The sequence below is a fragment of the Astatotilapia calliptera genome, chromosome 6, assembly GCF_900246225.1.
Source record: "Astatotilapia calliptera chromosome 6, fAstCal1.2, whole genome shotgun sequence".
NCBI lineage: Eukaryota > Metazoa > Chordata > Actinopteri > Cichliformes > Cichlidae > Astatotilapia > Astatotilapia calliptera.
Window position 1 is genome coordinate 23494913 of NC_039307.1, and position 60948 is coordinate 23555860.

Consider the following 60948-nt stretch of genomic DNA (forward strand, 5'->3'; position numbering starts at 1 on the left):
ATTTTCTACCATCTGCTAAGTTAATTTTTAAATGTTCTCCAACATGCATCAACTATCTGGATGGATAATAAGATTTTCATACACAGTTTCCCCCAGTGCTCAGTTCTGTAAGTACAACTGTTAATGTTTTTGCTTAAAATAAAAAATGAACAAACAAAAAAGAGACAGGAAAATTGCTCTGCTGGGAGACATGACACACTTACACATGCACACACATACACACAAACCCACTTATTACAGTGATCATTTCATCTATATGAGGTGAAATGAATACAACTTTCATTCTTTATACTTCATAGCACTGTCAACCAGAACTAGCCACTATTTATCTGCGTGTTGACTCAACCTCTGAGCCGCAGCCTTGGCTTTGACAAAGTCCACAATGGCAGATGCTGAATCTGTCTCCTGCACAATAGCAGTGAAAAAAATCAATGTAATACAGCAAAACAGTTTTGAACAACCGTGACAGTGAATAGGCTCTGTGTTGAAGGAACATGGAGCACAACTCACCAAACTATCCCTGACACAGTGTAGAGAAGTCGTCTTTGATTGTGCTACTTTAGAAGGGCGTGTGTACAAACAGTCGCCTATCCATTCTTAATATGAACTCTATTGTAACAGAAAGTCATTTTTAAATGGTTTCTACTAGTTAAAACGCCACCGAAGGTCTTGTTAGAAACAATGCACATGTAGAATAGCTCAGGATGGAGCTTATCAGTCTGAAGGACTGAGCACACCTGTTTTCTATCCTATATACTCCTCAGATTTGGGGAGATTCAGTGAGTTTTCATGCATAAATGTTTGGATTTTTTGTTTTGTGTTGTATATAGTATAAATCTAAACATTGAAACAGAGAGGAAACAGTTCTTTCATTGTTTTACATTGTGGCTTAGGGTTAGAGTTTTATAGCCTCCTTACTTATGAAGATGTTACCAATAACTTGCCATGCCACACCTCTTAAGATGGCTAAGCTAAGTAGTGCGCCAGTGCCTTTCTGTGATTGATGACAATATTTTCTAAAACTAAGACATGAAACAAATCTAAGATATTTTAAACTTTTCCTCGTCTGTTTTGTAAATGGATGGTTCATTAATTCTGAATTCTGAATTTACTCGTACTTCTTTAGATTAAAAAAGGGAAACATTTTGGCTGTGTTCTACATTGTCATTTTTCTTTTAAACTGGCAGAGACAAGTTGTCAGTGAAACCATTCATGCAGTTAAAGCAGTTAAAAGACATCCGCTTCATGAGATTAGTGCCATCAAAATGTGGCTTGCACATGAATAAAAACAAATCACGTACGTTATACATTGTGAACGTTTGGCACTTTTGCCAAAATGCAAGGTCTTGGGTTTGAATCCACAGACCAGTTTTTTTTAGGAGTATGCCTGTGTGGGTGTAGATGTTTGTTCTGTCTGTGTTAGTCAGGGTGATAGTTTGATGACCTGTCCCTGGTGTACCTCACCTTTTGCCCCATGACATTGAGATAGGCTCTAGCCACCCTGTGGCCCTGAACTGGATGAGTGGTTAAGAAACCACTCATCAACGAAGGTTGAATTTCTATACAGAATGAGGTGAAAACATCTTATTATGCCTTATGTGCTTGCCACACTTTCACAATTACCACCTGGAAAATATCCCGGTTAGCCAACCATGTGAAGCAGACTATAGTATGATGAAACTGTAAAACATCCTTGGTCATAGTCAGAGTTGAAATTCCGGTCAGACTCTGTTCCACTCGGTTTAAAAGTTCAGTTTACAGACCATCGTGGCATCACCAATCGTTGTAAACGTCACCACTTGTTTCTGTGGGTCTTACAGTATGGCAGAGCATTAGGTATTATCATGACTGTGATGTAAAGAGGCTCTGGTGATAGATGGACCTGAAATAACCTGCTGAAAATATACCTTTGCATGTTCCTGCAGCACTGACGGATAAAAACACAGAGCAGGCACACTTTTACACTCTGTGTCAGTCATTCTGTGAGGCAGGAAAGCACAGAGGCAGGCATCCATAAAACAAACATGGTAGCAGCAGTGGAAGGGCAGAAGTGGCAGGATGGGAACTGCTGCCAGACACATTACAAGGAGCTCTAATGAGGGAGCCCACACTCTCACCCCCCACCGTCACAGAGGAACGCGAGGCGGGAATTAATTGTGAGGGCGATGATGGCGAGCGAGCTGAGGAGCAGGTCATTACTGCACGCCTCCTCCTGGAGCGCCGCGGGCAGAGCGTGGAACGCCACGCTACTTGCACAATTCCCATGATCCCACAGGAGGGGGAACAGATAGCAGGAGGGGGAATGGAGGGGACAGAGAGAGAGAGAGAGAGAGAGAGAGGAGAAAATATAGTGGGAGAGGAGGCAGGCAGCTTGCTTTTTACTGGAAACAAACAAAAAAAATTATGTTGAGCATAACACTATTACACATTTTTATATCAGTTATTACTCAATTAAAAAATATTGCTATTTTGTATTTTCTGTACTGTAGAATTCATTCTTTCTGTGGTAATTGCTAAAAACTGAGTGAAATCTAACAAGAAAGGGATTTAATTTTCTCTTAAATTTTGATTATTTATAATATTTAACAGCAAGCTGCATCATTGCTGGATTTAATTTGGAAAACGACATTGCAGGGGTTAAACAGTAAGGATATAAAAAACAAAAAACACATAAATTGCACAAAAATGTGACGCAAAGAGAAATCGCAAAAGAATAATGTTTTTTTTTTCATAGCTCCAAGTCAAAGTACAGAGGTGAGGGGTGGAGGGAAAGATGGATTTATATCACGGTAATGATCAGATTTGCTGGTGCTTCACTCTTCCAATCAGCACGCGGTGTAATAACTGACTCTTTGTCATTTCTCTTTGTGTGGTTTGTCACCCTTATGAAACCTGTGACATCAGATTGAATGCATTGGACACATTGCCCTCTAGTGGATATTTAATGCATGTCTGTATATAAAACTTAAGCCATAGGTAAAAGTGATGCAGTACAGAATTTATGCTGCTATTATCCCTCATGAATACTGAAATAATATTCATTAAATATTTATAGCTTGCCTTTGATTAGCATTTATTTATTGCGGCATTTATTTCAACAAAGAAATGCATTTATAGTAATAAATGAACACGTGTCTCATTAGTCCCATGTGGCTGTGACTAATGGTGACAAATACATGTATTCAATAATCAGAGTCATAAAGTGTTTCCAGGTAAATGCTTTTTTTCTTTTGGATTTCCCTTATTAAATCAAGTTTTAAAAAGTGTAAATAAAGTGCAAAGATGCCCTAAAAAGCTTTTAAACTCTGAGATTAATGACTATTTTGTACAAACAGAACCAACGCAACTGGTGTTATTAGCTGCAAAAAATTAATTCCCTCCTTAGAAATGGAAAAGTCATTACGACTCGGTAATTAGATAGAAAAACAGAAATACACAAAAACACTAGCAGCATTTTCCCTGCATATAACCCCTCCTTTCCACCACAATCGAGGATTTTTTTTATTATTTTTTTTGCATTATCTTAACTTATAACGAGAGCAGAGACACACCTCTTTGATGATGTATTTAACGACCCTATTCAGTGCTTTTCCTTTTTCACGACTTTCATGACAAGAAACGCTAATGAGCACAGCACTGTTGCCTTAGGGATGGCCAAGCCCATTGCATTAGCACAGGAAATCATTTAGGCCATGTCTCTGGAAATAAAAATATCATTATGGTGAAGCTTTCTGTGAAAAGTGAGCTGAACGTCCACTATTTCCAAGTGTTCGAATTAAAGACGAAATGTCTCCAAGAGGCTGGAAAAGGTGATGGGAAACTAACTAAACTGATATCTTGCTTGGTCTGCTGTGGGTATTAGAAAACTACACTTTATGGAGTATTGTGGAAGAAGAATATAACCAAAAGTTTGAAAAAAAAACCCATGGTAGGTCATTAAAACACTGCACTCTCTCCTAGACATGTTTCTATCTCCACAGGTGCACTATATTGCCAAAAGTATTTGCTTGTCTTCCCTGACATGCATAAGAACTTCAGTAATATCCCCTTCTTAATCCATGGGGTTTAATATGATCTCAGCCCATCATTTGCGGCTATAACAGCTTCAACTCTTCAGGCTTTCCACAAGGTTTAGGAGTGTGTTTATGGTAATGTCAGACCATTCTTCCAAAAGTGCATTTGTGAGGTCAGACACTTACGTTGGATGAGAAGGCCTGGTCCTTGTCCTCTTTCCTCTGTCGGATGAGGATACACCTTCTTGGAAGTTTCCAGTCATCTGGTAAATCTTCACCACCACCCAGAGCCTGTTTCAACTTTCTGAACTCTAAGCAACATTCTTTCTTCTTCAACGTTCACCCCTTAATCATCATCCAAAGTCATCCTACAGACTCCCATCTGATGCTACTTAGCTACATTCTCCTCTGCCACAAACTTGCAATTTTATGCATTATCTGCATAAAAAAGTAGTCGACTTTTATTCACCTTCCTCCACGCCTATACGTCATCCCTCCCCTTAAAGTGCATGTTCACCATAGGGTTTACCACCTTTTACAACATCCAGCATTATCTGTCCTTCCAGGTTTCTTTCCTTAGCATCATACTTACCAACAACTCATCACCTCTGCTCCCTTCACCTACATGTCCATCGAAGTCTGCTTCAATCGTCAATCTCTCCCCCCAGGGACACTCTCTACAACTTCATCTAACTTTCTCCGAAATTCCTCTTTCTGTCCTCTTTCCAACCTGTGGGGTATACACATCGACAACTTTTAACATCACCTCTTTGATTCCCAGCTCCAAATTTGCGATCCTGTCAGACAGTCTTCATGTACACAACACTATTCACAAACTCTTCCTTGAAAATGACCCCTACTCCATTTCTTTTCGTATCTACACCATAGTAGAAAAGATTGAATCGACCCTCGGTGCCAGAAGCCTTACTTTCCTTCCACCTGGTCTACTACACACGCAATACATCTACCTTCCCATCTCAGCCAGTTCTTGCTCATCACAGTCATAATCCCTACATTTAAAGTGCTCATTCTCACTTCCACACTCCTACTTTTCCTTCTATCTCTCTGCCTCCAAACATGCCTCCTTTTCCTTAGTCTTTGGCTAGTAGCAGCAGAGTTTCCACAAGCACCCAGTTGACCAACAGCACCAGAGGCGGTTGTTGCTCCACATTAACCAATGTGGAAAATCTCATTCTTTATAATCTGCGAGTTCGATTTGGCCAAGATTTTACGCCAGCAGCCCTTCCTGATGCAACCATCCCCATTTATCTGGGCTTGGGACCAACACTAGGAGTACACTAGGTGTTTGGCTACCCCATTTGATTAAAAAATTCCTTTATAATGTGTGGAGGGCTACTGCACAATCAGGAAATGCTAAGAATTACGCGCAAAAACCCTGTAACTTTGGAAACTATGCATTTGGTTTTGGCAGTTGAATATATAGTGTATGCTCGATTATATAGTTTTTGGTTGCTTCTCTTTTTTTTGTTTTTTTTGGGGGGTTTTTTCATTTTGTTTTTATACAAGAAAGTTGGATTTTGGCCTCTAGCACATTCAGAATAATTCTACATAATACATTTAAAATAATATTTACTGATAAGAGAAAAATAATAAATAATAATCAATGGAACGATTACAAAAAATAGAAACTGTTTTATTGTAAACTACATGTATATTCCTTGAAGACACACTTGATTAAAAAATGTTAACCTATCTATTAATGCTAATGCTTTATTAACTGCAGCTTTCATGTGAACCAGAGCTGGATCCAACATTCTCCATAAATATCTGCAGCAGCGCAGAACATGATAATTTATGTAAGTGCTTGTTTGTGAGTTGAAGGGGGGCAGATCAGGGAGAGCTTGTGTCTGTGTGTAAATCATGTCTTGCCATATGCTGCCTTCCTCTGCAGTGCACATGGCTAGAATTGATTGTCAACCATCTTCAGCTCACAACAGCGTGGGCAGGAAGAGAGACAGCAAGGTCACAACCAAGGACTTGCCACAATCAGTGATAAGCTGTGAAGGGGGGCTTATGTGTCACTGCACAGCTGCCGTTCTACATTCTGAGTCACAAGCACGTCTTTGCTGCTGCAAAACATCACCTTAATTACCTTAATGCCACACTGTATCCCCGTGTCTGGAAGAATTCTGCTGTGGATGCCTTAATCTCAGCTCAATCTTCAATCTCTTCTTATACTGTTAGACGGGTAAAATCAGAGGTTTGCCCTTCTTATCTGTTTTTTATTTCCTCTCAGGTTTAAGTGTTTTATGGTTGAACAGTTCAGAGGGAAGGAGGTTTGCCTTGTGATGGACAACATGGCTAGGGGCAATTGTTGCACAGGGTGCTCGTCATGCTGAACCAAGCCCGGAGCAGGTGAGGGGGATGATTTCATGTCTGCGCTATCTGGAAGGACCATCCCAGCTGCCAGTGCACAGATACGCAAGGAGAAAGCAGCTGCTTCTGGGCAGCTGTGGTGTGGTTCTGAACCACGAGCTGCAGGCAGCTCAACAGACTGGCTGTGAATCATTCCATCCTGACAAGTTGAGCAACAATCTTGAGCAAGTGCAGTGTTTACCATTATATATACAGAAGCCTTGTGGTCCCCAAGAGATGTGCTAAATTTTAATGTTAGCTTGCTACAGAAACAAATGCATTTTTGTGTTTGAATAACAGTGAAACAGCAGCTTGTTTACTTATAGTTGAGGAAGACATACAATATTAAAAAAACAGGGAAATCACACCAAATACACTGAAGTGAAGGGCTAAATTCAATTCAATTCAATTTTATTCATATAACACAAAATCACAACATCAGTTGACTCAAGGTGTTTTATACTGTATGGTAAATACACTATAATAACATTGAAAAAAAAAACATCGAATAAAATAAATAAAATTCCAAGAAGGAATTACTGGAAGTGCAGAAAGCACTCAAGGAGGAAAGAAGAAAAATGCAGGAGACAACAAAAAAACCAAACCTGAAAATGCAAGGACAGAAGCTAAAAATCTCAAGAAGGAATTACTGGATGTACAAAAAGCATGTAGAAAGGAGCAAAAGGAGAAACGGGCAGCAAGAAATGAGATGGAAAAAGAAGGAATTGTCAGAAGCTCAGAAAGTGTTGGAAGAAGTGAAAAGCAAAATGAAATGGAAAACACAATGGATTATGCTGGAAATATAAAGAACAAATTGCTGGAAGTCCAGGAAGCATTAGAAGAGGAAAACAATGGAAAATGGGAAGCAAAAAGGCAAAGTGAAAATATGAAGAAAGAAAGTCCAGAAAGAATGTGAAGAAGAGAAAATTGATGTGATGGGGTTTCAGACAGAGCTGGTAGACACTAACTGGCAAAGAAAGCGTGTAAAAATGCTGGAAGAGACGAAAAAACAAGAAAAAGAAGTAAAGGAGATGTTTCAAAGACAAAGTAAACCTGGCACAAAAAAAAACAACCCCACCCCTCCCAAAACTGACATCAGTTCTCAGGTCTACATGTTATCTGCTTTTTATCTGGTGCACCTGTGGATACAAAACAATAACACACTTTTCTCTATTTAACAGCATTTTAACACAACGGCTCCCAGCCAGGGTTGGAACCACACGTATTAAAGCTGCCCTGCTAAATTCTGTCATTTGAGAGCTGTTTTATGTTGGGTGCAACACAACAACAGTTAATGTATCACCTATAATCACCTATTGTTTTAGTGACATAGACAAAAATTATAGGTAATTACTAAATGGAGAAAGCTATATATACACAAAATGCAGTTTCCTGAAGTGATGATTTCATCTATTAACATAAAAAAGTTATCCAAAAAAGTTATTTGCAGAATTGTTTTATTTAGTCAGATTGGTGGTGGATGGTTGGTTGGTTTGGGGGGGGGTGGCATCTTAAACATCTTAAACTGTTCATGCTCAAAGCATCTTAACCTAAGTCCAGACTTTGACTGGTCCCCTCCAAAAGCTTCATTTTATTTATTCTTATTTATTCTTTTTTTCTTGGAATTCTGAAAGCCATCGGCAAAATCATCACCATTGGGTACATTAGGTATGACAGTGACACTCTTGTTTCTATTGGTTTACAATGTACTCACAATTCGAAGTTTTTAACTCCGGATCCGAGCTGGCCGAGTGAGATCTCGAGGGAGAACAAAGGGAAGCGGCGGCGGCCTAGAGGGAAGCGAGCCGGCGTCAGGAACAGGCTGAGAGCTCGTGCACACCGCACACCTCTGCCTAGCATCCTGCTCGCCAACGTCCAGTCACTGGAGAACAAGCTTGACGACCTCAGGGCCAGGATAAAGTTCCAGAGAGACATTCGGGACTGCAATCTCCTCTGCTTCACCGAGACATGGCTGAACCCAGCGGTGCCGGACCACGCCATCCAGCCGGCCGAGTTCTTCTCGGTTCACCGCATGGACAGGACACGGGACTCGGGGAAGTCAAGGGGAGGCGGCGTGTGTTTAATGGTGAACAACAACTGGTGCAACAGTGCGAACGTTGTTCCTCTCACACGCTCCTGCACACCAAATCTGGAACTACTGTCCATCATGTGTCGTCCTTTTTATCTACCTCGGGAATTTACATCGGTCATTGTAAGTGCCGTTTATATTCCACCACAAGCGGACATGGTCACCGCCTTATGCGAGCTGCATGAGGCACTCACACAGCACCAGACACAACACCGGGACGCTGCGCTTATTGTGACGGGGGACTTTAATAGCGCCAACCTCAAACGCGCAGCTCCGAACTTTTATCAACACATCACCTGCCCCACCAGGGGTGAAAGGACACTGGACCACTGCTACACTACGGTCAAGGACGGCTACAAGGCACAATCCCGCCCCCCGTTTGGCAAATCTGATCATGCCGCCATCTTCCTCATGCCAAAATACAAACAAAGGCTGAAACAGGAAGTTCCGGTTCAGAGGAAGGTCGCGCGCTGGACGGATCAATCGGTGGCCGCGTTACAGGACGCACTCGATGACGCAGACTGGGGCATGTTCAGAAACAGCTCCGACAATGACGTCAACGTGTTTACGGAAGCGGTTGTGGGATTCATCGGGAAACTAGCGGATGATACCGTGGAGACAAAGACTATCACAACGTTTCCCAACCAGAAGCCGTGGGTGGATAAAACCATCCGCAACGCTCTGAGATCCCGCACCGCTGCCTACAACACGGGACTCATGACGGGGGACATGGACCCGTACAAAGCCGCGTCATATAACGTGCGGAGGGCGGTGAAAGAGGCGAAGCAGCGCTACGGGAGGAAACTAGAGTCACAACTCCAACAGAGTGACTCTAGGAGCCTGTGGCGGGGACTAAGGACAATAACGGACTATAAAGCACCAACAACCGGTATGACGAACGCGGCCGTGACTCTGGCAGACGAGCTGAACACTTTCTATGCTCGCTTCGAGGCTGCAGCTAAGGTCTCCAACAATGCTAGTGTTAGCGGCGCTAACGGCTGCAGACAGGAAGATACTGCCAGCACCGGAAACGTGCTCGTCATCTCCGAGCATGAAGTAAGGAGAGCCTTCAAAAGAGTGAACACCAGGAAAGCAGCAGGACCAGACGGCATCCCAGGTCGTATCCTAAGAGACTGCGCATACCAGCTAGCTCCTGTGTTCACTGAGATATTCAACATCTCTTTATCTCAGTCGGTGATCCCCACATGCTTCAAAGAGTCCATCATTGTTCCTGTCCCGAAGAAACCCCACCCTGCTTCTCTCAATGACTATCGCCCTGTAGCCCTCACCTCAGTAGTGATGAAGTGCTTTGAACGCCTGGTCAGAGACTTCATCATTTCTTCACTACCAGACACACTGGACCCACTACAGTTCGCTTACCGTCCAAATCGTTCCACAGACGATGCCATCTCTCATCTCCTCCACACATCACTCACTCACTTGGACACTAGAAGGGGGAATTATGTTAAAATGCTCTTCATAGACTACAGCTCTGCATTTAACACCATAATTCCCTCCACACTCACCACCAAGCTGGAGCATCTGGGACTCAGCTCATCTATGTGTCAGTGGATCTCCAACTTCCTAACTGGCAGACCACAGGCAGTAAGGATGGGCGGACATGTCTCAGCCTCCACCACTCTCAGCACTGGAGCCCCCCAGGGGTGTGTTCTGAGCCCCCTGCTGTACTCTTTGTACACATATGATTGTGTGGCCACTACCAGCTCCACCACCATCATCAAGTTTGCTGACGACACCGTCGTGGTGGGCCTGATCTCTGATAACAACGAGACGGCCTACCTGAAGGAGATTAGGAATCTGGAGAACTGGTGCCAGAGGAACAACTTCCTTCTAAACGTCAGTAAGACAAAGGAGCTGATAGTGGACTTCAGCACTAAGCAGGAGAGGAACTACCAGACCCCCGTCATCAACGAGTGCCCAGTGGAGAGAGTGGACAGCTTCAAATACCTCGGAGTTCACATCACGCAGGACCTGTCATGGTCCTGTCACATCAACACCGTGGTGAAAAAGGCCCGACAGCGTCTCTACCACCTCAGACGCTTGAGAGACTTCCAACTGCCCTCCAAGGTGCTCAGGAACTTTTACTCGTGCACCATAGAGAGCATCCTGGCGGGAAACATCTTAACCTGGTTCGGGAACAGCACCATGCAGGACAGACGAGCTCTACAGAGGGTTGTGCAGTCAGCTCAGCGCACCATCCGCTCCGAGCTCCCTGACCTGCACTCAATCTACAGCAGGCGGTGCTGGACCAAGGCCAGGAAGATCGTGAAGGACCTCAGCCATCCCAACAACAGACTGTTCTCTCTGCTGAGGTCAGAAAAGCGATTCCGCTCCCTGAAGACCAACACAGAGAGACTGAGGAGGAGCTTCTTCCCGCAGGCGATACGGTCTCTCAATCACACCACCACACAGTACTGACCCACACATACAGTTCTTACACACACACTGGACTTTCTGGACTTTGGTTTTGCACAACACTGGTCACTATATTCTTCATTTCCGGTTAATACTTGTACAGCTGCTGTTATTGTGTATATATTTATTTAGATTTAGATTTCTTCATACATTCTTATATAGTTCTATATTGTGTATTTTGTTGTACAGTTATTTTATTTTCAACTTTAATTTATATATTTATCTTTATCTTATTCTTCCCAGTTAAATTTACCCTTCATTCTAATTTGTGTTGTACAGTTATTTCATTTTTAACCTTAATTTATATTCTATTCCTTCCTAGTTAAATTTACTCTTTTTAATTTTTCATATTTATTTCCTATCTTATTCATAGCCTTTTCCTTTTTTGTTTTCTTTAGGTCACGAGCAGTTGTCCAAGCATTTCACTACATATCGTACTGTGTATGACTGTGTACGTGACAAATAAAATTTGAATTTGAATTTACTTTCAGAAAGTAAAGTAGGCTACTTTCCAGCTTTCCAGCTAAGAGATAGCAGAAACAAGAGTTGCCATCTTAATGTTACGTGTCCATGCATCTGTATTGGGATAGAACACGCAGATACACCAGGATCAAACTTTTTTTGATGTTCTGGTCCATTTCATGTGTCAGTGAAATTTTCTAAATGTGAGAAGGACTTAATGCACATCGTGCATAGATGTGTCTTTAATTTATTGCACCTGGCAACAAGCTTGAATCAAATTTACTGACTACAGTACTGGGATGGAAGTAAACCTTTTAGTCTAGCTTGGCATCCTGGTACCAGGACAAAGCTGATTAACAGACCTACTGAGCAATACAGTCACTAAGTAATTAGGTTTATCCACCAGGTTTTTCTACAGGGAGTGCAGAATTATTAGGCAAATGAGTATTTTGTCCACATCATCCTCTTCATGCATGTTGTCTTACTCCAAGCTGTATAGGCTCGAAAGCCTACTACCAATTAAGCATATTAGGTGATGTGCATCTCTGTAATGAGAAGGGGTGTGGTCTAATGACACCAACACCCTATATCAGGTGTGCATAATTATTAGGCAAAGTCCTTCCCTTTGGCAAAATGGGTCAAAAGAAGGACTTGACAGGCTCAGAAAAGTCAATAATAGTGAGATATCTTGCAGAGGGATGCAGCAGTCTCAAAATTGCAAAGCTTCTGAAGCATGATCATCGAACAATCAAGCGTTTCATTCAAAATAGTCAACAGGGTCGCAAGAAGCGTGTGGAAAAACCAAGGCGCAAAATAACTGCCCATGAACTGAGAAAAGTCAAGCGTGCAGCTGCCAAGATGCCACTTGCCACCAGTTTGGCCATATTTCAGAGCTGCAACATCACTGGAGTGCCCAAAAGCACAAGGTGTGCAATACTCAGAGACATGGCCAAGGTAAGAAAGGCTGAAAGACGACCACCACTGAACAAGACACACAAGCTGAAACGTCAAGACTGTGCCAAGAAATATCTCAAGACTGGTTTTTCTAAGGTTTTATGGACTGATGAAATGAGAGTGAGTCTTGATGGGCCAGATGGATGGGCCCGTGGCTGGATTGGTAAAGGGCAGAGAGCTCCAGTCCGACTCAGACGCCAGCAAGGTGGAGGTGGAGTACTGGTTTGGGCTGGTATCATGAAAGATGAGCTTGTGGGGCCTTTTTGGGTTGAGGATGGAGTCAAGCTCAACTCCCAGTCCTACTGCCAGTTCCTGGAAGACACCTTCTTCAAGCAGTGATACAGGAAGAAGTCTGCATCCTTCAAGAAAAACATGATTTTCATGCAGGACAATGCTCCATCACACGCGTCCAAGTACTCCACAGCGTGGCTGGCAAGAAAGGGTATAAAAGAAGAAAAACTAATGACATGGCCACCTTGTTCACCTGATCTGAACCCCATTGAGAACCTGTGGTCCATCATCAAATGTGAGATTTACAAGGAGGGAAAACAGTACACCTCTCTGAACAGTGTCTGGGAGGCTGTGGTTGCTGCTGCACGCAATGTTGATGGTGAACAGATCAAAACACTGACAGAATCCATGGATGGCAGGCTTTTGAGTGTCCTTGCAAAGAAAGGTGGCTATATTGGTCGCTGATTTGTTTTTGTTTTGTTTTTGAATGTCAGAAATGTATATTTGTGAATGTGGAGATGTTATATTGGTGTCACTGGTAAAAATAAATAATTGAAATGGGTATATATTTGTTTTTTGTTAAGTTGCCTAATAATTATGCACAGTAATAGTCACCTGCACACACAGATATCCCCCTAAAATAGCTAAAACTAAAAATAAACTAAAAACTACTTCCAAAAACATTCAGCTTTGATATTAATGAGTTTTTTGGGTTCATTGAGAACATGGTTGTTGTTCAATAATAAAATTATTCCTCAAAAATACAACTTGCCTAATAATTCTGCACTCCCTGTATATCCCCCGTTTCTCTTTCCAGATACTCCGGTCAGTTAGTCAGTTAGAGAAGAGCAAAACTATGGCCTCAACCCTAAGTGAACACTTATAAAAAGAAGAAAACAAAATATTAATAGAAATAATACTGTTTTCCTTTGACAACATGTCAGCTGAGTGGGATGTGCTCTGGCTTCTACAGTGTTGCTGCAGGGACAGTTGGCAGGCAGAACTAGGAGACACCTGTGGGTGGGTGGTGAATTGGTAGCCTGTTTAGAGAGTATGGGGACTATTCAAAACTGCTCCTGTGTGATGTGACATTAACAGCAACAACTGTTAAGTGCAAATTATTTGCACATGGAGTTCCTGCATTTAATGTATCTTCTTTTAAAGAAATAATATCTTTACTTGATTCTGTGCCTCTTTAAAAAAAAAAAACAACAACAATTTTTTCTGATAGCAAATAAGCTCTTGTATTACGTTTTAGAACTAGACTGACACAAATGATTAAAAAAAGTAATATGTACTTTGGACAGGCAAACATTTGTCCTCTCTGAAACAATGTCTAATAATAACAGTAAGGTAGGTGTAGTAATTTAGTGAAATGTGTAAAAAATAAATGGACATACAGAATAGAATACAAACACATTTGTACATTTCTAATGAGCTTGAGAATCAATATTTGGCATGGTCACCTTTATTCTTCAACACTGCCTGAACTCTCTTTAGCTCTGTCCTCTGTCAAGATGATCTCACACTGCTTCAGTAATGTTGAGTTCTGGGCTCTGGTGAGGCCAGTCCATGACTGATAGTGCTGCATTGTGTGTTGTTCTATCCAGGTATGATTCTACTACATTGGCAGTGTGTTTGGGATCATTGTCATGCTAATAAACGAAGTACTTGCCAATCAGATGCTTTTTTAGATAGCATTCACATGGTGGATCACAATCTGATGGTACTGTTCTGTGTCCATCAAAGACCCCCAACACCACTGGATGAAATGCAGCCCCAAACCATGACAGAGCCTCCACTGTGTTTTATGTATAGCTGTAGCCATTCACTGTTGTACTTCTCTACTGACCTCCTCTGTCCATTACTGATGACAGTTTGAACCAATAAATCGAACATTTGGATTCATCACTGTGTTGTGCAGTGGTTAGCACTGTTTCCTCGCAGCAAGAAGGTCCTCAGTTCAACTCCACCAACTGGCCAACTTTCTGTGTGGAGTTCGCATGTTATGTGTTTGCATGGGTTCTCTCCAAGTACTCCAACTTCCTCCCACAGTTCAAAGACATGGAGTTAGTAGGGTTAGGTTAAGCCTCTGGAGTCCAGGGTATAATTGGCTGTTTTGTTTTTTACTTTTACTTCTATATTTTACCTTTTAAAACTGTTTACCTTGCCTTGTTTGGTATCATTCCTTTAAGCACAAGCTCACATGTCTGAATTTACAGTTAAATGAAACTTTTCTTCTGTCATTTAATGGTCGAGCATTGTACAGCTACAAGCATTTCACCCCCATGTCATACTGTGTATGGTTGTGTGTGTGTGACAAATAAAATTTGAATTTGAATTTTGAATTTGAATTTATGTTTTCCTATTGACATACTGTATTAACATAATTGATCTAAAATCTGACATAAAAAACATAAAATCTAAGTAGAAAAAGTTATATGTTTTACTGTAAAAATCAGTTTCATAACTTGAAATACAAATAGATAATGTAAGTTTTAAACCTATGCACAAGTTTTGCAAACTACAAAGTTATCTGCAACTATTTACCTAAAATGCAGCCAAATGTTTTAAGCACTTTTTATAACCATTTAAAACAATTTACAGAACAATCAGGTGTTCTGCATCACATAAGATGCCACTCAAATTATTTGTGCCACCTCAAAAATAGTTTGTCCACTATAAGACAGTTAATCACATCACAAGCCTCACGCCTCCGGGTGTACCACGTGTATCACATCTCCTGTTTTTCACCTGGAGGCAGCGTTTACATTGTAAACCGCCTTTGGTGGCTTTTTGGCAGCAACTGTGACACTCAGCAGTTGCCTCATTGTTTTGACAAACACAAAGAAACAATCGAATGCACTACACATGAGCTACACAAGACAACACAATAACTATACACTCCAAACTAAAAGTCATTTCTCACAACTCAAAACTTGCTCTCTCTTGCCGCTGACACTCTCTAAACTTCTCCCTCTTCCTAAACAACCAAATGTCACATACTGCCCTATAATTTTTTGATCGGTCAACATGGTACATTTTTCCACCAACAGGAAAGGGGTGTTTTCTCGCAAGCAGACAGTGCTTGCTAAAGCTGTCCTTAAAAAAAAACGCAGTTTTTACCATTTATTCCGGCAGTAAACATGACGATTTTATTCAGAAAAAAACACTGCGTATATTTTTTTTATCATAACTCTGGTTTTATGTGGCCTATCAACACCCTGCTAACACATAAACTCTGTACTGGTGACCCATCCAGGGTGAACCCCGCCTCTCGCACTATGCCAGCTGGGATAGGCTCCAACCCCTCCACGACCCTGATAAGGATAAGCGGAAGAGAATGTATGGATGGATTCATCACTCCATTAGACATGTTGCAACTGACTTTCAGTCCACTTCTTGTGTAATTTGGCATACCTCAGTCTTTTCTCCTTACTGTTTCCCTTCCTTAATAATGGCTTCCAGTTTTAACTTTCAAGTTTTATAAGAATTATGTGTTGCTCATGAAAACCTTTACAGTGAATGACAGGTGGAACTTTCTAAGGAATGACAAGAGTGTGGTGTCACCGTGCTAATATACAAAAAAACTCTGTAAGGCCTTCAAAAAGTGACACATGGCAACTTTTAGACATTGTTGACTTGGTTCAGCAACACTGGCAGCACGTGAATGTGTAGCTTTGTGTGTGTAGACATAAATAATGTAGGACTGACTTACTTTTATCATCTAATTTCTATTAAAGTAATACCAATTCTACTAGGAAAAACTTTGTTGTTGTTTTTTAGATGCAATATTTTACATTTTTCTTTGTTACCACTGTGATGACACCACCACCTTTTTTCAGGTCATAAAACTCACATGCAGAGACTGAACCAAAATGCCATTCATTTCAACACCATTCAAGCATCAAACATGACTGCAGTTTTTCTGGTGCAGTTACTAGGAAGAAAAAGTTCAGGCAGACATAGGCGTCCGTGGACCTACACAGGCTTTTGTCCAACATGGACAATAATTCTGTGGAAACTACAGTCATGTCTGTGGGAATATCTGGATATGCATTTACAGGAAACTAAATGAATGAAGCTGAAACTTTGTTTGTTTTAACTCAATTACAAAATCTTAAGTGAAGGATCAGACGTACTGCAGGTCATCATGCTTCACCAGCAGGGGTCATCCTCCGCTCCATACCTAACAGTGCTGGATTTAAGCAGTCAGTGGTAATAAAAAGTATAAGTAAGAATGTTTCAGAAGCAACTATGTACTAGCAAGTCAACTTAACCTCTTCTGGGTGACCTGGAAACTCTAAGAGGGCTGCGAATCCCCTCTTTAATTAAGGGTTGAAAAGGTATTTAAAATGCTTACATTTCAGGGCTGGTTTAAGAAAAAAAAAAAAGGTCTTAATAGCTGTCCATGCCTACTGAGGCTTCAGTTGGGGTGGTGTAAGGGGTGGATGGAAACACCTGCAGCATGAATGCAAGAACCACTTCTTGAAACTCTCAGAAGCAGTTGGTCTCCACGGGAACAGCAGTAGACCATGATTGGCCTGGTCCAACCCTGCTGTGCCCAGAGAGGTGCACTGTCAATCTTTGTATGGAGTGAATGTGCACACACACACACACACACAGACACACGGCATATGGTTAACACAGTCTAAAATGTGTGTTTGTGAAATGTGAAATAAGGTACAACAACACAAAGAATTCAAAATTTTATACTCCCCTCTTTTTCTATAAACCACTGTACACCAGGCCCCTGCTGGGACTTAAACAATTAGGCTACGCGAGATCCACAGTAACAACTCCCCCTAGTCTTTTAAGATAACTACAGGAGGAGGGGCAGAAGGATGACATCTTGTTAGGGGGGGAATCCTGTGTCCTCATTTTGTGTATTGGCCTAGTCTGTGTGTATCTTTTACCCTACATAAAGGCTTGTGTGTTTAGATTGCCTCAGGTAAGATGTGTAAAATTCCACTGGCGATTGTGGGAAGTGGTGCTTGTCCCAGCCTCACGATGATCCCCAGCAGTTCTCATTCATTCCTCAAACGGTCACCCTTTTCTCCTACTTTGAGACTAATGTAAGGAAAGCCATAAATCTGTGCTTACATCACAAGTCCTTTCAAATGACTCCAACTGATTAGCAACAAGTGACTAACACCGAAAAAAAAGCTTTTGCAAATGAGGTCATGCCCTCATGTGGCTTCATTGATAAAAATGTGCAAGCCCATTAATTCAGATGTCATAAAAACTCTGTTGCACAGTTTTACATCTCCAAAAGTGTAGAAGACGCTAACTAGTTAAATGTTTCACAGATGTGAAACGCTTTAAGAGTCACCCTTCAAATGATTTCGTTAGTCTTTAGTATCTGAAATCCTGTTTGATCAAGATCAATAGTACAAAATTAAAATTTTCTCTGAATTTTCACATTTGCAGTTTTAGGGCGCTGAAAATGCTTTTTGTTGTTATAAGATTTTATCATTGCGACTTGGATCAGGGCAAACATTTTACGTGGCATGTAAATGAGTAAAAGAAGATGACTGATTTAACTCTGCAAAGAGCTTCATGTTTGAATGTGCGCTCTTAAAGCCCCCTAAATGAACTTAGGTTTTCTAAGTTTACATGTAAATCATATAACTCAAGAAGACCAATATTCTTTATTTGCAGCACATAAATAAACAAGGCTACTGCGGCAGCAAGAAAAGCTATTTAAATCCCCCACTAATGGTCATCAGCACGTTTGCATGAGTGTGAAATCAGTCAAGTGACAAGTGTGCCTGAATTGTGATGACCCTGTGTCAGCATGGGGCCACAGCTCTGTGTTTACGGAAGAGGTGATGGCACACGCCACTATTCCTTTGAAATCCTGCAAGGTGAGAGGAATAATGAGATAATCTCTGTTTTACGAGTTACAGTAGCTGTAATGGGAAGCAGCCCAGCAAGGAGCTCCTCTGCTGGAATGCTGACAATACACACAGCAAAAAGCAATGACTGCACTGCTGGAGCGCTGCAAACAGCGTTTCATCATCGTTTGACTTCATATAGTGATGTTGTTAGGAAACACTTAGTTACTAACAAATCAGTGTTTAACATTATCATGCTTTTGCAGTCAGGTTTCTGGCCACTTGGCAAACACAAGCCCAATGTTCACTGTCCAATAGCTCGTGGGAGAACGATCTGGGCCTTCGGCTGTTAAATGATCCACTGTGTTCACCAGCTTGTTGCTAACTGTTCCGGTCTGTGCTCAGTTACTGGGAACATAGCAGACAGTGGTTTGTTTGTTATGGGAGCCAAAAAATGGCAACCAATCCATTCAGAGTAAACAAAAATCATACATTTTAGGACAGGACGATTAAACAATCATCCCCAACTTTACTATGTTGCTTCTATTTTTTTTAAATAGTGATTGAAGCTGTACAAGCATTACAGAGTAAGTGTTACTCCATAATGCAGAAACTTGTAAAACATTGATATGTATCTTGAATATTATTTAACCACATATTGAGGAGTGAGAGCATTTCCTTGTTTATAGGGCCAGCCTGAAGGAAAAGGGAGAAGGAAGGAAGCTGTCCAGTCCAAACAACCCCTGAAAGTCCCACAGCACTGACTGCTTGAAGACCTCATTCAGTGGTGGCAGTTTGAGTTTTACTACCAAGCTTGAAGGCATTTTGATGGCAGATCATGAAAAGGGAAGAGAAAGACAAGTTGCAGTGTTGCGGTGCAACACTTAATCTACAGGTTTGTCCCAAATTAAAGGAAAAGCAACACATAATATCTTAATAAGATGAAGCCTGGCCACCATGTGCCAGCAGAACAGATTTAGAAAGCTTTAGAATTGTTTGGCAACTGAATAATGTGCTTTAAAGACAGCCTGGTGTCTATCTGAGTGACAGCTTTGTGCTTCAGTGCTAACGTTGAGAACAAGGTCCGTTTGGATCCGTGCTGCAGTCTACAGTGACTTCTCCTTCTTCTCACGCTGCGTCTTCCCCTCCCCCCAGTGTGTGTAAAAACAAATCTCCTTTTCTCTGCTGAGCCTGAAAGTATTGAGTCAACAAATGTCATTGCAGCTAGGCAGGGACTGTGGGGAAAGAGGTGGGGTCTTAAGCCTGCAGTACAGATAATAGCAGATTATTTTAAGACAAGATCCACCTGGTAACTAGTTAGTTGGCCTTTCTTATGTGGCCAAATGGACAAATCGGCTTATGTTAAAAAAGTAAGGTTGAGGTGATAAGGCCTTCATTCATTTGGATTTGCTTTATTCCTCGAAGAAAAAGAGAAACACTAACACACTTTTCCCTGACAACCGATAATCCTTCCTAATGCTATCATCATTGGTGAGATTTATGAGATTACCTTTAGCAGTTTAACACCAAACAGACAAACATACACACATACAAGTTGCGGCTACCTTTCAGAATCCTATGACAAAAACAGCAGTTGAAGTCGCCACGGGGCGATCGTGGCTCAAGAGTTGGGAGTTCGCCTTGTAATCGGAAGGTTGCCGGTTCGAGCCCCGGTCTCGGTCATTGTGTCCTTGGGCAAGACACTTCACCCTTTGCCTACCGGTGGTGGTCAGAGGGCCCAGTGGCGCCAGTGTCCGGCAGCCTCGCCTCTGTCAGTGCGCCCCAGGGTGGCTGTGGCTACAATGTAGCTTGCCATCACCAGTGTGTGAATCTGTGTGTGAATGGGTGGATGACTGGATGTGTAAAGCGGTTTTGGGTCCTTAGGGACTAGTAAAGCGCTATATAAATACAGACCATTTATTAATATTTGCCACCTTCCTAACACTTCTAACTTGTGTTAACTCAGCAACATTCCAGGGCTGAATTTCTCTTTTAAATCACCCTGATCCCCTTTCCCTCTCACACTGCTCTCTTTTTTCAGGCCCACGTGGTGTGTGTCAACAGGAGGTGGGTCTTGGCAGACACATGAATATGCTGCCCGCAGACTTGTCTTACAAGTCACTCTAAAAATGAACCAGTCGGCAGACTAGAATGAATTTCCAACAGCAGTTGGAAATTCATTGCTCTACCGATTGGACTCCATAACTGGCCACATGTTGTTGTTTCTGCAGTGTTCTCAAAAAGGGAGTGCTCTTACACTTGAGGGAAATTTCTGCAAGCTATGACAGAAAAAGAAAGAGATAAACTGAAAAAGGGAGGGAAAAAACCCCTTAGTCACTTGGCTTCCTGTCTGAAAAAAAAAGGAAGTGGGTGGAGACATTTTCTACACTGCCACAGTCAGATAGCTGAAACCAGTGCAATATTCAACAGAAAAGTATACTCTGTCTCAAACCCAGAATCCGGATCCACTCCAGTTCTTCAGGGCAATCCTAGTGTTCACTATTGTGTACGGCTGAGGAAAGAAGAAAAAGGAGGGAGCATAGGGGGGAAGGAAATCTGCCTCTTTGTGTGGGAAGGTCTCAGCAAGAAGGTGATTTTGTAATTATTTGAGGTAGACACCAAAGCAAGGCTCTTCCTCCTGACCTCCAAACAGCATCGTTTCCAATTTCTGTACCTCTGCTGCCTTATGGGAGTCACATATGAGTGTGCTTCTGAGGCTGCCAAACAGCGACACCCGGGCTTCTCCTGATGATGAGAGCCGACGTCAGACTGGTTTCCATGAATATTGATGTGGAGGATAGTCTGTTTCATAGAAGAACAGAAGGAGGCAAGATGGCTGCCTTTAGGATTTGTTAAAGAGGAGATCCAGACGGTTTGTTGGAATTTCTACAAAGTGGAGGGACGTGAAAGGCAGGTGAGAACTGGCTCGGCACCTTAATAATCCGTTTAGCCCTTTCCCCCCTGTAACCTTGTGTGTGTTTTTGGTGGTATTTAGTCAGATGAAGTACAGCAGATGCCCCACATCGTAAAAAGCAAGAGCCAACATAATAAGGGGGGGATATGAGATAAAGCTACTCCAACATGGCTGACAAATTCTCTCTTTTTTTGTGCCAGCTAAAACTGAAAGACAGCAGTTGTGTTTTCCTGTGTGTGCTTCTTGCTGCATTTGAATACATTATAGAAAACAGTGGACTTGTTCAGGAGTTAGTTTTTTTAAAAAGCATAATTTAAATGCCTGTGTGACACTACCTTTACTATTCAACCCTGGCTTTTTCCTAAACACATTAAAAATGTATTCAATATGTAATATAACAAACATTTTTGTATAAGTGACTTCCTATTCGTCAAAAAACATTTGCAGCATTTATGTGTTATTGACAACTATTACAAAATCATAATTATGATTGTATTGTCTGTTTTTTTTTTTTTAATTCAATCTGGATTCAGATTTAGGTAGTTATTCACTTTGGTTTCCCCAATCCTTTCTCACTGATGTATATGTGCATTTTTATTCTGTTCAGCCTTCAGTAGGAGAGTAAAAGTCCAACCTAAGCATGTCCAGTAGTAAGTGCACAGAGTCTGCACGGCAGCAGAGCTGAAATAGCTTCTGGCTTTGTGTATATGAATCAGCTTTCATTGCTTTCACCACTGAATGACGAGCAGACACAAAGGCAAATCCCAAGGAGAAGCAAAGGAGAATAGAATTGTGGTGGCAGAGCGTAGTGTAGGTGGACAAGGTCAGAAAGCTATGAAGGAAATGAAATTCAATCCAACTGCACCATTAAGTGGGCAAACAAGACTGGTAATTCTGGAGATTTCCCTTACTTCCTTTAGAAGTTGACACTAAACACAAGGTTGTTATCAGGGAGCAACAACAAACATCAATTCTAAAAAACTGACCAACTTGGTGACTTCGCAAGACTATTTTGTCTATTTTAATGCATTACAAGGAGTAAGCTGTCACAGCTAACAGGGTGTTGTAGGTTTTGGATCTAGCTGCTGACATAAAGATTATTGACAACACAATGCAGATTGTGCCTGTGACTTTCAGGGTGTATGAAATGTCATTATTTTAAAGGAATTGAAATAAAAAAACAGCTATGTTGCCTTGTATGAATCGCAAATTAACAGAAGTACAATAACAGAATGATAGCAGTAACACGATCATGTATAAATCCTCATAGTTTTAAATACATGTAAATTGAGCTTTATTATAGGACGCCAAGTCTCCTATTAATTATCAAATGCATAATTATTTGTTGTTTCTGCTTGTGTATGTGAATTCACCTAAGATTAACATCTGAATGGCTCATTAGTATAACAAAAATATTTCGGAGGCTTCCATGCTAGGCTTGTGTATTGCGCTAACTGCAGTCGTCAGATAGCCATGTGGCCTCAGGGTACAAATTAAACAAAAGGAAGATGGAGACTAATGACTGACATTTAATTTGGCATCACACTTTAACAAGGCTATCTGAAGAACTTGTGCTTCGGTTTTTATCTTTAAATCAACACGAAAGTTTTCAGACACTGACTATTAGTGATCCATAAGGGCAAGATTAAAAGAGGTTAAATAGACAGTGAAGCTCCTTGTCAAATTACTAAAGACATTTACTAAGTTTTGGTTACAAAGTTGTATTTTTTTTCCTTTGATTGTCGATGCAGGCCATGCAGTTCCTGCACTGTGGTACAACTTTTAAAAACATATCTGGTGCTAGTAGAAGAAGATACTATTTAAGTCACAGAGTTTAAAACCAGCAGTAGTGGTATACACCTCTTGCGCAATACCATGCCTGTGTTTTGACACGATGAGCACGGTCACTGGCTGTGTAGCATCAACAAAAGTTCTTAAGCAAGAGTGCTCTCTGTAGCATTCATAAAGAATGTTGTGACTGCATGAGATCAGGTGAGCCAAGCCTTTGTGTGTGTAAGTGTGTACGGTGATCCCATTGCCCCACATAAACTAACAGACTGCAGATAATGCTTAGTGTGTCATTTGAAATACCAGACATTGTACTTTGATGAACAGAAATGAACCCACCTCATTTCTTGCTATGAGAGTGCACTATTAATCTCAGTTGTCTGATGTTATAACTTGTGGCTATATCTGCACTTAGTTGACTTTCCATTTTGTTTTTATTCTGTTTGCAATTCCGGTGCTCAGACCACCATACAAAAATATCATTTATGTCTGGTATGTATATCTTTTCTAGTCATCTGCTGTGTGTGACTGAATTTCAAGCTATTGCCATGTTCAATAACTTGCAATGGAGTGTTTATATACGCAAATGTAAAATGCATAAGCCGCTATTGAAATGTATAAAATAAAAGTACCACCTTTGTGGATATACAGGGGTTGTGTCAGCTTTATGCAACTGACCCTTCAAGTTTTCAAACTAAAACTGGGTCAGCAAGCTTTCACAACATCCAAGAATGTGCACTAGTGTGGATGCTAAGTATAACAAAAACAATGTGGATCTATCCCATGTTTCTCTTTCTGTTCAGCTGGACTGTGCAAAGGATTTATATGTGCTAATCCTGACCTGCACAACTAATGCTACATAATAACAGAAATAAAAAACAACCACCATCTAATAGTTTTGCAGTTTTATATTTCTCTGCATTGCTGCTGTTACATCAGCAGCTGAAAAGGCATGAAAGCATTAATAGGGCTACAGGGGGCTGAGTGGGGGAAGGGCCATATAGATCAATCACATGCACATAGCTTCTCTCATCTATCCACACCTACAGATAAAGCCTCACGGGTGGACTGCTAGTTCGTCATGGTCTTAAGTTCCCTTTATGTCACTCCTAGGGCAAACACAATATCACCTTTGGGAAGAATGTCCAGTTGCCATAGCATTCCACAACAATGCTGTCTACTTAAAATACGCAAGCCTTTACCCAAGCCCTCACCTCTGACCCTGCCCTATCCAACCCATGTATTATTTTTCCAACCAGGAGCCATTTCAGAAATGACACAGAACAGGTCCAGTGGCAGGCTAGACATTTTAGATTGCACTACACCTGGCTGGCCATAGCTCAGCTGCTTTCCTAAGACAAAATGGCGAGATACTGAGTGTTGTATTGATTTCTGCAATATTGATTTCCCTTTTGTCTGCTGCTGGGGTTTTGTTTTCCTATAGAGAGCAAGGGAGTAGCAGCAAGCCACTATCAGATGCTTCAACAGTGGGATCACTCTGTGAGAACGCTGTCACTCATTTGAACATATCTTAATGTTCAAATGAGTGACAGTGAATTTACAGTTGGATGCAATTTATCATGAAGTGTGTTTTGACTTACTGCTGCAAAAATGTTCACATTGTTTTAGCATCAGTGAAACCTGTAGAGCTTTGCCATTTTTTTAGTATGGTGTTTGTTTTACTTTTACTATTGATTGAACATAAACTGCATTATGTAAGACAATGTCTATTAACTGAAGCCAGATCAAAAAAATATGTCACTAATAAGACCACCAAACCAGATGGCCCTAACTTGTTAAAGTAATTATGATCCGGTCTGAGGTAAAAAAGAAAAAAAAGATATTCATAACCAACATATGCTATAAATATGACTCATAGCCTCCTACTACGAAGCGGTGCGCCGTTAGCCAAGTTGACGTTTAATTATCGATTGAGAGAGATAAGACTGCGTTTGAGTGGCACAGGCCCGGAGAGAGGGTTGCTGGCCCTGTGAGCATATATCGATGTCAGGGTTTACCTCAGGGGTGAGACAGAGAGGGCAGGGACTCAAAAGCTTCCTCCACGTGAACACGCACATGGCCGTTCTGTTTACAAACACTATCCCGGCATTCCGCAGCGAGGAAGGCAAGTGAGATGTTATGTAACCACCCCTAAGCGAATAGCATCTCTTCCCGCTTCTCACCAGGCCGCTCCTCCTACGCTTGGATGATCTTCTTAAATACTGTTGTCGCTGGTTGCGCTGACAGAAGTTAAGAATAGAAAAAGAAATTCAAAAGTCACTTCAGTCACTGTCGGTTTGCCTGAGACTGTGGCGAGACTGTGAGCAGGTCTTTTTCTTTGTGCCATTCTACATTGCTCTCGTGCAATTCTAATAGCATCAAGTCCGGAGACTAAAGAGGCCTTAAACGTGCCGTAAGCTTTTTTTGTGATTACAGCTTACAAAGCCATCACATGGGCGCAGATACCGTGGAGGACACAGTGTAGTCCACAGTAATGTCTCCATTGCACAGTCCTGCATGGTTAATTGGATTATTCATTAAATATTTCCTGGACACATTCATTAATCAATTTAGAGCACCAAGTTGCAATGTAGTACTTAGCATTTTTGTTACTATTATTAGCAAGAGAAGCCTAGCAATTAAAACATGCACATGGCATCTCTTAATGCGTGACATGAAAATCTTTGCAGATAAAAGCAAAACCAGGAAACAATAACTCCTGAAAATGATGGAGAAAACTTGATAAACCATATGCATACATACTTTAATCATCCACACTAGTGGCCAATTTATAATCACCAATTAACGGAAAATCCAGACCTTTGGCCTGTGTGAAATTGGGAAAACCAACACACCACTATACCACCACTCAGATTCCCCATCATTGCTCACTTCCAGTTAAATGAAATCAACCAAAAAGTGGAGGTTTAATTCAGAACTATTTATTGGAAAAGAATTTGCCTGTCAAATTGCATCTTTTGTTTTTTTTTTATAATTTTATTTTTTAAGGGTTAAAAGTGCGGAAACTATCAAAATCTGCAAAGCTTTGTCATTATAGCACAATCTAAAGGAGGTCCAAAATGGTTAAAACAGTTGCTTTTGATTACTACTTGCCCTCTTCTAAAATGGATGTTAGATATGAACCATTTTAGTGCTGCGAGCTGTCACTATAAAGGCCCCCTGTGGTCTACACAAGAAGCATAAAAGTAGACAGCTGGCCAAGACTGCTATTAAAAGTGTAACCCTACCAGAGGCTTTGAGTGACATCACTAACCAGTTCTGGGGAGTTAGAGTGGCTGTGGCTTAATATTAGGTTTCCTAAGTGGAATGTACAATTGCAGCAGTTGGAATCTTTCTGAGCCATAGTGCCCAGTGATAACTGAACTGGGCTTCATCCACTTGTTTATGATAGGAAAGGTTGCAAGTATGACTTCAACTCTTGTCCTGAAAGAATACAAACTCTTGCCTGCAAAACAAATTGCAGTATTTAAGTAATGGACTGCCATAATTTAATGAAATATTTATGTAAACACTGAAACAATACACTGTTTACAGAGGCTATACTTAGCAATTCATTCTTGAGGTGTGGGATGACATATATGATTCATACAACCCATACTCCATACACAAAAATATTCCTCTCAGAAGGATTTGTGATTCCCATTCAATGAGTCACGTGCCTCCTACTGAGTGAAGGTAAAGAAGGAGCTTAGAAAACAGCGGCTTAGGTCAGGCTGCTTAGAAACCAATGAGGGATCATCTCAAAAGCTTTCCAGAAAACTAGAGAGCACGTAGAAATGTTTCTCAGGCAAAATGACTGTTAACCCTCCTGTGATATATTTTTGGCTACACATTTATTAAAGTAAAACGAAAGAACCTGTTGCCAAACTTGCCTTAGTTTGTCATGACAAAGAAAAGAAAACACAAACTTCAATGAAACTGAAATTTGCACTGATATCCACCTACGATCCCTTTGCCCCCGTGTTTGTGTGGCATACTTTCCCTCCAATAATAATTTGCTCTGTTTACTGTCCACCTCTGCTTCCTGTTCATCCACAAACTGGTCTGGATTTGAATACTGCAAACAGTCTAGAAGCCTTCTAGGCTTTATGGATCATGCTAAATTATAGTGGATATGAATTTTAAAAAATTAAGTGGAAAGTCACTTAGAAGTTAACATTTGCAACTTTTTACAAAAAATTGCTATATATTAATAAAAACAAAATTGAATGATTTTTATATCATTTAAATCTATGAAACTAGAAATAGTGATAAGATGCCATAATAGATAGCAAAACTGATGAATGGGTTTAAAGAAAATTTTCAGAAATGTTGGGATAGGGGAAGCAAATGACTTCATAGAGAAAAGAAACCATGAATGCTAAATGGTAGATAGGTTCCAGAGAAGCGCATTGCATGATCCAAAATCTGTCTTTTTTCAAAGAAGGCTTTTGTTGTTTTAACAAGAAGATGCTAAACTATGTTCTGCACATATTAAACCAGCATGGTTAAAAGAGTAAATGTGTCTAGGAGCTAAACTGACCAGCTTGCAAGTCCAGAGTAATCATTGGTCAAATGTGAACAGTTGTTCTCCCTAGTTTCTAAACACTTATAGTATTGCTACTTTTTTTGTCATTTCATCATTTAAAGTAAGCAGTTATTTTTGAAAAACAATAGAATTTCTCAATTCTAAGATTAGATGATTCTAAACTTCAAACATCATGAATAATTTCACTTTAACATAATTTGGTATTTCCATTTTAAACAACATATCTAAACTTGACCTTTAAATGTGCTGATTGACACAGATACAAATGTAGGCCTCTGAATATGTGGCACAGTTGAATTACTGGCAGGATCAACCCATAAAGAACACGTGTGCACCACGGCAATGCAACCTCTTCTGCAGTCAGCCATGCTAGGGTAATGGTTAGCCCAGATGGGCTTTGAAGCGCTCATAGGACATTGCCGTGGCTACCATGCACTCAGAAATTAACTTTTGCTCTTTGTGCAGTTCATCAAGTTAGTCAGATATATTGACTGTTGCATAGACAAAGGGCTGGAGAGAGAAAATAGAGACAAGCCCTCTGGAAGGAAGAGTGTAGCACTGTGAGGGGTTGGGCGCAGGTCAATGGGTTTGTACGCTCAGAAGCCAATGTCTTCAGTGTCCATGTGATCCAGCTTGATGGCAAAAAAGATTTAGACACTATGTGTCAGCCTCAGAGCCCAGTAAGGATTCTTTGTAGCACACGTGGTGACTAAACTGGAAAAATAAAGGCTAAAAAAGTTTTTGGAGTGACATCAAGTTCAACTGCAACTTTCAGGATTGACTGCTCTGGGGGAAATATTCAATGCTGAGGTCAAGGTAAACAACGTCAAAGACAATGTCTTAGTGAAACGTTGTTGGAGGGAAGGCTGTGGGTGAACAGATTTGGTCTGAATGAGTACAGACTCTTGTATTAAAAAAAAGCATGCAGCTTTTAAGGAAAATATTGTGACACTTGCTATTGGTGGCCACAAATAACACAAGGCAGAGTACATGACTGCTGATTCCTGAATGGCTGCCATAAAACAATATAGTGTTTGCAATGACTATACTTGTTAATTCATTCTTGAGGTGTGAGAGATAATTTACATGATCTGTGACCTTATTGTCTATTATCATGGGCAGCTGACCATTTGGTTAATACTGAATCAACCCAGTAGCTAAAAATTAATACAGTGCACTTTGAAAATATTCAGAGCAAGAACAGTGAAGGATGACCAAGAATCTCATTGTTACTCTGACTGAGCGCCACTGTGTGAAAATGGAAAAAACTTATAGCAATCCAACTGACTCTGTGGGCATGAATATTGAATATCTGCGCTTTATTGCTGAGTCACTGGTGACAAAATTCTCATTAAATCCAACTTGAAATTTCAGTTGATGTTGCTCTCAGACTTGGAGAAACAAGATTGTATGGCCTGATGAACAGATTCAAGTTTTTCCAGCTCAGTCAGACACCTCACTTGAATCAAATTAAGTATACCTGTAGAGAACTAGAATCTCTCTCTACTGACAGTACCCATTAAACCTTCATGACCTTCACAGATCTGAAAAGAAAGAATTCCCCAAATGGTGCAAAGTTTGTTGCATCTTACTCAAAAACACTCAAGACTGTAACTGCTGCCAATCACACCTTAACAAAGTGTTTAGAAAAGGGTCTAAATAAAGTCTAACTCAAATACATACACATATTAAAAAATGTCCGGACTACAATTACATTTGAAGCAAAATTAACAACAGTAAAAATAGTTTACTCAGGCCCAATGTGAGTCAAATGGAAGACAAAAGTAAAACATGCCCACACAATGTTTTGCATGCGTTTGTCATATTCCCAGAATACCAGCTGAACTAGTTGTATCAGAAATGTTCAAAGATGGGGTTTAACACCTTCAACAAACAACTTGAGTTACTCATGACACTGTCAACCACAAGAAACAAATCATCAGCTACTCCTCAGACTTAACCCACAATTAGACCCAGTAAAAGAATTACAAATAATAATATCTATTAAATGCTTTGGGTCTAATATAAGGGGAACACAGTTTCTCTGGAAAAAAGAGTCAAGACATAAAACCTCACCCATCAGCAAAAAAAAAAAAAGTTCAAAAAAATGAGTGTTTGAATTGGTCTTGAATTAGCAGTGAGAGTGATTATAATTATGAATGGCCATGCAGATGATATCCATTAATCTTTTCCCTCTCTAAGTTTGTATTTTTCCCTTGGGGAGAAGTTAACTGAATCGGTATTGTACATCGTTCCGGTTTTACTTGTCTATCCATTTGCATATATTCCAGCTAGATGATTTCGGGCTCATCTAAAGTAAACGATGTGCCTAAGTAGTGTCAGGTAGTGTACATATTTAAATAAATAATACATAATGTTTGCCCTTTGCCAAAAACAGTGATTTTAAAAACTGACTGACATTAACTTCAAGTGTGTGTTCGGGTTTTTAAATATTTAGATATTAAGATATAGCGTTTATGGCTTTGCTGTTCAATTAGCATTCACTGGAAGTCTACTATCTTGCATCAATTACAGTCATCAGTTTCAGCATGATTAACCATCTCATGAATGCTGCATGCTACAGACTTACTTTTCATTTGTTTTTGTTTGCTTGTTTTTGCATGTCTATGACATTTCTGCAGAACACATATAACCTGATTTGTCCTGTGTATATCTGTACTATATAGCATACATTAGATTAGAGGACTGGTTTGCTACATGAACTGAATGTAGGAAACAACATCTTACAGTTCAAAAGAATTACACTAAGTTTGATTAGTTTAAATTTTACTCTCTCAAATAAAACTATAGTTAGGTAGTTATGTTTAAATATAACCAAAAAAGGCAACGAGACAATAAGCTGTGACAGCACAAAGACTGCATTAGGAATCTCCACAAGTATGCCACATCTGCCTTGCATTAGACATCAAGAACAATGTAGATCGTACAGATCCCTTCTTCATATGGATGAGGAGGAGGCTCTCTGGCCAAGAAATTACAAACAGAAGTTTATGCCATCTATGTGTTTGATTTGATCTAATAATCTTGGCTTAAGATTCCGTAAAAAAAAAACAAAAGGATTATGCTTTTATTTACATGTCTTTGCATTTATGCATCGATGTAAATTCCCCATCAAAGTGAACTTTAGAAAAGTGTAACGTAGAGACAGTTTTGTGTCATATTTAAAGGTAAGCGTGTCATATGTGAGCATGAGTAATTTATTCATCATGAATGATCCCCTCGATAACCGGATTTTACCTCCACTGTTGCCCTGGTTGTGGTTAATTACTCAGGGGTGAGAAACCGAGAATTAAAAAAAAAAAACAAAAAAACAAAAAACAGATCTCTCACTCCAGGATGCCATGTGATACAGACATCCGTACATCACAATTTTGTCATTAGGCCATATACAGTATCAACAGGTAAATGCTGTGCTGAGGAAAAAAGAAAATAGACCTGAAGTTGTACCATTCAAAGTCAGTTGCTACCCCCATGCAGCAAAGCCTTGCAGCAACCTTTGTTGCCATTAATGGAACCAATATGTGTCCCATCAGCAACTCACAGCCTCAAGCCTCTGCATTCCTTGTAATAACCTTCACATGTATCTGCATCTGCTCTATAACCAGCTCAAAAGATCACCCTTAACAGAAACTTTCTATCTGCCAAACATTAGACAGATGCATTATCAGAAAAGACTTTCTAAAGGTCCATTCTCTACACCAACCTGAAACAGTGCTACATTCTAACAACTCAAATGTACTTAGTATGTAGTGTGGTGTAAATGTGCTTATTTGTATGTGAACACAAACAACGTTATCGTAACAGGCTAAGTAACAGGCCAGTACCTCACAGTCTATAAAGAGACCAAAGTGTGTAACAAAAGGTGGTTTTAGGTATTGGTTTCAGCTGTGTCGAAATCAGGAAACTGAAATATGGCAACAAAGGTCCGACAAGTACACGAGGTTTACTTTTATCTAGGTTTTCGACCCTGATTTTACTTTCCTGTTTAAAATGTTTAGATAGGTTTGTGCCCCATCTGAGTGTAGATGCCAGTTTCGTTAAGCTCCCTTCATGTGTAGCAACAAGATAGAAGCACTGAAAACATTAAAATGCCTTCTGACTGCAGATGCAGGGGGGCCTTTTGTTTCTTATTAAAAAAAAAAAAGTGTCATATGTTGTTCAGACTGATAGAAAGAATGAGAGGGACAAAGCATAAATCACCGTGGGATGTGCATTGTACACGCTGTGTGAGCAAGCCATGTGACATAAATCACAAGTGTGAGATGCCTGATAAAGAGACTCTGGGGTGCAATACAAGAACATAACATAACATCTGTCCTATTGCGCCTGATGAACATTTGACCATCGTTAACAACACATGCTTGAGGGACAATACCTCACATTGTGCCTTATGAAATGATGTGTGTCTTCTGGTTTTCTACACTTTCCAGTCCATCATAGTTTATCTGTAAAAAGATTTTCTCTGAGGGAGTCAACTCCTTTTGTTGATAAGAGTTTCCTTGTGTTTGCCCATTTATTGATGGGGTATTAAAAAGTAGACCCAAAATAACCCATAACAAATAATAATAAGATTGAGAGTATGATATTTCTGCAAAAACTTTAGTAACCTTAGATGAATTTCAAGCTTGGAGTTAAAAAAAAAAAGAAAAAAGATTGTTTGCATATAAGTGGAAAATAACTGCTTGTTTACATTGTCAGCTGGAATGCTGAGGTGCTAGAGGTCGTTGGGTTTGTAGAACAGCAAGTTCGGCTCTATATTTACATCAGGGATTTGATCGCTGTAGAATGCAAGTCATCTGACCTAATTACCCCGATAAAGCGTTGCTAAGGATGAGATTTCACTCACGGTTGAGCTGCCTATAGTCTGACCCATCTAACTGGCCGCACTCTGATCAAATAACATTAAATGTAAGTAACATTTATCATCACGCTACCATGCAGTTTTTTTGCAGGGAAATCTCATGTTTCTGCAATTATGTGGAAATTTGAGTTAAACCATCCACCTAAAAAATATGCATAAGAGGAAACTAAATATTTTAATGGCTGGCTGTCCTGTGCAATGATATAGGCATAAATTGCTATAGCTATAACATATACAATATTTCAGAGTCATTATTATATACAGCTGTTAGAAGTTTCAAAAATACTTCAGACATTCTTCAGAATATGTTGTCACATATTCTCATGTGCAGCAAAACTGAAGTCAAGTCCAGTTAGCCAAAGTCATCTTATACACAAAATGAAAAAAATTGGATTTCAATTTGCATGCTATCATTGCTTTCAAATGTTTTAAAATCTACTCAGTATCAATACTTGTGGCTAAAAGAAGAGGAAACAACATTGCAATAGTGAAGCAATGGGTCAGTTAGAAGATATTACAATTTAAAAAAAGAAAAATCATATCTTTCCTTTTTACGAGACAGTTCACAGAGCATGTAGGGTTTCTCTTTATTACACAGTCAGAAAATGTATAGTCTTTAGCCTGGGTGCATGCTCAAGGTTCTTATCTTTTAAAGCAGGAAATTACAAATGCACTCTTTTCAACAAAGAAAAGGAAATGTGCACTTGAGATTATGGCTTATTCTTGGGACTATTCTACAAAAGTGCGGTGTGGCTTGGCAAGCATGTATTTGATTTACAGGTCTGCTACACATCTTGCTTTCTTTAACAGCAAGGCTCCTTACCATTGCTGCCTAGGTCTAAAGCTTAAAGCGCAGAGACCTGAGTCTTCCAGCAGCTGTCGTTGGAGGTGAATGTCACATATGGCTGCCAAGTCACGCCAAACAAACCCCATCTACTATGGCAGTTCTCATATTTCACTCGCTCACTCTGGGAATAACAAAAACACAGTGGAAGTCGAGTGTATTTAACACTGTTGCACTTGTGCTATGAAGACAAAGCAATGTGTTACAGACTGTATATTCCCTACACACATAATTTAATGCAAAAGAGAGAGATCATTTGTCATGTTGACTGACAGACTAAAATTACACTCTCCTTAGCAAACCAAAAACCTTTATTTTTAAAGAAAAATATTGATTGTTCAGGCTACTGATAAGGCCCTCTTGTGTAAACTGCGTCCATTGTTGTGCAACACTAGTCCCACTGTGTCCATAAGTCCACTCTTGTCTATAGGCTTCAAAGCACTTTACAACTTGTCATCTATTAATGGCAGCAAATGCATAGTTGCATAGGTAATAACTATGTACAACGGCTGTTCTCAACTGTACTAGTTCGATGGAAGGGAGCAGATGAATGGCAGACATAAGTAAAGATGAACCTGAAGCGTAATTACAAGGCAGAGGTAAGGCTGTGGCAGACAAAAAGAAACCAAACGACAGTAAATAGGAACAAAGAAAATGACAACAAAGGTCTGTTGGGTATTCAGTTCCAGCCATGTAAGCTGAGTCATATCATAAACTGAAACAGAGTGCTCATTCCCTGGTGGACATCAGCTATAAGAAAGAAAACCAAAATAGATCAAAGCATTATAACTCCCAGCAGGCATCCACACTAAAGTCACCGCAAAGCTATGCCTCAGCTTAGTTTAGTGCTCTACGTCCGGACCAAAAATAGATCTTTCCATAAATCACATCTAACAAATAGTTAACAGGATGAAGCTAACACTTCAAATCTGCTAAAGCACTCAGGAGAAACAGGATCTACAACTTTGCATGAATGTTATGTGTGTTTTTTATGTTTGTACGAAAGATAGACGCACACACAGCTGGGATCTCTGGCTTTGTTCTGGGTTTGCAAAGATTTTTTTGTTACCAGTGTGGGTGTATCCTACTGTGACAAGCTGCTTGGCTCAACTTGGTCGGTTGTAAACCCTGGAGTGTCCCGCAGGAATAGAGCCGCACTGTAAGCGGCTTTGAGCCAGTGTTCAACTCTTGATTTTGTTACTGATTTACAGACTGTTGTGAGAACCAGAAAAACAAAGTAGTAGTCACAAGGGGTCAGGGGGTTCCCGTCATTCGTCTGCCTCACAGAGACATCTTTTAAAAATCAAGTTTTAAAATATGATTTTTATTTAAAAGAGTTAAAAATACGGGTGCAATAGTAATTCAAGTACAAATCCAGAGAGAAATACTTCTGGGTTTTTTTTGGGTTTTTTTAAAGGAAGTGTTACATTGTTACTCATTCAAACAGAGATTGTTAAGTAGGCAGTAACTTTAGGCAGTACTCTCCATACTTTTCAGAGATTATTATCATCTCTCATCTTTTGAGTCTTGTTTTGTTTTTTGCAGCAAACTGCACAGTAAAAAACAGATTCAAACAAGAATTTGTAAGATTAGCAGATGAGCTGCTATGGATGAGAAAATTGAAATGCTGCATAAATGAAAATGCCTTCCAGATGCAGAGACCTACTGCCATTCATCATAAACAGCCAAGCTTATAGCTCTTACTGTCCTCATTTGTCAAAATAACAAAACCTTGGTTTTAATACCTATGACATAATCCTAAATGGGTTCAGTGTCATTTCTGATCAGTTATTTTTATAGAAAGCATTCTGCCTTAGTCATAGACCAGTAGGAAAAAAAACAAAAAACAAATGCCACAGTAGGAACTTAATACAAGAAGAGTCAGCACATCTTTCATGGCTAATTTTTTTTTCAGTACTTCTGTTTATTTATGATGATAAACTCTGTCAACCACAGTATTAAAACTGCCAGTTGGACAAAAATTTCTCAATAAATTCACTTGGCCAAACAGTTTTCTTCTAAATATTCTTCCGTGACATGTTAGCATGCTAGAACAGTCCACCATTTTGCTAGCAGTGAGCCATCTTGTCAGTCAGTATTTTTATTTCATAGTGTCACTTAAAATGTCATCTTTTCAACACCCTTTTCTCTTTTTTGTGTGTACAAAGTCTGCAGAGGTTTTCAAGGTACCTCAGAATTACACTGATAACCTCTGTGCTGAGCCTGGAGCACTTACCTGTCTATGGTCATGCCAATGCACCTCTGGCTGGTGTTACTGTAGTTTGTTCTATAACTCACAAGAACTGCTGTAATTGTGTTGCCAAAGATTTTTGCCTGTTCTCTTACTCTGCTTGTAAATTTCCCTGTTAACATCAATGTGATGTTAACAGATCAATTCATAACCACATTCATCCAAGTGAGTTAACCGGAGATCACAAATTTAAGTGTCAAAGGTTTTGTAAGATTTATCTCACTGACCACAGATTCATTTCAATATATCACACAGAAGTTTCTAGTTTGGAGTTGCGTATTTCAGTATAGCCATTAGAAAGGTCATGATATTGATTGCTCGTAAAGGTCTGCACTTTAAATCACTTATTGTTTCCACTAGTGGTACATAAGTGGCAAAAGCTTGTGATTTCAGTTGTTTCGTTTCGTTTCGTTTCCTTTTTTTTTTTTTTTAACTGTCGACTGGGTGTTGAAACCTTGCAAAATGGCAAACATAAATTTCAATGAAGTTCTAAAAAGTCTTCAAAAAATTATACATAAAATAATCAAAGTTGTCAAAAAGACACCTTTGAGGTTCATCTCCCTAGCTGTGCTGGGAGCTTTTTTCGTTTTTAGTGTGTTGCTTCCCCTTTCCACCTGCTAACCAGCCACTGGCAGCTCTGTTGTGACAACAGTGGAATCTTTTAGGAACCTTGTAATAGCTTTGCTTGTTAGTAGGAGGTTTAACGCTCTAAATGTGGCGGTCTGGAGGGCTGCTAATGTCTTGGAAGAGTGATTGATAGAAGATCATTATGATAACCAGCTTCTCCAGACTAAGCTTGGCCTGGCAGTTTCCTATCATCTTGGTCCAAATGAGTGGGTCATATGTAATTTTTTTTCTTCATTCTTGATCTATTTAGTTTTTAACTATTTATGAATTGAGGAACTTTTTAAAAATGTTTTTCACCCAAAACTTTCTTAAGCTGTTACCACAGGAACTTGATTTTAAAGCCTTAAAAGAATATACACCAGACAGGGTGTCATTATGTATGATTGGATATATTAAATATTTGACTAAAATGACACAAATTTAAGATATTTGCCTAAATTACTGAGCCTAGCATGTGTTTATGTGAACGACAGAGGTTTTCCTTCTAAATTTAATGAGCTTCAAAGTTTATAAAGCTGTGGACATAAGTTCTTTGAATGACAACAGCTGTTCTGTAGCTCTAACAGGTTCCAGATGTTATAATTGTGCCCAGTGATGGAGTATAATTATAGTACCTCTCCTATTTAGTATTTTTTTCCTTTCCTGCTTCCCCAGACATCAGTCAATACCTATAGTGAACCTCATAGTTGGTTTACAATAACAAGACTGCTTTTGTGTGAATCTAAAGCTGCATACAGTTATGTTAGTATGGTATTATTATAACATTTTAAGATAGCCATAGCAACTGGCATCTGTTGTGACATTTACTTATTTTAAGTGTATTATGTGTTTATATGTTGTAAGTGAATAGTTTACATTTCTAAGTCTTAAAAATCAAAAACAATTTTAACTTCATTAGATCGGTGCTGTCCTGTTGAAGATATTGTCTCAAACCCGGCATTGGCAACTAGCATTCTTCACCCTGATTGTAGATATTCACAAAAAGACAACTGGGTAACAAGACAACTCAGTGTCAGTTATCGATCACTTCAGTTATTCTCCTTTATCCAGTTTTACTTTAATACTGAATTAGGGCCCCTCTTGGTGCTCAAAAAAATTCCTTTGGCATCTGCAAAAGAGTTTCTAATAATTATGATGGATTAGACTGCAGTTCATTGTACCTGTGCACTGCAATGGTTTTGCAGATGCTGTAGATGTGACATGCATTAATAATTACCCATATGGAAAAGATATATATAAATCTTATAAAGTTTGTATCTGTCTTGTGTGAAACTTGTATGAAAAGCATACAAGAATGAAAACAGATATAAGATCCCTTGAAAAATTATATAATGAAACTTGTATGTTTTGGATACTTACTAAAACAATGTATGAAAGTAATGAGAAAGTGGCCACTTTCATGAGTAATCACATATAAGTTTTTACGATTTCTTTTCCATATGGGTAAGAGCAGCAGACAAAAATCAATGTTCAGCTCGAATCACTTTTGCTTGCTGCTAAACCCTCTACTTCATATTCTTGATATATTAATATTAACATAGTTTTATACATAGGTATAATTCTCTAGAATTTAAATTAAACTTAGAAAAGTACAAAACTCTGACTTCCTGTCTCTTGGAACTGAACTGTGATTGTATTTAACATAAACATTTTACAAACATGGTGTCTAAAGGGATACATAGACTGGATGGCATCATCCTGGTTTTCACCAACACTGACAGGAATCTTGGCCAGGATTTATCCTTTACTGCTTACACTAAACAAATATCTCTCATCTTCATAACTAGAAACTGAAATGGGAGACATACTGAAAGTGATACTGAAAAATTAGTTAATGCAATTGTTACTTGTAGACTGGACTATTGTAATTTAACAGGCTGTTAAAGAACCATGAAAAGCCTGCAGTTGATCCAAGACATGGCAACAAAAGTACAAACAATGACTAGAAAGAGAGCTTATAGGCTGATAGGTGTGCATTAATAGGCAAGCCTGCACTTAAAATGTCACAGAACAACTGATCAAGTACTACAGTCTAACAGAGGGAGGCGAAGTCTATGAAAGGTCCTGCTGTCATCTGATAAACATTCAGTACCCAGCTTAAATACATTACACTATGTGCTATATTCAAAAATAGGCTTCTAATTTAAGAGTACTTAGTAACACTAAGAGTTTGTTAGCAGTGTAAATGTGAGTCATAAAAACATTTAAATAAATATGGTTGGTGTTAAAGGACTGAAATGAAAAGACTTTACACAAAGGTTTACACAAAAACATAATAATGAGGCTACACTTAAAAATCAATCTGGTGCTCTTGGGTAAATCAATTTTCCCTCATTTGTTTAGGATGCAGAAATGAAAGGTATCTAACTATATATAGGGCAAATGCATATTACACTATCTCTACACCAGCAGTCCCCAACTCCTGGGCCATGGACCGGTACCGGTCTGTGAGTCGTTTGGTACCAGGCCGCGAAAGTTGAGGCTCGGATGTGAAATTTATGGTTTTCAGGGTTTTCATCGTTAACTCTTTTCCCATGTTGTAGTTGTGTTATTTTGCAAGAAATATTTATGCGTTACCATAGAGACCAGAGAGCATTAAGGGGCAGAGAGGAGGACGTTACTCTCAAAGTTGTTAGCACATTTCAAGAGGATGCTGCTAATAAATTTACACAATGACACAATGAATTTGTGTTTATTATTATATTTACAAAATACCAAAGTTTTTGTCTTGGTCGTATCATTTTATTTTGTTGTATTTATCCACAACACCTTAAAGGCCGGTCCGTGAAAATATTGTCTGACATTAAACCGGACCGTGGCATAAAAAAGATTGGGGAACGCTGCTCTACACCACCCAGCCATTTTTGTCCTTTTAGTATTAGCATGGACGCATTTGCTTTCACAATGCATTACAACTGTTGACACATCCCTGACCTAACCTTGACCTGTATTTCTAATAGATAGGTGCACAATCAAATTTTGCTGAGGACTAATCATTTTGACACAATAGTTTTATGACTGTTTGCAAAAGACAAAAAATCTTATTTAAAAATATGTTTATATTTAAATAAATTCAATAGCAAATTCCTTCCTGTCTTTCAGGACGGACAGAGGGCAGCCTTGTGTATGGACTCTGAGCAGGCCAGATGGAAACGGAAGAGAAGAGACATGAGAAGGAAGAAAGTTTGATATTAGAGCAATTTGGCACATCTCACAACATCCCTCATAAACTCCAGAATGGAGGCCAGTTTTCAGAGGGAAATTCTCTGCAGATCACTGGGGATAAAAACTGGAGCCATTATAAACCCAGCACTGATGCCAACACTTTAAAAAGGCACAGGGAGAACTGCAACAACCCTGCTTCAGAACAAGGGTTGCTGGATCAAGGATCCTACATCATGAATGGAGAACTGATGAATGGAGAGTTAAAGCATGCACTTACTGAACAGTCCTTATTGGTCCATCAGTCCAAGAAAACAAAAATAGATTCTGAGATTAAAGGAAAGGATGACATAAATTCAGATTTATTGGGAAAGTTTCCTGAACTGACAACAACAAATGAATTTGGATGCAATTCCCAAACGTCAGATATTAAGTTCGATAGCAGGAACTGCAATTTTCGTAACAGAGATATTTTCTGTGTGCCACGAAATAAACAAGTTCCGAATGGTGCTGTATCATCTCCCTCAACCATAGAAAGCACCCCAGGTGATTTGTTAGAGAAAACTTTGTCTCAGTATTATCCTGAGCAAGTCTCAATTGCACTACAAACATCTGGGTCACAATTAGATGCTGTCAATAATTCACTGCCTGATAAACTGTCCAGTGAAGGTGCTCAACTTCCCCCTATGACCTCAGGATTGCCCAATTCAGCACAGATGCCTGGCTCACAGCAACAGCAGGCTCAGGCATCTGGAAATACTGAAGGAGGCAACAATTATAACTCTGTCAACTATGTACTAAATGGATACTCCAATAATTTTGGAGCAGACGACCAGCAGACACAACAACATCAGCAGTCAACATCATCTTATTCTGGTGAGGAACTGGCTCTGGGACAGCTGTCAGGCATGATCCTGTCAACAAATAATGCCAAAATCCCACAACAGCATCCAAATGGTGCGCAGTGTTATCAGGATGACACACGTCATCAAGGTGTATATGTAAAAGCCCACCAGGAGTTTAACGGCAGTTCCTTTCCAAACTGCAATAGTTCCCTACAGCCAGCAGAGGCAGAATACGAGTCCTTTCCCAGTTCTGGGACACAGAAACTGGGGCATGGTGAGGAAAACACGTCTAGTCAGCATCTGCAGCATGGCACTGATAGGGATCGCCACTATGGGATTCAAACCCAGAACTTTCAAGAAAATGCTGTAAACCCACTTAGAGCTGAGAGTCAGGGACCCATGGGATCCAGACTCCAACAGTTACACCACACTGGTATAGAAAACGGGATGGAAAACACGTCTCAGCAGAGAGCCAATTTATCTTGTTCTACCCCTAACCAGAGAGGCTGGAGAGAACTGAATTCTTCACATTCCCAACAGCCACCAACAAGTGGCCCATCATCTCAGGCACAAGAGCAGGATCTGTGGAGGAACTTCTCTACTAAGTCTATGTCAGAACAGCAGACAGCTAACCCCCCGGATCATGACCAGATGTTTGAGCCAAACCCAATGCAAAGATTTCAGACACAGAGAGTTTTCTCTGATGGCAGCCAGGGGTCTAACTTCCAGAAGAAACAGCAGGATTATCTGCCAATGCAAACGCATTGTGCTTCAGCTCAGCACAACACTGCCTCTGAGTGGCAGCAATCAAATTCTGAAGGAGCTCAAATGCAGCCGTCTTTAGCCCAGAAAATGCCAGAGCAGCAAAACTTCACTCAAAATCAACAAGTTGACAGTCGCTGCCAATCCCAGATGCAGTCAGAGCGCTTATGTGAGGACAATGACCTCCAGGAAATATTGTCACCTGGGTTTTTGGCAACACAGCAACAACAGCACTGTCAGCTCCAACGGCCAATGTCCCAGCCACCACAATTCGAAGCGCAGCAACTAAAGTCTCCCAGTTACAGACCTCACAGTCAGCCTCAGCCAGGTCAGCAGCTGCTTCAATCCAATCAGCCTTTTGGAAATGGTCCTGCTCAATCCAGCAACCAACACGTCCAGCAAAATGACCATGCAACATTTAGTAATATTAACACAGTAGAGATGTCACAACATCAAAGGCAGTATCCACCAAACTCAGGCAGCACTAACCTCAAGCAATTTCAACCACAGCAGCCTAAAAGCCACTGCCACCAACCCAACCACGTGGACTTTCCCCCAAACTCCACACAGTCACAACCTCATTTACCACAAGGTGCTTTAAGCCAACAGGTCACAAAACAAATGTATCCCAAAGCTGAACAGCAGCTGAAGACATCTTGCACTCAGTTCCAAAGGGGACCTCAACTACCTCTGGGACCGGCAGGTCCCCACGTAGACTTTCAGAGGCATGCAGCCCTACGTATGCACCTGTTACAAAAGCAAGAACGCCAGGGCTCTCCTCAAACCCCTCAGAACTCTAGTGACCCTAAACATATCCAGAGAGCTGTGAAAATGGAAAATGGACCCAGACTTGAAATATCTGGGTTACAGAACCAGGAGCATCAGATACACATGCGAGAGGCAGGTAGAATACAAATTAAGCAGGAAAACCAACAATCTCTGTGTGAGCAAAGTAAGAAGCAGGCAAGTATCATAGCCTCTATGGAACAAAGCCTGAGACAATACCAGCTTTCACCTGTGTTTGAGAAAAAATCCATTGTCATCAATGCATTGAATAAAGTCAAAGTAGAATCTTCTGGGCCTGTCACAATCCTGTCAACCAAAACTGATGTGAATGGAGTAGAATCATCAGCACTTGCCTCATCCACTGAAGTTCTTAAAAAAACACCTGATTCCACCCCTAAGAAGGAACAACTTCTACAAAGTTTTATGGATTCTCCTGTGAAGCTGTTGAATACCCCTATAAAAAATCTTTTAGACACCCCAATGAAAACACAGTATGATATTGCATCCTGTCACTGTGTTGGTAAGTCTCTTAAGTTCAGCCTAAAACAGGATGGGCCAGTTGTATTGTATATATTAATATGTTTTGCTTTATGACTAGAACAAATAAGTGAGAAGGATGAAGGCCCATACTACACTCACTTGGGGGCAGCACCAAGCATTGCTGGCATACGGGAAATGATGGAAAAAAGGTTAACAAAAATCTGAAGTGGAATAATATGACTGTTACATAGCTACAATGTACAGTTTTACCTGTGTTAATTTAATTGCTTTTATTCTGCTTTAAAGGTCTGGCCTAACAGGGCGCGCCATCAGAATTGAGAAAGTAATATACACCGGGAAGGAAGGAAAAAGTACACAAGGATGCCCCATAGCCAAATGGGTACAAATATTTTTTCTATACTCCCCCTGAGACTTCCCTTAAATATCTTTGTGTGCACATATTCCCATACTTTTCATCATTTCAGGTGATTCGTCGATCCGGTGAAGAAGAAAAGCTATTGGTTTTGGTGCGGGAACGCCCTGGCCACAGATGTGCAACAACCTGCATCATTGTTGTAATTCTAGTTTGGGAAGGGATTCTGCCAAGTCTAGCTGACCGCCTCTACCTCGAGCTAAGTGAAACTCTAACAAAACATGGAACCCTCACCCAGAGACGCTGTGCTCTCAATGAGGAGTAAGTGACACCACTGTGTAAATCACATTTAGCCACTCAGACTTGATCTAATATTTGCTATCACATATTTATATAATATAAAAACTGTATCTTAAGGATCTCCTTGCCAGTGCCAAAATATTCCACCATTCTCTAAACCAAACAGTTTTCAGTTTGTTTGTTTTTTTGCGTCCATGGAAAATATAGTTAATGCCTTTGCTTTTATGTATTTCTGTTCATTACTTTTTGTTTTTTTGCTTCAAGTCCAGTTCCCCCTTTGATCATGAGATTATCATTCTGACTATCACAGTCCTAATTTTTGCTCTGCCCTTGCAGGAGGACATGTGCATGCCAGGGATTAGATCCTGAAGCCTGTGGAGCATCATTCTCCTTTGGCTGTTCCTGGAGCATGTACTACAATGGCTGCAAGTTTGCCCGGAGCAAAGTCCCAAGAAAATTCAAGTTACTTGGAGATGATGTGAAGGAGGTACTTTTTGAAGTTTAAAATATTATTCACATTGTGTTTACCTTGATTAAGCTGACATGCTATTCATCTTAATGCTTACAATTTTCCATTTAGGAAGAGAGAGTGGAGAGCAACTTTCAAAATCTGGCAACTTTACTGGCTCCCTTGTATAAAACTATGGCACCTGAAGCTTATGGAAACCAGGTGAATATCTGGACATATTTTTCTTTCTTTCTTAAACTAAAATAAAAAATTAAAATACAGTTTCTTATTACCTGGTAAAACCTAAACCAATTAACATTTACATACTGCACATATATTTATATGTGGCTAATGCAAATTGCAAACAGGGAAGTTTTTGGAGAATTTTATCCACCAGAGGGGATTTTAAATCAAAGAATCAAGATGTGAAGGCTTTTCACTTTAATTCTGGGAGTTTCTTAAAAATGACACTGAAACTTTTTCAAAATTACAGCCATTTTGGTACAGTGCTTTATTCTCTAAAGCTCAAAAGTACGAAAAAAAGCCCAACTACATATTTTTTTAAATAAAATCTATTGCTTTCAATGACAGCCTAAAGTCAACTCTTTTATCACACCTAGATTGTTTGATTTAAGATCAGTGTTTGTGGTGTACAGAGGCAAAGAAAACCTGTGTCCTTGTCCAAATTTTTATAGACCTTTCTTACAAGCTGTATATTACTGTTAAGCAGCCAAGATTCAATCTTGTTCTCTGGCATGTATGAAAATGCTAGATCAATGCTGCAAGTGCATAACTTAGGCCTGTTTATCACTGTAAACAGTCATTGTAAAGTGAGTGGGTTACTAAAACCCAAGAGGCAATACGAGTGAAGATCTTTATCCTATGATGGAACATTTCTATCTCGATGGTGTCATTTCTTCTATAATGAAAATGTCCTCATTTATAGGGTAAGAGAAATCCCTAAATGTAAAATGATGTGCACCATAAATTATACTTTTATAGTCAGCTGATCTCACCCTAGTTGAACACCCATGGAAAAGCCGAGGGGAATCATGTGGTCTATATTAAAAAACAAAATAAAGGAACTGTAAAAATTGTCTTCGTGTAAACAGTTTTGAAGAATTGTCATAAGTGATTTATGCTACCCTAGTAGAACACCTTATGTTGGCTTATCATTTTGTTGTTTTTTGTAGTGACCTTCACAAACTTTTAGGCAGCTTATTTAAATTAACTTCTTTTTGTTCCTGAACACAGGTGGAACATGAACATAGGGCTTTGGATTGCCGTCTTGGGCTCAAGGATGGCCGTCCTTTCTCTGGGGTTACTGCTTGTATGGATTTCTGCGCCCATGCTCATAGAGACCTCCACAACATGCAGGGTGGCAGCACTGTGGTAAGGATAAAAAAGGGAAACACATTTCTCTAAGTACTTTAGAAAAATGCCGGTTTTTGAATTTATGGCTTTGCATAAATTCAACCTGCAAAGCCATTTAATTCAGATAGTAATTCTTTTATTTTTTTTCAGGTGTGTACATTAACGAGGGAGGATAACAGAGGGATTGGAAAGATTCCAGAGGATGAGCAGCTTCATGTCTTACCTCTTTATAAAGCTTCCAACACTGATGAATTTGGAAGTGAGGAAGGTCAACAAGAAAAAATAAAGTCAGGGGCTATCCAAGTTCTCAGTGTTTTCCGCCGCCAGGTGCGCATGCTTGCAGAGCCTGCTAAATCTTGCCGACAAAAAAAGCTGGATGCTAAGAAAGCAGCTGCCAACAAGAATGCCATGCTGGAAAGCTCCAACGATAAAGGAGAGAAGGCCAAATCAAAAGCTGGCACTTTTGAGAATTCTACTCAGAGCAATCCAATGGCAGGTAGGGTAACAAATTATTTTCTCTTCATAGGTATCCATTGATTTCTCTGAACTGAGCGGTTTCTGTCATATTCCAGGCTTGCTTCCAGAACAAAATGAGGTGTGCATCAGAAGTTAGTGAGGGTGCTCTATGCCTATACAGCTTACCAGGGCTGTATAGGTTGGACAGGTTTTACCGTTGGAAAAACATGAAATGTATTCTAAAAAAAAAAAAATAAAACATTACATCTTTATTGATTTATGTAGATATATAACTTTTCATTAATGGTACAGTGTAGGTTGTCAAATGTGTCTTTGTGGGGGAAAGCGTTAAACATGTTTTTTCTTTGTAGCAACATATTGTTGGAACACTAAATTGAACACCAAAAGACCCACAAATAATGATTTTACAAAAGGTGACACAATGGATTTTGTTTTCCAGGACTTATTCCAGGTGCTGTAGGAGCAACCCGTCAATCATGTCAGCCACAACACCCCCTAGGGGTCCATCAGCAGCAGCAACACCACCAGAGCATTCTCCCTCCTTATCCTGGCTCAACAAATGCTGCTTTCTCCAGGTTTCCCAACCATAATGGGTCTTTTCCAAGCACTTCAAAGCCAGGAAGTATATATCCCCATCAGCCATCATCTTCCAGCCCTTATCCTTCCCCACTCCATGCATCAAACTCATACATGAATGCATCCAATCGTCCATACCTCGGTTATCAATGTAATGGAGGAATTCCCTTTGACAACTACAATCCATATTATCCCCCAAACCCAAAGCACTTAGAAATGTATCGACAACAACGGCCGACACTTTACTCAGAGCAGCAGTATGGTATACGGCGTTATGAGGTCAATTACCCACCAAGATATGGTGAGCCAGGCTTACAGGTCAATGGTTATAATGCCAGCAGCATTAGACCAGTTCCTCCCATGCGACCTTATGGACCTTATACTCCTAACAGCGCCTCAGATCCCCAGTTTCTGGACCCCCTCTCAAGAGCATCCTCAGCCCATGCAGGCGTAGATTACAAAACTGCTATGAGCAAAGGCAATCGGTTTGGAGAATGCCCAAATCCATATCTGCCCCAGAACCCTCAAATGCTGTCCCCAGGCCAAGATCCTTTCCATTTGCAAATCAAAGCAGAGATGGGTATGCCTGGTCCACAAATGCTTTCTGCTCAGTCTGGCAGTATGTGTTTAAACCCTGAAACACAGTCAGGGTTAAGGTTGCCAAATGGAAGCCTCATGGGTTCCAGTATCAAGCTGGAGCCTGGAACACCACAGACACCCACCACGCCGCAAAAGCCAGAGCTGTGGTCAGACAACGAGCACAATTTCTTAGACCCTGATATTGGTGGAGTGGCTGTGGCACCTAGCCATGGCTCTGTCCTTATTGAGTGTGCAAAACGGGAGCTCCATGCGACAACGCCCCTTAAAAATCCAGATCGCACCCACCCAACCCGTATTTCCTTAGTGTTCTACCAGCACAAAAATTTGAATGAAGCCAAGCATGGTTTGGCACTGTGGGAAGCAAAGATGGCAGAAAAGGCTAGAGAGAAAGAAGAAGAAGCAGAGAGGAATGGCGGTGAGGGGACTCCTAGCAAGACCAGCAAAAAGGGGCCTAAACGTGAGCATTTAGAGTCATCAGAGACCACAGGGGAGCCTCCTTACAAACGTTATATTAAGGCACTAATGGAGGGATCTTTGTCATGCACAACAAACACGTATGTCAGTACATCTCCGTACGCCTTCACCAAGGTTACAGGGCCTTACAGCCAGCTTGCGTAGAAAACACTCATTAAGAAGACCCTTGAAGGTGCTATGACAAACAAGACCACAGGCACCAATGCCCTCCCATCACCCTTTTGTTGTAAAAGGAACCTGTGATTAGATGAGCTACAAATCACCTTTCACCTCTTTAACAATCAAGCTTTACCCGTTTACCCTACAAAGGTTGTATTTATTCTTCTTTGGTAACTTTTGCAAGATACAAACTCTCTGGTGCTTTTACTCTGATACACACGGATCTATTTTAGCTGTAAAGAGTGAGTTTTGGTGGTTTTTAATTTTCTTTCAAAGTTTTTTGGAGATATAATCTTGGCATAAAACACTGACTTTTTGTAAATGACAACATTCACGGTGCTAAAAAATTGTGCTTATTACCTTTTATTTTAATTCAAATGCCTTTACACTAACTGCACAGATAAATGTCAGCGGGACACCGGAAATATCATGCCAACATACAAAATGCTTTTCGAAAAGCCAGTGTTTTTTAAAACACATTTGGTAATGATAGTTGAAGCTGAAAAAAGTTTTGGTAGTACCTTTAAATTATAAGATCTGGTAAAAGCATATGTCTGCATTGAAAGCATGTCATTTCTAAGCAACACATTGTGACATTCATGAATTTGTAAGGACTTGGGGGTTGTATGAACAATCCATAAAGGTGTCCATGCAAAAGTTTTAACAGTTTTATCAATTGCTGGTGCTTCTTTCACTTTCCTATGTCATTTTTACTGTAAATTGAGCCATTCTTTTATGGTGCATTTTTGAAAGAAAAAAAAAAAACAGAGAGAAAGATCTCGGTTTTTCTGGTTCTTTTTCCAGGGTTCCTTTGTTTATCAATTTTTTTTTTTAAACGTTCCTTACAACAGGTTAATTGAACACACCTGGTGATTGTGAATATTACATGTAGATTTTTCTGTGGTGCTTAGTAAATGTGCTTTTTAAACACTGAGAAACATGATACTGGGTAAGCTCAGTGTCAGTTTCAGAGGGCAGCTGGCTTGCTGTGTGGTCTTTACTTATTGTAATCTAACTGTAAGATAAACAGGTGAGATTTGTACAGTAAATTAATATTCCTTTTGGAATTCCTGTTAGAGATTTTTTGTTGCAAAGAATGCTAACAGCCTGTTTCACTGTATTTCTTTGGGTTTCAAATGAATCTATTCATAAGGTGCTACTCAACCTACTAGAAACATAAAATGTGAGACTCTTTGGGAGGTGAGAAGGCTTTTAAATAGTGTACAGTACAAACCTGTCATATACCTCAAACATTTGGCAATAGGATTATAACATCTTTTTCTTTCTTTATTCGTTTATTATTTTCAAAATGTTGATCACACTTAAAATTCAGGCCACCAAAAGGCATAAAAGTTCATTTCTTACTTTCTTATGAATCTGCAAGAAAGTATTACTTGAACTTGAATCTTTAATATTACTGCAAAAATCAGGGACATTTTCAACTAATTTTGTGTACATCTGCATTGCCTGTATTAATGTGGTTGGTTTTTTTTTCATATTCAGGGACTTGCCATTGCATCCTGAATCCCAATATGGTTCTTGTTTGTTATATTTCACACAAAATTATTTTGTGTGGAAAAATATACTTTCCTGCAGTTTTGTACGTATATTTTAGCAAGGAGAATGGAGGTAATAGTAATCTGAACATATATGCACTGAGCTGACTAAAGGGAATGATATTGACTTAAAAAAAAACAAAAAAAACAACAAAAAGCAATTTTTTGCTTATGTTACGAAGCAAGACCAGAGCAGTGATTAAAATAGTTGCACATCTTTGTGCCTGTGTATCCATTTATTTATAACCACTAAGCAACTGTACAATGACTTCTTCCCAATCTATTTGATTGAATTAATGTAATTAAATTAATGACAGTCATGCTAAAGCAACAACTCACCCCACTTTTCAATATTCATTTTCTTAAAGCACTTCATTTCTTTTTCAGGAAAAAAAAATGTAATGTAGAATTTCAAAACGTTTTATTTAAACAGATTGTTTATGTGTTAAAAAAAATAAATTATGTCACAATGTACATACCAAGAATTTGTATTTCAGGAGTATAACTCATTCTTCAATGTTCATGTTGGTTCTTTTTGTTTGTCAATTCTACCATAGTTCGTCCTTTGAGACCCTTTCCCAAGTTAAAATGATTTTGGTTAGATAATCCAGAAAGTTTTTTGTAAATATTACACTCACTGTCGCTGCAATGGTTACAGTTATAGTATCCCCATAGTTCAGTCAGTAGTTCTAGTTTTTTTTTTTAATCTGTTCTGTAAAAATAATCATATAGAAATGTTAAATTTCATTGTACAGTACCCAGCTACAGTAGCAGGTCGTTGTTGAGAGAGCCAAGGTGTAGTAAGAAATAGCGGGTTAAAAAGCATAGCCATACTTGAAGATGCTTCAGAGTGATTCTGAGTGAGTCAACATTACTTGAATGATTTTCTGGGCTTAGCTAGTATGCTCATCTCAAAGGTTAAGCCAGCAGTTCATACACACTTGGTCTTTTTGCAGTTAGACACTAAAAGGTATAAAAAAAAGTGCAACTTTTTGCCTGTAATTTTACTTTTTTAAAGCTTCCCTAGTTCTCTTGAAGTTTGGTATGCTACAAAAGAAAAAAGAAAATCAAATTGAGGATGGGTATTAATACTGTAAGTATTGTAATGTACTGAATGCAGTTTATTTGAAAGCTGTTTATTATATCATTCCTGATGTTGCTGATATGTGGGTGTTTTTTTAAATAAAATTTATATTTATTTAAAGCACTTTTATTTGTTACTTCCAAGTTAATCACAATATCTAAATTCTGTGTTTTATCCACAAGTTGAAATTTGTGATGTGAACTTATAAAACACACATGTTGTTTAAGATTTTCCTTTTAATTTACACAAACGTTTACTTGTTACATATAAAGTGTGTGGTTCTGTATCTGCAAGAACAATTACATTTGTACAGGAAATTAGAGGACTATATAAATATAAACTAGACATGGCCACAACAGTCCTGGAATACAAATACAGCATGATTCACAATCATAAAAAAGGAGTCCTTTTTCCCCCATGACAAATAATAATTGGCATACTAGCAAAAAATTCAAACACGTGTCACTTGTGGCACCATAAATCAGACCCGACTTCAAGTCTGGTACTTTAGCACAATTCTTCACTTGGTGTGTTTCTTTTATTCAACAAATAACAGAGTGTCGATGGCTCTCTTTTAAATGGCTCCATACAAAATAAGATTGCAGAAGAATCCCTCATTAGGTGTTCAGACGTTTTGACTGTATCCATGCTGTTTTGGGAGTGTCAGACAAAATGCCACTTTTCCACTGTGCAAGAAGAGGTTTAGAATGGCAAAGAATTATTTAAAATGTATCTCTTTTATTTTTTTAATTGGACAACTGTTGCAAAGCAATTTCCCTGTGTGGAAATCCAAGTATGATTCTTGGAATACGTTCTTCTCTCTCACTTTTATTTATTCATCGATTAATTTATGTAGCTAGAAATATATTAATAAGTCTTTTTTTTTTTTTAACTTACCCTCTGGAGACACAGGATGTGCGCTGCCAAATGCAGGAGCCTGGAGAATGAAAATATAAAAATAAACCTACCACACTTACTCATCGTGTAGCTTTATATCTTACTGCTGCAATGGCTACCAATAGTGTGAAACAAGAACTAGTAAAGTTCTTACCGACTGAACTACTTCTCTGGCCTCATCAGTGGTACATCTCCAAGGGCTATCACAACATAACGTGTTTTTGCTGAAGAAAAAAGCAAAGAGTAGTGCTCATTATACTTTCATAGCCAGTTACACCTTTACATCATATGCAAACACATAAAGCAGGAGTTTTGTCTTCAACTAACTTACCAGTCAATTCCTCCAGTATTTTTTTGCTTCTGTACTAGTGCCCTCCAGTGCTCGTGGGTGGACTTAATGATCTCAACTGCAAAGTCCTATCAACAGAGATAGAGACTATTTTGTTTTTTGCTGCCTCTTTCGCTAACTGCATGGACTGCAACTAGTAGCAGACTGTCATGTCATATGATTGTTACAAAGGTAGTAAGTACCTTGTCTTTGAACTCCCCATTGAATCCAAATTTGTTTTCAGGCTTTCCATCCGGCACCTTATATTTCCTAAACCACTCAACAGTGGCCTCTAAATGACCGGGTCGGTTCTTGCGGACATCCTCTATATCTGCAGAAAAAACACATTCAATAACATGAATTTGGGAACTAAATTGTGCAGCAAATATTTAGTGAGAAAATTTACAGTTAGCAGTTTCTAAGATTATAATTTATGACACAATGTAGCTATACAACACTAATACAACAACAGGATTCAAGTTGAAATGAATGCAGGGTTAACAATATTTAGAACATGCTGTATGAGGTTAAGAAATGCATTAAACATGTTGGCTAGGGTACAGTGTGTTTTGGAAAGACACGTTGAATATAAACACAGCAATGTTTACAGCAAAACCTCCACAGGGTACAGACTTAACTACAGAGTGCAAGTCTGCATTTCTCCCATGATGTCTGTGTTGGATAAACAATCAACTGAATCTGAAATGGGCAGGTACATTAGTATCTCGCTCCTGGTACGTGGGCAAATGCAAATCTGACAAGTAGTGCATACTGGCTGCATAGCTAACCTTAAACAGCTCTACATGTGCTTAATCTTCTTGTATAGAATAAGCAGATGAAAATGAAATGGTATTTTTGAATCAGGGTAGAGAGCAGATCACTTTATCATTTTGAATCTGCCTTAATCTTTCTGCTGCCATGAAACAGTAAAATAATTACTAATAATCACTAATGTACGTTAAATTAATTACATGTTACCAGTTCTTGACTTTCATTAGTTTAAAACACTCACTATTTAGATTTTTGGCATCAGGGTCTTCAGCATTGATAGCTATGACCTTCCAGTCCATTTCTCCTTCATCAATCATGGCCAAGATGCCAAGCACTTTTACTTGGATAACCTGACCAGTAGAGCACACCTGAAGAACCAAACAACACATAATAAATCATCAATTAATAAAAAGCAATACTACATAAATTGCACATGTATATACACTCACTGACCACATCATTAGGTGCACCTGTTCACCTAACTGATAGCACAAATATCTAAGACTCATGATTCATTAGATATGACTTGCTAGCAATCCTAGAAAGGGGTACCTAATAGAATGTTTCTAATAAAATCAATGTACAGATTTAAGCTGTATTACCTGGGTGCCTATGTCACAAACATCAATGGGGTCATTGTCACCACAGCAATTAGTTTCTTTGTCTTTCTGGCCCGGGTCTTCCCACGTCTTCAGTTCAAGCATGTAAGAAAACAATCATGCAGGTATTTGTAAAATATAATTATTGGAATATATTTAAATACAACAAAATGAACTGCAGTACTGTTATTTTGAAACAGATATGATGAAAATGAAGAAGGAGGAGGCTTATCTCATACTGTGCTTTTCCTCACCTGTGGAAGTGCCCCATAATTCCAAATGTAACCTTTATGGGGAAATATGTTGGCAACATAGCGGAGCTTTCCTTTCTTTTCATCCTGCTTGATCGGATTCAGCGGTTCCTTTATCGCTATCTGGGAATTGAAGCAATTATGAAGGTGTGTGTTTTTATGTGCATGTTTGTTGTTTTTCCACTGTTGAAGCGCAGCTGAAGAAATTAGGTAAATAACTTTCACTTCTTAAATGTCAGGAACTCCCCAAAATTCACTTTCATGCTTAGCTAGCTAGCTAAATGAAAACAGCTTCAGGGCACTGCTATTCTAACTTCAGAAGTGGGAGGCAACTCATTCCATTACATTTTAAATGCGGTATAAATTTCCTTGTGGTGAGTTACATTTAGTTTTGTAAGTCAGTTACAACTCAAAAAGCCACATCAAATGCTTATCTAAAGATAAATAAAGTGTCTTCCAGTTGTCGTTATGCTATCTGACTTAAAAACAAAACCACGACTACAATTTCTTAAAAACAGATGACTGTGCATAATAACCTTTTTTCCAGTGCAACAGCAGTTGTCATAGGGTATAGTAGAATGTAATGTGTGATACCTTACCTGTAGCATGTACGTACATGACTACTTTATCTATTCTTACCTCCATTTTAGCATTTGACCATCTCGGTACCTCCACCACCATGTTGTAGAGCACCTGAGAGAAACCAAGAAAGCCGAATACATTATCCTGATTGTTTTACAGTGGGCCAAAACTCAAGACTGGAACAAAGTCGCGGGCTAACGTTAATATTTATTGAAATATATTTAATCCTCCAGATATAAGAATGAATCTTTTCTTATGGACTCAAACACGTTTTGCTGAAAAGCTGAATATGGAACAAGCAAAGCTTAATACTAAACAATATATATATGAGCTGTATAATACCAGTAGGCCAGCTAGTAATTTGGTTTGGCTTCGCGGGCCAAATGTAATTAGGCTGCGGGCCAAGTTTGGCCCGCGGGCCAGAGTTTGACACCTAAATGGTAGAAGTGACCTGAAACACTTAATCGAACTTTACCTCACTCTCACTCTTCTTGGACTTTTTAGCAGGTACATCATTTTCCTTAAGAAAATAAAATAAATAAAAATGGTTAGAATATTAGATTCATGTGAAAACAGACCTTTGCTATCTAACCCTTACCGGTTCTGTCTCTGCTATTAGTGGAATATCATGGAATGGCGAAATGTATTTCCCATCTGAGGTTTCTAAAAAACAAAAAAACAAAACATAAATTAAAACTTTAGCAAAGTACTTCTGTGCATAAACATTTTACGCTTAACACACATTTTACAATTGAATTAAAGACGTCTGTGTAGGGAACAAAAACTTAAATCTTGTTATTTTTGAGGTGATTGGATATCTATATCTTGACACTTTCCACACAAACATCATAAGAGATGTCACAACAGTTTTTTTAAACAGACTAATCGGCATAAAATACAAAGAAAAAAATCATAATAATGACAATGATGTCATAGTTCATATTTCAAAGAACTGGGGTGCCACTTGTTCCTGGTGTTTAAAATATAAGTATTACTCATATATTTTTTTATTTTTTTATTTAGGACAGTGCGTGTTAATGAAGATAAATGTAAAAAAAAATAAAATTACATGAATGTAAACATACCAGATTATAGCCAAGGGCTAATTTCCATCTGTTGTCCTTAAGCATAAAAAATAGACATAATAATTCATAAAAATTCATCATTCATTCATAATAAAAACTCCATCACCAAACTTACACATACACACCATTCTGTTCCCAAATAAAACATTAAAACTATACAACTCATACATGATCACACACTTGATTTGTCCATAACCAGTTTTTAACCTTTGCCTTAAACAAATTGAGCATTCTCTAATGGGTTGAGGAAGACTGTTCCACAGATGGCCTCCCTTGACAGAGAGGACATTCTGCCCAAATGCTGTCCGTCTGTGGGGTATAAACAAGTCTCCTTGGATTGAAGCTCGAGTGGTCCTGTCTGAGCTTTATGCCTAATGAACTGCTTTAGTGGTGGTGGAGCATATCACTCAGGCAGGGACTGTTTACTTGGGCTTTTGAAGTGGGGGTTGTATGAGGTTCTGATGAGTCAGTGTTACCTGCAGTTGACGGCAATAAGCACAACCTCAAGCAAAAAGGAGAACTGACTGGCACAGAAATTGCCACTGCTTTAACTCCCATTAGGAAGCTCTTCACCACAAGGAAGTGAAACTTTAACGTCCCACCAGATTCCACTGACCAAAAACAGTTATGTTACCTCCCAAAAACACAAGGTCTTAATTAACTGCCGCCTCAGTCAGTTAGTGAAAATGACATTCACACCAACTAGACTAGCAACCCCTGTTTTGTCCTTGTGTCCACAAATCAACAGACTTTGGTGTATGTTGTCACATGCAACAGAACAGAGACAAATATATATACACGGTCAAGCCTTTAAGCTATTACTGGTGCAGCAAAACAAAGCTTCAAGGGACGAGGTTACACTCAGACAGTGCACCGAGGACAGACACAAACCTTGCAAACACTGCTTTACAGAATAACAGCTTTACAAAACACAGCATCAAACTATAACAGTATTAATGACGCTGTCGGCTAATATCTTTTGAAAACATATTTTAATTGATATACTGCCCAGTCATAGGTACACTATTACTCTACTTTCTCAATGCCAATGGAGGAAACTAGAAAGTGAGGTAAAATCAAAAGCTTTTCAGTTTCAGACAGTTTTGCAGGGTTCAATAAATGTGCAAATACTTTTGATGTTAATCTATTCATTGATCATTATGATTATTATTATTATTGTTATTATTATGCAGGTGGGAAAAATAAATTATTAACCTAAACTGCTCGATCTTCTGACAAAGTTTCATTATGAGTCTTATTATTTGACTAAACAATAATAAATTATCTACATAAATCACAGGCATCAGTACAGCCCTTCTATTGTGGCCAAAGCTTTAAGAAGTTCCTGTATTACTGACAGTAACAGGAAAAGAACAATTGGCTTTCTAATGCACAATACTAAAGCAATGTTCAATCCCAAACACACTCTCAGGTGTATGTTTTGCAGTGCATTTCCATGCATGCAGCCCACACGTTAGTGCACTGCAGTGTGCATGTTGTTGCTGCATGTCTGCAGCCTTCTGCTTGAAACAAGATGAATCAAATATTACAGCATTTTCTTTAAAATTGTGATTCAAATTCCCTTTTTTTTTTAAAGCAATTATTATTGTGAAAAGCAAAAATGCATTCATTTCCAGTCCAGTTTCCTCATTACTACCATGTGCACACTATAACTTGAATATTCATGTTTATTGATACTTGCATTTTCATTTAAAAAGTGGCACTTTTACATTTTCTGGTAATTTACTGATGCAGCAGTAAAGCGCTAACAGTGAGGTCATACAACACATTTTAATACTCCAAGAAAACAGTGCCTTGTAGTGTGAACAAACTGGACTGCCCCAACTCCTTACACTCTCCTGGCTTGGGCTTGGTGCCATTCACAATCTGAACCAGAATAGTTTATTTTAGTTTTTCAGCTTCTCTCCTCCTTATCACAATAATGTTCACGAGGAAGCTAAATGTATTTGTTTAATTAAGTTAGGCTTTTGTCACTGAGGAAGCACTGGAGTTCCCTGCTCAGGTGTAGATTGCGATCACACAGCACCACATCAGAGTTCAACCCCAGTGCGGTTTTGGGGTCAAGCATGGACCTTTGCTGTGCCTGAATAAAGCTTTATATCTGGTTTCATCCCTGTTGTTACATTTTGATAAAGAAAATTCATGATCTACAACACGGTTTGACTTGATATGATGTGTCTTGATGATAGAAATGCATCCATTTTCGGTTTTGCTTGAGGTTTTGCATGACTGGCATCCACGTGGCCAACAAACAGGAAGTACAACCCACGAGGAACACGCACCTCTTCCTCGTTTCTCCTTACGCGTACTTTCAAAACACGTGACAACGACGGCTAGCGTTAGCGGGATTTTGGCACTAAAAGCAAAGCCACAAAAGAGCCGCTTGGGCAGGAAATATAACTCAAAGGTCAAGCGTTTACCTTGACCTGCATGTCGACTTATGGTTACCACAACACGGTCGGACACCAACCTTTGAGACTGTGCTAACCAGCTGCAGCATTCAATGCAAAAACAGGCATGGTTCCTTTCACAATGGCGGAAATTAACTTACTAAAATAAAGCCGGTAGTCGGGAGAGTTCTGGTGTCCTCTCTGCTCCGTTTGATAGTGCATCGTTTTTCTGAAATAACACTGGTGCGAAACAGCTGCTGCTTGTGCAATGACTTTGCGGCTAGAGGCGGAAAATGTGTCGAAAACTGTCACCAAACACCGGACCGATGAGCGTAACATCAGTGCGCTCATTATACACTTCTTACTTCCCCCGTCTTAGTTCCTGCTTCCCGTCCTCCAGCTTCTGTTTCAACAGCCTCGGCGTGAAACCGCGGGCTTCCGGTCAGCGCGTTTCAAAATAAAACACCCCAAAGCTGCGGACGTAGTTTTGTGTGACGCAGTTTCTACATGAAGGTGCGAATGTACTGTATATTTTATTTATTTTTCCCATATTCAGACCAGCACTCTTAGACATATTTAGTCAGTGCAGTGGCCCATATTTGACCTGCGTCTCCAAAGTGTAGAAGCGTTTTTTTCTTTAACACGATCTTCTTGTTTGTTTTGTTTTTTATTTGGTATAATAGTGTAGTGTCACGTATAAGTAGCCTGGTCTCATGCCTCAAGTCTGTTCAGTTGTTCGTCTGTTACCAATACATTGTTTTTATTTTATTAATAATAAATCATATTTTAACCGGAAGTAATTATTTCTAACTTAATTTTACAGCCACAGAAAGGATTGTAATGGGTAGTAGCTTTATTTTTACTGCCCCCTAGCTGTCGTTCAGGTCTTTCTACTTTTTTCTTTGTGTCCCTTTTCTCCACCTTCCTGCCTGTCAGCTTGAAATTGTTATATTACACACGTACTGAGTATTAATAGAAATAATAATCATGGAAATAAGCAAATTAAACAGATCAAATTAAAAGGAAAATACCAACTAGATGTGCCTATAGAGGATTTATAGAGCTCATCTTGGATAAGCATTCTTAAGGAAGGGAAACTGGGAGAAAAGGCTGAGATATTTGAAATTACACAAAACTGGATGGAAAGTCAGTGGCAATGGGTCTTATGGAGGGATGAATCCAAATGTGAAATATTTGGTTCAAATCATCACCAATATGAGGATGTCAAGAGATGTACAACTCAACCAAGAACAGAAGAAAAGTCAGCTAACATCCAGAGAAGCGCTTTGAATTACCTTCAAGAATCCTGAAGAACAATTCCCAAAAACAACTTAAAGAAATGACAAGGAAGCTGCCTAAGAGACTTCAGGCTCTGTTGAAGAGTTAAGGTGGCCATACCAAATATTGACTTACAAGGTCACTGGAATTTTACAAACTCTGATTTTGCCTTACGCAAATTGAGATCTTGTGACTATAGAGCGGTGTTGGGTAAGTTACTTTAAATTAGTAACTTAGTTACATTACTAGTTACTTCTATCAAAAGTACTCAGTTACTTCAAGTTACTCGTTACTTACAAATAACTAGTTACTAGGGAAAGTAAATTTGGTTTTACTCAGAATTCTCTTGTTAATGTGTTGCTTCCATAACTTTGCCAGTCTTCTAGCTTGCTTACTTGCCACAAGTGCACTGTGCCACCTACCAATAGAAAGGAAAAAATAATGTGCATATTTCCACGAGAGAAATCCCATGCCTGGACCATCATTGACCGCTTCCATGGTTCTAGCCTACGTCACAGAGTCATGTGCGCTTTTTACATCCAGCACAAAAACTGCAGTCGTGGTGCTTTCGATTGTACTCAGAACTCTGAAATTCTGCCTTCTGAATAGGAAGATGTAGGTAACACCAGACTGCAGATGAGCTGCATACAGGGCTGGTTTGGGACAAAAAATCAGCCCGGGCATTTTGACTAGAGACCAGCCCGCCATTATAGGAAAAATCATAAAGCCTTTGAATGAAAATAAACACTGTTGTGACAGTGATGTACACTGTTTTGATGGTATATATGCATCAATCTATCAATCGTTTGTTGTAAGATTCAGATAATTATTTTTTAAAAGCTAGACATTTTAAATGAGAATAAGAAAGAAAAGTATTTCTTTGTGCCCCCCTCTCCCTGTTAATGCCCTACATGCCCCCCTGGCAACACTTTGCTAGACCCGCCCCTGCACAGTTACCAGCTGCCAGCTACCTAAAAAAGGATCCTGGTGTTATTTGTCTCTCAGAAACAGTTCATAACTTCCCTTCAACTCATTCATGTCACCTAAAAGGTAAACCTGTTTCCCCATCACCTGTTCAGCTCTGATGATCCAGTAAGGACATCTCCTAGTTTCATCTTCATGTTTCCTTCTCACCACATAACCAAACCATATCATGACCAGCAGCTTTTACGGCTGTGGCTCCAGCAAACATCAGCTGATACTAGAAATTAATATTAAATAAATTCTAACAACAGCTGATCAAGCTTAAACGTGCTGCTGTTGTTTAACGCGACATCCGCTGATTTCCTGTTTCTGGCGCAAAGTGGGCGATAAACAAGCAAGAGAGCAGATCAGCTGATCATTGATCAGTTTAATGATTGAAGTAGAAACAGGAGAGGGAGGGTAAGAGGATGAGAGAAGAAGAGGCAGCTGTGCAGCGTAAACACAGAATAACTCCAGCTTTGTGTCTTTTTCATTGTAGCTGAAGTACCGGACAAACTGTGTTCCTTTTCACCTCAATACCAAACCTGTAATATTTTCTCCGAATACGAGACGATTCTGTTTTTTACTGGACGGTTGGCAACTCTAATAATTAACCTTATGAACAAAATAAAGTTCAACATCAGTAACATTATAGCACCCACCCAGCTGTATAGAAACTCCGTCATGCTAGCTACCACGCAGTACGGAAAAAGTCAGCACAACGAAAATAAACTCCACCTAAACTTGGTTCATATCTGACCCAGAGAGACTGCAGGTCATAACTTCTTACCTGAAGTTCAGTTCACCTGACACTCGGTCTCTCCTCCTCCTGCCTCCCCTTTCTCTCATCCACCTGCTGGCCTCCACCACTTGCTAATGTTACTGAATCTGTGGAAGCTCCGCGACAGCCACCACACGAAGTAACGAATAACGACCCTATCTAAATCCCAGTAACGATTAACGCGTTCCTGATTTTGGCATAACTAGTTACCGTGCTCGTTACCACAATAATAACGTAGTTACTGTAACGCGTTAGACTACGGTGAACTCAGTAACATGTTCAACCAGCCTGAGCTGATTCGATCTTTGTGACACTGCGTCTTATCGGGCTGGAAGCAGCCTTCAGAAGATGGGTACACTGTGGACATAAAAGTACAGAAATGGCAAGCAACAGTACTCAGGTAAGCTGTGGGTTTAAACTCAGTTGGTGGCAAATGCTAGGCCCAAAGTGTGTCTTGAAAATATCCCCCACACCATTACACAGCCAACAAAAACCTGAACCACTCATACAAGCAAAGATGGGCTATTTGGCATTTATGTTGTCTACACTAAATTCTGACCCTACCAAATGTTACAGCAGAAATCGAGTGTGATGGCATGCCACACATGGTAAGTTTAATTTACAGTCACTACTTTAATATATTCTATTTTTCTATGACACCTTCCAATGTTTATATGGCGTGCACACATATTAACACTGCAAGCTCAAAGTTCTGTTTTATGTTATATTAATACATCTTTCTTTGAGTTACCTGGGGTTTGGCTTCTCCTCCTGTCTGGCAAAAGGTGTGGCAAAGGGCTGGGAGAGCTGAAGTACCACTGACAGCCTAATTGGATAGAACCACATGCTTCATTGCCTTGGGGGATGTTTCAAGTTTGTTTAATTGTTTTGTATTAGTTGGTTATATGGCAGCCATTTTGTTTTCCCCTGTGTGTGTCATTTGGTTTAGCTAAACCAGTATTTAAGTTCCCCCATGTGTCATTTCAGCAGGTTAGCTTGTCTTATGTTTGGGTTGAAGTTTTGTTAATTGTTGTCTTGAGTTTAGTCTATTGAGTTGACCTCTTTTATTGGTCTCCCTGTTTAAGTTTTGGCTTTGTTAAAATATCTTTTTATACTTTTGGGTCAATAAAACCTAGTGATGGGCAGATGAAGCTTCATGAAGCACTGAAGCTTTTCATCCAATTGGTTCACCCCAGCACAAAGCTTCTTGAAGCTTCATTTGCTCTATCAGGACACCTACTGGACGTAAAAATATTAGTTGGCATGAATTTGAAAAGTGTGGCATTTTGCACA

The 60948-nt window shown here is 39.5% G+C and overlaps 2 protein-coding genes across 2 annotated transcripts; one reads left to right on the forward strand and one right to left on the reverse strand.

Annotated features, from left to right (window-relative positions):
- Positions 1-20883: 20883 nt before the first annotated feature.
- On the forward strand, positions 20884-47863 carry tet2 (tet methylcytosine dioxygenase 2). Its single transcript, XM_026171205.1, has 10 exons — positions 20884-21312; positions 39356-42328; positions 42407-42497; positions 42595-42688; positions 42774-42982; positions 43298-43448; positions 43542-43631; positions 44664-44801; positions 44934-45279; positions 45700-47863. The coding sequence occupies exons 2-10, from the start codon at positions 39400-39402 to the stop codon at positions 47052-47054; spliced, it is 5403 nt and encodes a 1800-aa protein (XP_026026990.1). The 5' UTR covers positions 20884-21312; positions 39356-39399; the 3' UTR covers positions 47055-47863.
- A 1454-nt stretch (positions 47864-49317) lies between these two features.
- On the reverse strand, positions 49318-57090 carry ppa2 (inorganic pyrophosphatase 2). Its single transcript, XM_026171206.1, has 12 exons — positions 56795-57090; positions 53736-53800; positions 53613-53657; positions 53195-53248; positions 52559-52678; positions 52308-52394; positions 51947-52073; positions 51138-51265; positions 50938-51023; positions 50761-50830; positions 50607-50646; positions 49318-50395 (listed from the first exon to the last, which is right to left on the reverse strand). The coding sequence occupies exons 1-12, from the start codon at positions 56982-56984 to the stop codon at positions 50373-50375; spliced, it is 1035 nt and encodes a 344-aa protein (XP_026026991.1). The 5' UTR covers positions 56985-57090; the 3' UTR covers positions 49318-50372.
- Between the last annotated feature and the right edge of the window lie 3858 nt (positions 57091-60948).

Bases quoted from the DNA above. Each gene is read 5' to 3' on its own strand.
- ppa2 (XM_026171206.1), bottom strand. From the start codon at position 56,984: ATGAGCGCACTGATGTTACGCTCATCGGTCCGGTGTTTGGTGACAGTT. The intron at 53,658-53,735 runs GTAAGGGTTAGA...TATTTTCTTAAG, and splicing joins TAATAGCAGAGACAGAACCG to GAAAATGATGTACCTGCTAA. The intron at 53,249-53,612 runs GTAAAGTTCGAT...GGTTTCTCTCAG, and splicing joins CCAAGAAGAGTGAGAGTGAG to GTGCTCTACAACATGGTGGT.
- tet2 (XM_026171205.1), top strand. From the start codon at position 39,400: ATGGAAACGGAAGAGAAGAGACATGAGAAGGAAGAAAGTTTGATATTA. The intron at 42,689-42,773 runs GTACAAATATTT...TCATCATTTCAG, and splicing joins GATGCCCCATAGCCAAATGG to GTGATTCGTCGATCCGGTGA. The intron at 42,983-43,297 runs GTAAGTGACACC...CTGCCCTTGCAG, and splicing joins CGCTGTGCTCTCAATGAGGA to GAGGACATGTGCATGCCAGG.